The sequence below is a fragment of the Heloderma suspectum genome, chromosome 8 (assembly GCF_057233095.1).
Source record: "Heloderma suspectum isolate Gila_16-S chromosome 8, 16-S_ref, whole genome shotgun sequence".
NCBI classification, from domain to species: Eukaryota; Metazoa; Chordata; class Lepidosauria; order Squamata; family Helodermatidae; genus Heloderma; species Heloderma suspectum.
The window spans coordinates 20201306-20262696 of record NC_139465.1 but is presented as its reverse complement, the minus strand read 5'-3'; the positions used below and the strand labels follow the sequence as shown (position 1 = coordinate 20262696).

Below are 61391 nucleotides of genomic sequence, written 5' to 3'. Positions count from 1 at the left end.
AAACAGCTGAGGAAGAGTTGAGTGTTGGATAGGGGGACAGATTTGTACCAAGAAACCATCTGTTCCAGCCATGGTTCTTAACCTGGTAGTGCTTTGGGTATGGCAGAGTCAAGTTGAACTTTTAACAGGCAGATGGTGAGGTTTTGTGCTGTTGGTTTTGTGTTTTTGTTTTTTTATTGTTTCTGTTTCAGCAGAAATTCCGTTTCCTCCCACAGTCCTTTTCCTTGGCTACCTGTTTGACAAGCTAGTGGAAAGTAAACCCATTGGAAGGTTGCAGAGCAAACGAAATGGAGACTATTTCCCCGCCTGTTATGTTTAATTCCATTAAGTGTAGATTTCCAGTTGAAATGCACCCCCTGCTGGTCTGACATTTAATAAACTTTTGAGATGCAAGGCAGTTGGGGACACAGCCTTAGTGGCAGTGGTAAGCAGCCGGCTAGCAGCCTGTAGTCTAAATCGAGGCCTTGGATGGTCAGGACTTGGCCATCTCACTCGCCTTTTGCCTTTCTTCTGCTAAAAAGGCGGCTGAAACGGTCTGGTTACCCAAATCGCTTCAGGGGAAGCTGATGGAGAATGTATTTATTTATTTGTTGCATTTGTATCCTGCCTCTTCCTCCAAGGAGCCAAAGGCAGCGTATGTGATCCTCCTCTCCGTTTTATCCTCACAACAACCCTGTGAGCTAGATTAGGCTGAGAGTCAAGGACTGGCCCAAAGTTGCCCAGGAAGCTTCATGGCTGAGTGGGGACTTGAACCTGGTCTCCTGAGCCTGTTTATCACTTGTCTGCAATCCCAAATAATGGCGTGTGTGTGTGTGTGTGTGTGTGTGTGAATGGGCTGTCGTAGATATAACACCATAGATTTCAACTACTTATTTGCTAGGCCTGGAGTTCCCAATGTGGTGCTCATGGGCACCAATGTGCCCACAGAAACCTCTGCCAGTGCCAGCTGGGCTTCCTGTTAGTCCTGATTTTTTTTAAAAATTTATTTTTAAAAGACATATATATATATATATATATATATATAAGTTAACTGGGGGGCTAGCATGCTGCAAAGTGAAGTACTGTTCCCCAGCGCCCCCTTTCTTTCCCTAAATGCCTCTGGACTCCACATAGGCCAGAGGCACTCTTAGAAAATTAACTCTGTGGGTGCTTTAGTGTCTATTTTGTCTCTGTGTTGTGTGAGTTTTGCCTAAGTTTGGGGGAGGGGGGGAGGTTGGTATGGTGTGTGTGTTTTGCCTGTGTGTGTGCATTTCTGTGAGCATCACTACTTTGTCTTCTGGGAAATGGGTGTCTTCTTGTGCTTTGTGAGAGAACTTATGTGATTTGGCATTTGGGGCTAACACCCCACCACTGCCTTGAACATAAATAGGTTCTCAGGCATGTTACTTTTATTTTAGCTTCACCAAGTTTGCCTTCTGGGAAATGGGTGTTTTATGCCTGGGCATGCCCACCATGGCATCCATTTTATGAGATCAACCACAGCACTCCCTCAAAATTCCAAATCTACTCACCAGCCCTAAAAGTTCAGGGACCTCTGTGCAAGGTTATTGTTGTGTATTGCCTCTTTAAGGGGCAAGCCGAGAAGGCTCAATTTTAGTAGGCAATATGAGAGGAATAGAAGGGAATGTTTTCACTTTTGGGCTGAAGTTACTAGGAGCAGATGCGCCTGCATAAACTCCTGAGAGGCCAGGACAGTCCTGAGGGCTATATGACTGTACCAGTTACCAAGGACAATTGTTCACTTAAGTTGTTTATACTCCTCTTACAAGTCAGCAAAAGTTGCTCTGTGTTTGTGTAGGTTATAATAAATAGCTGCTGAGTTTGAAGACATCTGCTGTGTGTTGCTGTTTCCTATATACAAAAGTAATGTTGCTGTTTTCTGGATCCCATCTCTGGTAAATCTCTTTATTTCTTGCGCCCCACTTTTTGCCTTGCTAAACCATTAGTTTCAGATGCTAGAGTTGTCCTCCATGGTTTGACTCTCTTTCTGGTGTCCCTAGCAGTTGAATCCTTCAACAAAGGGCGGATCATCTTGTCACTTAAGCATATGCATGCAAATGTGCACCTAAACAGTTAAGGTGCCACGTAGTAACAATCAGTGTGCTGTTTCACTTGCACATGAAATTAAAGCCAGCATGGTGTAGTGACTAAGAGTACTGGCACAGGAGTAGAGAGCGCTGGGTTCAAGTCCCCACTCAGCCATTGCGTTAACCTATTGACTTTGGGCCAGTTGCACACACTTGGCCTATCCAACCTCACAGGGCTGTTGTGAGGGTAAAATTGGAGGGGGAGAGGAATAACTGTGTACCCTGCTTTGAGGTCCTTGGAGGAAGGGTGGGAGGGACATAAACATGTAAAAAATAATGCTGGTGAGGCTCACTTTGAACTGTTGCTAAACATAATTGTTCTATAATCTGTTATCTAGCACACCTTTAACTTATCTGTGGAGGACATTCTAAATGAAAACAGCAGAGCAGGGTCTTTAGCAACGTGTAAGGGGAGATTCTTGGAGAGTGGTCCTTTGTATGAGAAGTGGGGGTGCTACAAGAACACAACAGGGTAATTTGATAGCTCATTATCTGTGATCTATTTAAAAACAGAACAAAGGGTATTTAGTGTAGGAGAGGTCCTGGAGGTTCACGGTGTTATCTAAAGAGCCCACAAACTTCCGTGGTTGAGCCATCTCAATAGCAGGATAAAAGCTCCATGTGAAGGAGCACCAAGTCTGATTTAAAGTCAAGGAATAATAAGGAGGGAGAGCAGCAGGGGCCTAGAAGTTGCCCATCAACAGTTAGCCCCGAGCTAGCAGGCTGGTCATTCTTCTTGACTATGGTGAGATGTATTGTATTTCTGTTGAAACAATAATCATTATTTCTAAATTTGCACCTATACATATAAATTTGAATATGCAAATTGGTGTCTTCTTTTTTTTATTATTTCCTCTTTTTTTGGTAATGGGTAAGAGAAAATGTGTGGCTTACCTGAAACACCATTCATTCATTTCATTTATTTCCTTTCTATACCACCCAACAGCCAAATCTCTCTGGGCGGTTCACAAAAATTACAAAATACAACATAATAAACCATAATATAAAACCTTTAACAAAATTTACAAACCATTTAAAACAGATACAATAAGATATCGGGACCTGATAAACAACTGACATTAAAAGCCTCATCATATGCTGTGATATGTCTGGGAACAGAGGAAAATCTTAACTTGGCTTTGAAAAGATGACAATCTTTGGCAACAGGCAGACCTCAGAGGGAAGAGCATTCCAAATTGGGGGGTCACCACCAAGAAGGCCCTCTTTCTTGTTGCCATCCTCTGAACTTCCCTCGGAGGAGGCCCCTGGAGGAGGGCTTCAGATGACAATCATAGTGGATGGGTAGCCTTGATACTAGGAAAGTGTTCCATCAGGTATTGCAGTCCCAAGCTGAGTAAGGTTTTATAGGTCAAAACCAGCACCTTGAATTGGGCTCAGAAATGTACAGGCAGCCAGTGCAACCCCACCCAAATTAGTCTTATGTGTTCAAATATTCTGGTCCCTGAATTGTAGTAATCTAACCCGGCAGCTATCAGACCATAAACTACTGAAGCCAGGTTATCCCTGCCCAGTAGAGGTATAGCTGGGTCACTAACCAAAGCTGGTAGAAAGCACTCTGAGCCACTGAAGCCACCTGGGCCTCAAAAGTGATGACGTGATTCCAGGAGAACCCCCAAGCTATGAGCATGCTCCTTCAGGAGGACTGCAACATCATCCAGAACAGGTTAAAAAAAACCCATCCAGTCAGAAGAACCACTCACTAAAAGCATCTGACTCTTGTCTGGACTGAGCTTCAGTTTATTAGCCCTCATCCAGTCCATTGTCACAGCCAGGCACTGATCTAGCACATCTACAAACTCCCTAGATGAAGATGAGAAGTAGACATAGAGCTGTGTGTCATCAGCATACTGTTAGACAACACACTCCAAACCTCCTGATGATCTCACTCAAAGGTTTCATGTCGATATTAAATAGCATGGAGGACAAAATCAGCCCTTGCAGAATCCCATACTGGAGAATCCATGAAGCCGAACAATATCCCCCAAGTGCCACCTGGAGCCGACCATCCAAGTAGGAGTGAAACCAATGCAATGCAGCACCTCCCACTCCCAACTCAGACAATTGCCCCAGAAGGACATCATGACTGATGGTATCAAAAGCCACACAGAAATCAAGGAGAGTCAACACTTGCCTGTCCCTCTCCCAACATAGGTCATCATACAGGGAAATCAAGGGTGTTTCCATGCCAAAACCTGGCCTGAACCCAGACTGAAATGGATCCAGATAATTGGCCTCATCCAAGAGTGTCTGCAGCTGGTTGGCAACTATCACTCAAGGACCTTGCCCAGGAAAGGAACATTTGCCACCAGCCTAAAGTTGTTAAGATCTTTCGGCCCGGAGAGAGGTCTCACTGCTGCCTCTTTCAGGCAGCCAAGGACCACTCCCTCTCGCAAGGAGACATTAATCACCTTCCTGCCCAGCCAGCTGTTCCTTCCCTACCAGCTTTTATAAGCCAGGAGGGGCAAGGATCCAATACAGAAGTGGTTGCTCGAACCTGTCTAAGCATGTTGCCAATGTCCTCGAGCTGTATAACTGAAACGCAGTGCTTTATACAAGTGTCAATATATTCAGTTGCCAGTCACAGGCTGCTCCGGTTCCTCCTTTCCCAGGCAGAAAACTGGCCTGTGATGACTGTGGGCCTCAACTAGAAAGGAGGGTGCTGGTCATAGCAAGTGACACAAAGGAGGAATGGTGAAGGGACTTGGTTTCTTTCCCTCCCTCCCCTGAGGCTCTGCTTTCGGACAGGTCTTCTATGCTGTCTAGGAGGCCACTGCTGCTGAAAGAGATCGCTGTTGCTGACTCATCGTGTTGGTTCCCTTGCTGAGAGAGGCCTCACAAAGCCTCATGGTCGAGTTGAAGCAAAATACAAGAAAGCAGAGTGATCGAGGCTGCAACGTACCTGGGGGAAGGCCCTGTTCAACTCAATGGGGTTTTCTTTTGAGTAGACATGTATAGGATTGTGGTGTTATAGCAGCAGTGGGGAACCCGCTAGCCCTCCAGATGATGATGGACTACAACTCCTATCAGCCCCAGCCAGCATGGCCAATCGTAAGCAATTATGGGAGTTGTAGTTCAACAACATCTGGAGAGCCATCGGTTTTGTTCCCCTGTGTTGTACGATCTGAGCTACTTTACTAATAGTAGTATAGTATTACTGTGTGTTGATAAGAGAGTAAGATGAGGGTTTCTGTTCTGTCCATGTTAATCTGTGCTGGCTCCAGCTTTTGGAGGGACGTTGGCCAAGATGCAGTCAGTGGTTCCCTCTCTCTGAGCGGGCCCATCTCCTCCTTACCATTGCCACTGCTGCCCCTTCATCTTCCCTCCCCTTCTGGGTCTGAATCCATTCAAACTCCTGGAGGTTGCTGCTTTGTCTCCTTGCCTGTTTGGCAAGTGAGGGTGGGTGAAAGAGAAGACCAACAGGGCCAGGGGTTCAGAGGAGTGGCAACAGGCCCCTGCAGGAGTGTGGGCCTTGGCAGTTGCCCGTGAGGCCAACCCTTGAGGCTGCCCTGATGTTAATTGTTTCCAGTCTGATTTTGGCTCAAAGAGGCAAACCCTGGGAAATGTTTTGAGAATAGCCTGGAACAGCTGGCCTAGGATGGGACGTTAATATGAGTTTTCTGTCAAGGCTGGCGTTAAAGGTAGGCATGGCTGGGCACCTGCCAAGGGCCCACATCTCAGCAGGGGCCCACCGGCAAGAGCTCCCTGGACTCGCTCCTCTTCACCATTCCGCTTGTTTGTTCACCTGCCCCTCCCTCTGGCCTAGGCAATGGTGTTGGTGAGAAGTTAGCGCAGGAGATGCCCCTGCCTACTTGCTCCCCGGTTCTCTGCCTGTAAAGCAAGCAAGCGGTAGCAGGGATGAGAAAGAGGAGGAGCAGGAGCTGCTGGTGACAATGGCAGTGAGGTCAGGCTCACCAAAGGAGGGGGCCTACTGAAGGCATCTTGGCCAAGGGCCCTCAAAACCCTGGAGCTGGCCCTGGTTTCTGTTTAGAAAAATGCCTGTTCTTTTAGCTGTTCTTACTCACATAAGAATGCCCTGCTATCAAGCCAGTCCCTATCTAGTTTGAGAGTTTTGTTTCTAGCAGCAGCCAACCAAAGATTCTCTGGTTGATGCCCACAAGCATCACCTGGTATTCTGAGGTATACTGCCTCTATCCATGGGGGTTCCATTAATCTATTGGGGCTTTCCACAGTCAAACTGCCTATCTTTACTGAACTGTTTGAACTACCTCAAGCTTCTGCTAATGGGGATGTAAGAATCCAAAAGGGGAAAAAAGAGTGCTCTTTGTTTCTGGAATTTAAACCTATTTTGTCTTTAATCGGGATGCAAGCTTTCATCTTTCCATTTCAAGAGGTCATAAAAATCAATGCATTTCCCCCAGCTGTGAGCCAGAACACACACATTTCGTCACTTAATTGCTGTTAGTTCTCTGCTAATGCCCACCATTAAGTGTGATTGATGAGAGCTGCTAAAATGCAGGAAAGATAGAAACATAAATTCATCCCAAACTTCACAAGGAGGAATGGCGGGATTCCAAAGCCATTCAGTGGCTGGAAAGAATTTTCCCAGCGAATTTGTCGCTGCTTGCTGACAAATGCACTTTTCTTTTAGTTTCAACATAAGTTAGAGAGACAGTGGGGAGCGTCCGTGCGTATGGGGGGAAATGAGAGTAATATTTCTTATTACCCTTATTTCCTGTTTTCATTTGAAAGCTGCCACTTGGATAGTGAGAAAGATACATAAAACCTCTTAACCAGAGATGGACCGTGAGAGAGAGAGGAGCCACTTTACTCACATGTAACAATGGTGCAATGCCCTATTTTCCTGACAATTGTAGGATGGCCACTTATGAATTTCCCAAGCAGAGGAAATGCACTGCCAAAAAGGAGGACACGGATTTGCATCAAATTTGCATATGCTAATTTATATGTATAGATGCAAATTTAAAAATTATTATTAAATAGAAATACAGAACATTTCCCCATAGTGTGGAAGATTGTGGCCAGGCGACCACCTGCGTGCCTTGCTCAGTCTGCTATCCAGGTGCTCTAGATGGGCAACTTCAAAACCCAACTTTTCCTTCTGATGGTTCTTTATCTTTAAACTGGACTTGGAGTAGACAGCTCTAAAAAGAGAGGACTGCCCTCTGTAAAAGAGGACATGTGGCTGGCCACCCTAATTCATCATCACCAAAATGGCTGCCCTCAGCTGGAAACAAGAAGTGACAATCAAACTGCATTGAGTCTGGGACCCCTTGTTTCTGCCCCATGTTGCCTCCAGGGCTCATTAAGGGCACAATCCTATAAAGGTTTAGAAAGAAAAAAACTCCTACAACTCTCAGGGAAGGCTGCGAGTTGTAGGACTTTTTTCAATCTAAACATGCATAGTGTCAAGGGCTCCTTGGCAGCCTCTCTCAGTCTAATCTAGTAGCCAAGTCCAGACACAGACAAAGGGATTCTTTTCAAAGCTTTATTCCTCTTTTACAACTTAACAACTCTACTGTTAGCAACTGGCTATGAGCAGCAGAGTACCTATGCCCTAAGTTGGAACAGTTGGTCCCCGTTTGAAGGAGAATCACTGGCAGACCCTGAACTTATGGGCTAGGGAGAGTCCCTCCCCTTTTCCCTTGGATCCTCTGGGCGCAACCGTTGCTTGCGCGCCAACCGGGCACTACGCCTCCTTTCCGTGCCTTCCATTTGGTGCTGCTCTCTGCATTGGCGTCGTGCGTCCAGCAAGTCTTCTTCCCGCGCTCTCTCACTCCCGGGACTGCTATCTATGCCAGGAATGCCGGTGGGAGGAATCTCTGCCAGCTGTTGGCCCTGGGAAGGATGAGCGCGATCCTCTCCCAGGAGCGGCTGCTCTACCTCAGAATCAGAACTACTCTGGGATTCTGTGGGCTCAGTGTCCACCCTGACACATAGGATTGCGCCCTAGATGGCAACCGATTAATGGCAAATGGCTTTTATGCTATTGAATCATGCTCTTTTCTTGAGAGTTATTGGGTTGGGTCTAGATTGAAGCATGTGCAACTGGGATGGTGCAAGCAGGGTTCCCTGCTCCCCCCTCCACACACCAGCCCCTTCAGACCCTCTGAAAATGTTACACAGAGGATCTGTGGGCCCTGCTGAATGGGGTGACTTATGGTGTGGTGGGGAGGGGGATCCCCCAAACCAGGGGGAGGCACCTTCTGTGAGTGGAGACCTTCTCTCCATGGAAGGCAAATCCTGGATCCAATCCTGTGGCTGTTGTGGACCTGGAGTGCTTGTTGGTTCCTGTTATCTGCATATGGAATGCTTCATTTGGAGTGATGTGGACTAACTGAGGAGGTGCTGGTATGATTCCTCCTGATCCATTACTCAGGACCAGCCCTACCATTAGGCATAGTGAGGCAGCCACCTCAGATGTTGGAGGACAAAGCTGAGGCAGATGCTGGAGGACAAAGCTATATGGCCCATATGGTCTTCCCTGAGCCCACTAAGCTAGCCTGTTTCCCTCAGAAGAATGCAGTGCAATCACCAGTGTTGACATAAGATTCAGCTACCAGCTGCTGCACTGCAAATGGGGGGCACCATCTTGTCCTTTGCCTCAGGAAGCAAAATGTTTTGGGCCAGCCCTGCCAGTACCGCAAAGGTCTCCTTGGCCTGCCTGCAATATAAAGCCACAACCACGCTGGTGTGGTGATGGTACATTAATGAGGAATAGAGAAATGTTAGCAGAGATGTGGCGAGTCCAAACCAACAGTGCTTCCGAATTCCAAGTCTGTCAGGCCTGTTGACTCCCTGCTTCCAACAGCAGTGCAGCAATTCTGTCTGTATGTCCCGTGGGACATTTTTCTCCAGGACAAAGAGAACTTTCGTTTTCTCAGGGAACCCACACTGCTTGTCATCCTTCTGATGTCGACACACCTCTCTCATTGAGGCAGGCTTGGTGCTTTGCCGACAAGCAGAAGATGAATATGTGAGTGTGGATAGACACGATAGCCCTGTTCATCTGAATGGAATGAATGCATGGGGGAGGTAGAGCAGGATCACACCCGCTGGCCTATGCCCCCCACCCCCCACACATTGGTCTAAGTGTGTCAACAGAGCCCTCCACACCTTCATTCTACATCGGGGGTGCTGAATCTCTTTTTGCCAGAGGGCCAAATTCAATTTTGGAAAAGTTTTCGGGGGTTGCATTCCAGTGGTAGGCAGGGCCAAAATTACCCCCCAAAAGCCAGCATATTTTAGTTTAAAGCTCTTACTGCAATTAACTAAGCCTCAGGAGAGGCATTTCAACCTTTTAGAATGGGGAAAAAACTCCACAAAAGCTGGGAAACCACCAAACAAGCAGTGTCTGAAGAAAGCGGGTGAGGCCAGGGGAAGGGGGCATGGCCTTCTGGGGAAGCCTGGAGCGGTTAGATTTGGCCCCCGGGGCCAAATCCCTGTTCTACAGTGATGAACAAGTGAAAGGGCTGTTGTGTGCATGTGTGAGAAATCATTGCATGAGATACATAATGTTGGTGTCTGTGCATGTACACCTGCAAGAGCATGTGGCCAGGAACGTTCATAAAGTGCTCTTTTAAAAAAATAACACTCTCCCCTTACATCTATTTTGCAAAATGGCATGGATAGTAATGATTGCTTGCATTGAAGTACCTAATCTCTTAGTGGAGGTTTTGCTTCTGTTGCCCTTATTAGACTCTGCCTACAGTCTAGATTGTTTTTGTTCCCTCTGTGCAATGTCTCTGTTGATTTTGGATTAGGCTGAAGCATTGGGTTTCACTGTTCAGTAGGCTAGAGCATCATTTTGCCATCAGTTTGGTTGGAGTGCCTCCAATGCTTTCAGTGTGAGAAAGAGGCTACGAAGTGGAGTTTTTCACTATGCTCATCACAAAAACAGGTTTCCCTTGGAAGATCTCCAGAACAGGGAGAACAGTTATTTCTCGTTAACACAAAGAAAGCCATCGATTACTTCCAAGCTGTTTTGGTTCAATGGATAATAAATATCTTTCAAGTAGGCTTAGGGATGGACGAAAGGGACTTACCTCGTCCCGCAGCTTGCTTCACGGTGGGGGGGAGGCGCTTTGGTTCTCCCCCCGAAGTTCAGGCAAGGGGGGGGAGGCGCCCCGCCTCGCCCGGCCGAAATTCAGGCCGGGGGGGAGGTGCCCCATCCCTCGCTGGTGAAATTCAGGCCGGGTAGGAGCGCCCTGTCTACCCGGCCGCGAAAAAAAAAGTAAAAACACACACACACACACACCCATGATAGGCTACGTAACGATTTATGTAGCCTATCACGGCTAGATTTCCAAAGTCAGCCGTGATAGGCTATGTAAATCGTCATGTAGCCTATCACGGGTGACTTTGGAAAAAAAAAAAAGCGCGTACGCAAATGGCGGCTCCCATGGGGACTGCCATTTGCGTTCCTTATTTTGGCACGTCTAGTCTGCGTAAAGATTTACGTAGACTATGGCGAAAATAAGGGCAATGCAAATAGTGTTCCCTTATTTTCGCCGTAGTCTACGTAAATGTTTACGTAGACTACATGTGCCCAAATAAGGAATGGAAATGGCGGCGCCCCATGGGCGCCGCCATTTGCGTATGCGCTTTTTTTTTTCCAAAGTCACCCGTGATAGGATACATGACGATTTACGTAGCCTATCACGGCTGACTTTGGAAATCTAGCCATGATAGGCTACGTAAATCGTTACGTAGCCTATCACGGGTGTGTGTGTGTGTGTTTTTACTTTACTTTTTTTTTTTTGCAATGGCGGCGGCGGCAGCCTGTCGGGAGACCGGCCGCCGCCCCCGCCCCCACCAAACCGCCACCGAACCGCCGCTGGGACCCGCTGCCGAGAGGGACATTCGCCGAAGGTAAGTCCCATCCCGGGGGGGGGGGCGGGGGGCCGGCGGAGAATTTCCCCAACACTTTCGAGGGGCTGAATGCGTCGGCACTCGGCCTCCCGAAGATTCGTGGAGAAATTCCCCGCCAACCCTAGGCATGTCCAGCATCCAGAAGTTCTGTTTTTAACAGAAATTGAACAGAACTTTCTATCTGGAGTCATCTACTTCAAAGGAGGATGAGCTTGGTAGCCCCATAGAGAGCATCTGGGTTAAAATAAAGGGAGCAAAGAATAGAAGGAACATGGTGGTCGGAGTCTACTACCGGCTGTCAAGGGCTCCTTGGAGGCCTCTCTCAGTCTAATCCAGTAGCCAAGTCCAGACACAGACAAAGGGATTCTTTTCAAAGCTTTATTCCTCTTTCACAACTTAACTCTACTGCTAGCAACTAGATATGAGCAGCAGAGTACCTATGCCCTAAGTTGGAACAGTTGGTCCCCGTTTGAAAGGGAATCACTGGCAGACCCTGAACTTAAGGGCTAGGGAGAGTCCCTCCCCTTTTCCCTTGGATCCTCTGGGCACAACCGTTGTTTGCGCGCCAACCGGGCACTACGCCTCCTTTCCGCGCCCTCCATTCGGCGCCGCTCCCTGCGTCGGTGTCGCGCGCCCAGCAAGTCTGCTTCCCGCGCTCTGTCACTCCCAGGACTGCTATCTAAGCTAGGAATGCTGGTGGGAGGAATCTCTGTCAGCTGTTGGCCCTGGAAAAGGTGAGTGCGTTCCTCTCCCAGGAGTGACTCCTCTTCCTTAGAATCAGAACTACTCTGGGATTCTATGGGCTCAGTGTCCACCCTGACACCGGCCACCTAATCAAGGAGAAGATGAGGATGAAACTTTTGAAAAGCAAATAGCCAATGTTTCAAGGAAGCATGATGTAGTAGTAGTGGGGGACTTCAATTTCCCCAATATTTGTTGGGAGACAAATTCTGCAAAACATGGCCCCTCCAGGAAATTCCTGACATGTGTCGGATAACTTCCTCCTACAGAAAGTAGAGGAAGGAACTAGAGGATCGGCTATCCTTGACTTGATCCTAACCAACAGAGATGACTTAGTGGATAAAGTAGCAGTTACAGGAACTCTGGGGGAAAGCGACCATGTTATAGTTGAGTTCTTGGTTCTAAAGGAAGCAAAAGCCAAGTGTAGCCAAACGCATACCCTGGATTTTAGGAAAGCTGATTTTAATAAACTCAGAACAATGATGAGTTAGGTCCCATGGCAAGCGACTCTAACGAGAAAAGGAGTCCAAGATGGGTGGGAGTTTTTTTAAAAAGGAAATTCTAGTTCTAGTACTAGTTCCCCTCTACTCAGCACTGGTTAGGCCTCATCTGGAGTACTGTATCCAGTTCTGGGCACCACACTTTAAGAAGGATGCAGACAAGCTGGAGAGGGTTCAGAGGTGGGCAACAAAGATGATCAGGGGACTGGAAACAAAGCCCTGTGAGGAGAGACTGAAAGAACTGGGCATGTTTAGCCTTGAGAAGAGAAGACTGAGGGGAGATAGGATAGCACTCTTCAAGTACTTGAAAGGTTGAGACAGAGAGGAAGGCCAGGATCTCTTCTCGATCATCCTAGAATGCAGGACATGGAATAATGGGCTCAAGTTACAGGAAGCCAGATTCCAGCTGAACATCAGGAATAACTTCCTGACTGTCAGAGCAATACGGCAATGGAACGCATTGCCTAGGGAGGTAGTGGGCGTCCACACTGGACGCATTCAAGATGAGGCTGGACAGCCATCTGTCAGGGATGCTTAGACTTGGATTCCTACATTGAGCAGGGGGTTGGACTCGATGGTGCCTTCCAACCCTACTATTCTATGATTCTACGTGTAGGAAATAACTGTACCTGCCTAAATGTCATGGCCATTCTCATGAAGGCAGGTAGAGCTGGCACAGTGATCAAGAGCATAAACTATGAACCGGAAATCCCTCGTTCAAATTTTTGAAGCCTCAAACTCCTAACCAAGCTTTTCTGCCTCAGTTAAGGCAGGCTTTCCCCAACCTGGTGCCCTCCAGATGTTTTGGACTGCACCCTCCATCATCTATGACCATTGGCTATGCTGGTATCTGGAGAGGACCAGCTTGTGGAAGGCTGTCATAAGCTAATGTTGTTCTACCTTTACAGCAGGGGTAGGCAACATCTTGGGGCATGGGGCCAACTCCCCCCCTGCCCAGAACTCATTGATGGCCACACCCCTGCCTCCCACCACTACATTTGCCACAGAAATTTGGTGGTGCGACACCAAAAAAGGGCTGATTTTTCCATTTTGCTCCCGCACTACCGAATTCAGCAGATTTGGTGGCGGGAGTGCAGCCCACAGAAAAGGCTGGGGGCGGGTTGTACATGCAAGCTATGTGTTGCCCACCCCAGTTTACAGAATTATTTTAAGAACTATGGAGATACTTCAGGTTGCAAGATCCTGTGACAGGCAGGCATCACTTTTGCTTATATGATACTATATAACGTTGCAGTCCCCTCCTCGGAGCACTGGGCCATTGAAAAGGGTTTTTTTTGTTGTTGTTGTTCAGTCGTTCAGTCGTGTCCGACTCTTCGTGACCCCATGGACCATAGCACGCCAGGCCTTCCTGTCCTGCGCTCTCTCCCGGAGCGTGCTCAAGTTCATATTAATTGCATCCGTGATGCTATCTAGCCATCTCATCCTCTGCCGTCCCCTTCTCCTTTTGCCTTCAGTCTTTCCCAGCATCAGGGTCTTTTCCAGGGAGTTTTCTCTTCGCATTAGGTGGCCAAAATATTGGAGCTTCAGCTTCATTATCTGTCCTTCCAATGAGCACTCAGGGTTGATTTCCTTTAGGATGGACTGATTTGACCTCCTTGCAGTCCAGGGGACTCGTAAGAGTCTTCTCCAGCACCACAGTTCGAAAGCATCGATTCTTCGGCGCTCAGCCTTCCTTATAGTCCAGCTCTCACAGCCATACATTGCTACAGGGAAAACCATAGCTTTGATTAGACGGACCTTTGTCGGCAAGGTGATGTCTCTGCTTCTGACTATGCTGTCTAGGTTGGCCATAGCTTTCCTCCCAAGGAGCAAGCGTCTTTTAATTTCATGGCTACAGTCACCGTCTGCGGTGATCTTGGAGCCCAAGAAAGTAAAATCTGTCACTGCTTCCATTTCTTCCCCTTCTATATGCCAGGAAGTGATGGGGCCAGATGCCATGATCTTCGTTTTTTTAATGTTGAGTTTCAAACCAGCTTTTGCACTCTCCTCTTTCACCCTCAACAAGAGGCTCTTTAGATCCTCTTCGCTTTCTGCCATTAGGGTGGTATCGTCTGCATATCGGAGGTTGTTGATAATTCTCCCAGCAATCTTAATTCCGACCTCTGATTCATCCAACCCGGCATTTCTCATGATGTACTCCGCATATAAGTTAAATAAGCAGGGTGACAATATGCAGCCTTGTCGTACTCCTTTCCCAATTTTGAACCAATCGGTTGTTCCATGTCTGGTTCTTACTGTTGCTTCTTGACCCTCGTACAGGTTTCTCAGGAGACAGGTAAGGTGGTCTGGTACTCCCATCACTTTAAGAATTTGCCACAGTTTGTTGTGATCCACACAATCAAAGGCTTTAGCGTAGTCAATGAAGCAGAAATAGACGTTTTTCTGGAATTCTCTTGCTTTCTCCATGATGCAGCGAATGTTGGCGATTTGATCTCTAGTTCCTCTGCCTCTTCGAAACCCAGCTTGTACTTCCGGTAGTTCTCGGTTCGCATACTGCTGAAGCCTAGCTTGTAGGATTTTGAGCATCACCTTGCTGGCATGTGAAATGAGCGCAATTGTGCGGTAGTTTGCACACTCTTTGGCGTTGCCCTTCTTTGGAATTGGAATGTAAACTGACCTTTTCCAGTCTTGTGGCCACTGTTGAGTGTTCCAGATTTGTTGGCATATTGAATGCAGCACTTTAACAGCAACATCTTTTAGGATTTTAAATAGCTCGGCTGGAATACTGTCATCTCCGCTAGCTTTGTTGTTACTAATGCTTCCTAAGGCCCACTTGACTTCACTCTCGAGGATGTCCGGCTCAAGTTCAGTGACCGCACTATCATGGCTATCAGGGACATTCAGATCTTTCCTGTATAGTTCTTCTGTGTATTCTTGCCACCTCTTCTTAATCTCATCTGCTTCTGTTAGGTCCCTGCCTTCTTTGTCCTTTATCATGCCCGTCTTTTCACAAAACGTTCCCTTGAGATCTCCAATTTTCTTGAAGAGATCTCTAGTCTTTCCCATTCTGTTGTTTTCCTTGATTTCTTTGCATTGTTCATTTAAGAAGGCCTTCTTGTCTCTCCTTGCTATTCTCTGGAACTCTGCATTCAGTTGGGTATATCTTCCCCTTTCTCCCTTGCTTTTCGCTTCCCTTCTTTCGTGAGCTACTTGTAAAGCCTCATCAGACAGCCACTTTGCTTTCTTGCATTTCTTTTTCTTTGGGATGGATTTCGTTGCTGCCTCCTGAACAACGTTACGGACCTCCGTCCATAGTTCCTCAGGCACTCTGTCTATCAGGTCTAATCCCTGAAATCTATTCCTCACCTTCACTGTATATTCATCAGGGATATGATTTAGGTCATACCTGAACGGTTTAGTGGTTTTCCCGACGTTCTTCAATTTAAGCCGAAATTTTGCAAGAAGCAGCTCATGATCTGAGCCACAGTCAGCTCCAGGTCTTGTTTTTACTGACTGTATGGAGCTTCTCCATCTTTGGCTGCAAAGGACATAATCAATCTGATTTCGATATTGACCATCTGGTGATGTCCATGTGTAGAGTCGCCTCTTGTGCTGTTGGAAAAGAGTGTTTGCTATGATCAGCGTGTTCTCTTGGCAAAACTCTATTAGCTTTTGTCCTGCTTCATTTTGTACACCAAGGCCATGCCTGCCTGTTATCCCGGTGATTTCTTGACTTCCTACTTTAGCATTCCAATCCCCTATGATGAAGAGGACATCTTTTTTTGGTGTTAGTTCTAGAAGGTGTTGTAGGTCTTCATAGAACCGATCAACCTCAGCTTCTTCGGCCTCAGTGGTTGGGGCATAGACTTGAATTACTGTGATGTTGAATGGTTTGCCTTGGATTCGTACTGAGATCATTCTATCATTTTTAAGATTGTACCCCAGTACTGCTTTTCCCACCCTTTTGTTGACTATGAGTGCTACTCCATTTCTTCTAAGGGATTCTTGCCCACTATAGTAGATATGATGGTGACCTGAATTAAATTCGCCCATGCCTGTCCATTTTAGTTTGCTGATTCCCAAGATGTCAATGTTCAATCTTGCCATCTCATGTTTGACCACCTCCAGCTTACCTTGATTCATTGATCTGACATTCCAGGTTCCTAAACAATATTGTTCTTTACAGCATCGGATTTTCTTTTCACCACCAGACACATCCACAGCTGAGTGTCCTTTCGGGTTTGGCCCAGCCGCTTCACTCTTTCTGGCGCTACTTGGAAATACCCTCTGCTCTTCCCCAGTAGCATATTGGACACCTTCTGACCTGAGGGGCTCATCTTCCGGCGTCATATCTTTTAGCCTTGTGATACGTTCCATGGGTTACTGATTTTTAAAAGGGGAGGGGCTGGTGTCAGCAGCGTTGGGCCCATGGCATTTGCCCCACCATGCTGGGTACTGACACCAAGCCTATCCAAAGAGCTCTGGGTTCATTTCCCCATTTCCCTACCCAACGGTCCTGCAAGGCAGGTTGGGCTGAGAGATAGTAGCTAGTTGAAGGTCACCCATTGAGCTCTGCGGCCAAGTGGGGAACTGAAACCTAGCTCTGCTCAGTCTAACAGCGCCACCCCCTGCATGTTTACTCAGAGGTAAGTTTTGGTGTGTTCAATGGGGCTTACTTCTAGGAAAGCGTGCATAGGATTGCAGTCCCCCACCTGCTACATAGGCCAGGGGAGCAGGTCCGGGAGCCTATCTCATCCTCCAGGGTCCCTGTTCCAGTTTACCCCCAACAACTGGATGTTTGGTGGTTTCCCGGCCTTTGTGCAGTTTTCACTAGGGCTGTGCACAAATGGCCTCTCAAAATTCTCCAGCCTATTTGGGGGCAGAGACATTGGGAGTGTGGGGACAATTTGACCAAATTTCTCTAGGGGAGGAGAAATCCTCCAACGGTTTCTCACAGAGAGGGCTCACTGGCAGAGGTTGTAGCACAGCTTCTTTCCTTTTGCCTAAAGGTTTTTGGTTTAATGAACTGCTTCTGTAGGTGGCAACAGCACCAACTGTGTTGAGGCTTCCACTTTTCTGAGGCAGAATTTTGAATTTCTTCTGGTTTTTGAGCTTACCTAATCACTGTGAGGTGGCTGAGGGTGCTGTGTGTGTTCTCTCTCTCTATCACACATCTTTCCATTGCTCTGCAGCCTCCCAGGCCACCTGCACTTCCTGAACAGAAAAAGCCCCATGGGAGGAATTGCCTCATGATGTCTGGCTTTAACTGAAGTGTGGGAAGCTGAGGAAGCTACAGACTGTCACAGAGATTATCATACAATGACAGACAGGACACTCATGCACACTCCTCAGCCACCTCATAAGTAAGGTGAGCACAAGAACCCCAAACCCAACCCATGAGAATGTCTCCAAAATTTCTCCTCCTCTGAATTTCTTTTCAAAAGCAATTTATTTTCTATCAAACTGAATGAGAATGGTCGGAAAAAATGTGGGAGAAATTTTCGGCACAGCACTAGTCCCCCCCCCCCCCATTCTAAAAGGTTCAAATGCCTCTCCTAAGGCTTGGTGACTGGCAGTGAGAGCTTCAAGGTAAAATATATTGGTATTTTTGCGCCTTTTGCCTTCAGCTCCACCCACCACTGGAACGTGGCCTTTGACAGCTTCTCCATAACAGAATTCAGCTCTCAGGATGAAAAAGGTTCTGCACCCCTTTCTGTACAGCAGCTGAAGCCAAATTCAGTGTGCAATGTTGGATGTCAGTTGCTGTGTAGCCTTATCTGAGTCAATGCATGCTCTTAAATTATGGAGGTCTCATAAATAACTGCACTTTTCCCATTTGAGATTGCTCATTTGTTTGTTTTTTGCCCATGATACTAGTTTTAACCCACTTTTGCTTCATGTTTTTGACTGAGCAAGGGCTGAAGAGCCAGGAACAAAGCATCTCACCTACTGAGGCAGAAGGGAAGCACTTTTAACACCCCTGTCTGCCAACATGAACCACAACAGATGCTTTGTTCCTTTTGCTCATTTCAGCAGCTCACTGCTCTTTTCCTGTGGCTTGGCGTGTACATGAGCAAAAGTAGCAGAGGCAGGCACCCTACTTTTGTTTTTACGCTGCAACAGCCAGGCCTGTAACCACAACTGCTAAGGGACCCTAAGACTAATCTGGCTGAGGGTAGGACGGGAAGGATCAGTGTAGAATAGCTGTACAGGTAGCTTAACGTGTTTCAAAGTTATTTAATTGCATCAAGATCAAAGAATCAACTTTTAATGTTTAATAAAATAGTGTCAATCATTGCAGTACTTTTTGCATAGAGCCCAGTATTCTCAGCCCATGGCGACATTTCAGCCCCCTTTCCTGAATGTCCACCTTTGTTTTGTTTTTGTTTTAACAAATGAAGTTTCTAGTCCTCTTGTTTGTGGTGATGTAAGGAAACGTGCAGAGGCTCTAAAGGCATTCCAGCGCCGTTACACTCATTGGACAGAACACAGGAAGGTGGAAGCAAGTTTAATTCTTACTGAGATGTTGGGTAGAAATACTGTCTGTGCACATTTCCTACAACTCCACAAAGAGGAAGCGCCTTAGGGAACACCTTCTCCCCTACATCCCAGTCCGCCACCTAAGGTCCTCTGAGGGCTATCTGCTGCAGCTGCCTAATGTGAGATTAGCAGCTACATGCAAGAAGACCTTTTCATTTGCTGCCCCTTGGTTGTGGAATGACCTGCCGGTTGAAATGCGCCTGCTTACCTCTTCAAATGTCTTTAAGCAGGAATTAGACTCTATTATTCCAGCAGGCCTTCCCTTTTTAGAATTCTTATTTCTCTTTGCTGAACCTTGTATACTGTTTTTGAGCTGTGTTGTTTTTATTGTTGGATTTTTTGTTAAACTGTTTTTAGCTCAAAGTTCTTTTTAGTTATATGCTGTTTGTGTATTTTGTCTGTGTACCTTTATATAAATGGCTTTTAAACTTTGTATATTGTATTTTAGTGTTTGAACTTCTGTAAACCACCCAGAGAGCTTTGGCTAGGGGGCAGTATAGAAGCACAATAAACAAACAAACAAATAAATAACAAGAGGACTAGAAACTTGATTTCTTTTCCTTTATAAGAAAATGTAAGGAAATCTGGATGAGGGATCTCATAGCATGTGTGTATTTGTGGGTGTGGTGGGAAGAAGCATTTTTGGGATCGGGACTTAGGCTGGGGTGAAGTAGAAGGTGTCTAGTGGGCTGAATTGGGTCCTTGAGCTTCCAGTTGTAGACAAGTTTAGATTTAAGTACAATTGCTGCCTATGCAGCATCATAAGAACAAAGCGCCATAAACATCATTGCCACTCATTTTGAGCCAGGAGGAAAACAAGACAAAGAGGGTTGTTTTTTTTTTTAAACGTTCTTTAAAACCAGAAACATCTGTTTCAGTCAAGGCCTTTGTTGGCAAGTTCTATGTCGTTTGTCCACTAGGGAGCCAGGGTGGGGGCAGGGAAATACCATTTCAGTTGACACAGGCTGCTACGGAGAATGGAAAACTTGGGAAAATGTAGCCTGCTGGAAAAGTATAAATTCGACAAAGGAAAAAGGCAGACTGGGCTGTTTTTCATTAATCTTCACTCTCCGGTTCTGTCTTTTCACAACTTGGAAATGTTCTCCTAGAGCCTGGAGCTTGTTCAGCTCACAGTGGGCTGGAGGGCATTGAAATAAAAATCACAGGATCAGCTACTTGTTTTGGAAGATTCTTGCGTCTTCTTTTTTTTAAGTAATACATTGCTTTTAGCCATGACTGGATAGCTTCCCCATTAGTCATGTCTTTATTATCCCACACTCCTGTTTAATAATGCATGTACCCTAATGTAGGCAGAATTATGAAGACCCCCTCCCCCCAATCCAGCAACTATTTATTTATAGTATTTTTATCCTGCCCCTCAGCCAGAAAGTCTCCCGGACCAGTTTACATGTAGTAAGCAGAACAAGAGAGTTCTTGCCTGCAGACTTACAATCTAAGAAGAATGACAAACAAGGAAAAAGGGATGGGGAAGAAAGAGGAGAGAATTAAGTTTTCAGCAGGGCTGGCAGAATAATACTTTCCCCTCACATTTCCCTCTGTACAGCCTGCTTGTGGTAACAGCTGAAGGAGGAGGAGCCTTTGTGGAGGAGGTCTTTCAGCAGGGCACATTTTGGCACATGGTACATATGGGGGCTGCAACAGGGGGCAGTGTATTGCTGACCTCTGCGTTAGTTGCATGCAACAGGACACAGCTAGACCTGGGTTGGGCTCAAGTGTTCTATATTTTTCCCATCAGGGCATACTGATCTTCAATAAGAGTCCTCAAAATGTGAATTGCACTGTGACAGGGTAATATTTAATAAGCAATATATGCATCCATTAAAAATGGAAAACACAATTAACTCACCAAAAGAAAGCTGTCATGTAAACATATTGATAGATGGGGGGAAAAAACACAGATTAGGGAAACTCCAAGTTTAAAAATGTCAACTAACATTTCTGCTCCAAAAAAAGGCAAGAGTATAAAAATCAAATATAATGCCTACAATGATGTTGTTTACTAGTAGAATTAAGAGTGTGATTTAAAAACTATGCTGCAGCAACAAAGATGCTGTTAGTCACCAACAGTGGTGTAGTGGTAAATTCCGGGCTGCAGGCATTCATCATGACAATCCCAACAGCCACGGCCCCAAATACCCATCTCCACCAGGAGCAGGTATTTGCAAAGCAAATGGGTCTCAATTACCCATTCAAGACCAAGCTACCCCAAGATTCTTTACATTACAACAAGGAACAACAATATTGTTGCTGGGAAAATTCTGTGAGAAGTACAGCTAAACCTAGAGGGAACAAGGAATCCTGAGGGGGGTGGCAGGTGATGGCAGTGTCCCTGCTAATAAAAAAGTGCTGACACTGCATCCCTGCAAACTCGGATTCCACTACACCACTGGGCACCAAGAATAAAGAGCTAACATACACAGCAATATAAAAACAGATATTCCAACAAACAGGTTTTGTTGCTTTGACGAAAGCAAGCTGTTAAGGTCAAAATTCTAGCTCTGCCTTCCCCAACCTGGACAATAACTCTCAGCATTCCCGACCATTGGCCATGTTGATGGGAGCTGTAGTCTAAGACATCTGTAGGACACCAGGTTGAGGAAAGCTGGTTTAGCATTACATGAGAACTGGGGTTGTGTGTGGTGTGTATATATGTGTGCGCATGCAGGAGACGGACACATCATTAAGTCCGTAAGGCATTTCTGCATGGCTTGTAATCTCTTGTTACAATTGTTAATTTAAAAATAACAAAAAAGTACGTTTCTAGCCCTCATAGGTGCAGATGTAGGGATGTACGAAAGTCACTTACCTTTTTAACGAGGCGATTCGCAGTGGGGGGGAGGCGCTCTGCACCTCTCCCCGAAATCCTTCTCCGGCTGGCTCCACTCCACGAAGATTCCGCAGAGCCGCTGGCTGGGGCCGCCTGCAGCCGGAAATCTGGCCGCTGGGCAGCCTTCCTTCCGGAAGAAAAAAAAAACACTCGCGTACGCAAATGGCGGCGGCTACGGCGGCTGCCATTCGCGTTCCCTTTTTTTCGCAGTTTTAGCCTACGTAAATATTTACGTAAGCTATTACGGCAAAAAAAAAAAGGAACGCAAATAGCGCCCACTACGCTATTTGCGTTGCCCTTTTTTCCACCGTAATAGCTTACATAAATATTTACATAGGCTAAAACTGCTAAAAAAAAGGGAACACAAATGGCGGCCGCTGTAGCCGCCGCCATTTGCGTACAGTTTTTTTTTTCCCTTGGCTTGCCGTGATAGGCTAGTAAGTATTTACTATCATGGCAAAGGGCAAAGGGCAGATGGCAGCCCCGGCAGCCGGTCGAAAGACCAGCCGCCACCGCCAGAGCCACCGTCGCCGGATCATCTGCACCAGGTAAGCTTCGTCCCGGGGGGGAATCTACGGGGGGGGGCGGGGAGTGGCAGGCCGTTCCGCCACAGATTTTGGGGGGCCGAATGCCAGTGCATTCGGCCTCACTGAAATCTGTGGTGGAATTCTCCACCATCCCTATGCAGATGTCACTTTGAAAACCAGCTAAAAGTGCCAAAAGCAGAGAAAGCAGGAAGCAAATGGTACTCCGGACTGCGTGAAAACAATATGCACCCAAACTGTTAACTACACCCATATTTCAGTTATGTATAAGCTGCAGCCCTTGGCTGTCAAATCTATTCCCATTGTGGCTGTCTACATTGTAGCCTATTTGCATTTCCAAAACCCTCTGCCTGCCACAAACAAGACACTTGCCCAAACCTGGTGCCCTCCAATGTTTTGGACTACAACTCCCAGCATTCCTTACCATTGCCCATGCTTGTTTGGGCTGATGGGAGTTGAAGTCCAAAGCTACAGGAATGCACCAGGTTGGGGAAGCAGCACTGTCAAGTATAACCTGGGTTATTTTTTTATTATTTTGGATATTAACAATAAAATAAAATCAGAAGACACCAAAGCTAGGAAGCATAGTCAATATATTAAGATACAGGGCAAAGCTCATAATACCATGGTTAAGAAGCGAGTTGTTTAAACATTAAGGGTGCAATTCTATGCATGTTTAGCATGGCTGGGTTGGGAATGCTGGGAACTGCAGGACGTTTTCCATCTAAACATGCATAGGATTGCACCTTAAATTGATCTTGCTTCCAAGCATCCATCCCAAAAAGTGTCCTGTTACTGTTAATCCCAAACTGTACTCAGAATTAAGCAGTCAAAGCAACATCCAACTTCCGGCTTCCCCCCACACCAAGCTGATCCCCAAAAACTCATCCTTCTGTTAAAAGCCTAATATTAATAGTTTGATCCTTGATTAACTTCCACATAGAGCTTCATCAAACGCTCTCAGCATGCTACCATTTATTTATTTATTTATTTATTGCTTGCTTGCATTTATATCCTGCCTTTTTTCCTCTTGCAAGGAACCCAAGGTTGCAACTACCATGAAGTTGACCCTCCTCTGAATTTCATAACTTTGATGCCTGAATCCAGAACTTGACCTCCAGTTCGAAGACAGATGAATTTCTCAAGCAGACACAGTTTGAGCATGTTCCAATGTGCAATCCTGCAAAATTCCCTAGCTTGAGCATTTTTGCAGTGGAAAACAAGACTGTCTTTAACCCCCATCACTAAATTAATGCAACCTTCCTCTATCTGGTGCCCTCCAGATGTTTTGGACTAAAACCCCATCCTCCCCAGCCAGCATGGCCAATGGTCAGGAATAATGGGAACTGTAGTCCAAAGCACATGGAGAGCACCAGGCTGGGGAAGGCCAAATTAAAAGGAACAACATTTTCAGGAATGCTCAACAGCTGTCATGCTTGGGATCCAATTCAGCTCTGCCTCAACCTTTGATAAAAAAAATGACTCACTCCTTAAGAGGAGACAAGCGAGCCCTGATGTACTAGTCCAAGGTCATCTCTTCTCCCTTATTCACAGAATAGGAAAATGTATGGAACTGAACAACACAATTAAAGTTACTGCTCTGAAAAGTGCATCAAGACAAATGTTTGCTCTCTGTATTCCTTAGAAGGTGACCCCTAAAATTAACTGGACTGTGCAGAGGTCAGCTATGGAAAGACGACCAAGCCACGTTTGACGTGTAAAACTCTGCCTCCACTGGCCACTGTTCCAGTTTGTCCTCATCGGATCGATCACTGTCATCCCCACTAGAAGGATCGTAGTGAGAATGCATGGGCTTCACCTGGTCCTCCGTTTCCTTTTTTTCTGCCATCAGCTGTTTGTAGCAAAGATTGCAAACTCTCAGAGGCTTTGGGGACAGCCGGGGCATGAGAAATCTCTGCCGCGAGCATTCCCCGCACACCACGAAGCCGCATTTCCGACAGTGGTGCCTTCGCGTGAGAGTGGAGAACTTGGTATGGGTGCAGCGCATGCAGATATCAGTGGCCTTGTCAGGGATCCAGGGTGCGGCATGTTCTGTGGGGGGCTGCTGACCTGTCTTGGACAGCAGGTGGCGAATGCATTCTTCCAAGTGGCTGATCCATTCTTTCCTCTCAGTCTGGGAGGCTGCAGAAACGACAAACGACTTCTTGGCCGTCTTGATCATCCACCGGTTCTTCATTTGCAAGGTATCTGGCAACGTCTCCAAGGTGACTTCGTCGAGGGGGATGATGTGCTGGCAGCTGTACTTCCTTTTATTGATCACGATGCTCCCGTACACAAGGAGGTCATTGAAAAGGAAGAAGATTCGCGGCTTGGCTTTTTTGCGGCATTCTTTGGTCAAGATTCCTTCACCCAAGAGGACTCTTCCTGGCACGGCCAAGGGCTGTCCGGATGTCCCAAAGCAGTTTTCCACAGCAGCAATGCGTTGACTGTTAATCTCAGTATTAGCCAGGTGGTCAACCATCTCGATAAGTCACCTGGAAGCAAGGAAGAAAGACAGAAGATATTATTTCACCCTGGCCTTCTCCTGATACGATTTCTGTTGTTGCTATCGTTGCTGGTTTTATCATTTGTTTTTATTGCTGTTTTTATTGTGTTTATGCTTTTATTGCTTTTAGTATCTTAATGGATATATGTGTTTTATTGTTGGAAGATGTGTCGGGAGGGCTTCTGCTCTGAAAGGCAGCCAAGAAATATTTTAAATAAATAAAATACATAAACTAAAAGAAGTTGTAATTGATGGAACAAAGGCCCTTCCCTTCTCAATGCCATGAACACCCTCCCTCCAACATAATTCCCCACGTGTGTAATCCCGTATGTACTAACATCACAGACCAAAAAAGGTTTTATATAAAGCCAAACTACATGTTTGCAATATCACATGGTATTGTCAGGGTGGACACTGAGCCCATAGAATCCCAGAGTAGTTCTGATTCTGAGGAAGAGCAGTCGCTCCTGGGAGAGGAGCGTGCTCCTCTTTCCCAGGGCCAACAGCTGACGGAGATTCCTCCCACCAGCATTCCTAGCTTAGATAGCAGTCCAGGGAGTGACAGAGCGCGGGAAGCAGACTTGATGGACACGCGACGCCGACGCAGAGAGCGGCGCCAAATGGAGGGCGCAGAAAGGAGGCGTAGTGCCCGGTTGGCGCGCAAACAACGGCTGCGCCCAGAGGATCCAAGGGAAAAGGGGAGGGACTCTCCCTAGTCCTTAAGTTCAGGGGTCTGCCAGTAATTCCCTTTCAAACGGGGACCAACTGTTCCAACTTAGGGCATAGGTACTCTGCTGCTTATATCTAGTTGCTAACGGTAGAGTTGTTAAGTTGTAAAAGAGGAATAAAGCTTTGAAAAGAATCCATTTGTCTGTGTCTGGACTTGGCTACTGGATTAGACTGAGAGAGGCCTCCAAGGAGCCCTTGACGGGTATTGTCTTTCCTGGACTATTTTACTTACTTACTTATTTTTCTACCCAAAAAAATTGCATTTCAGACCACAGGTCAGGTGTGACATGTTTGAACCCCCACATGTCAAGAAGGCCTTGCACATAAACAGTTAGCATGTCATAGAGAAGGACTCTAGCTTTAGCTTCATTGTGGTGTGAGAGGTTTATTTTTTTTAACATGAAGCATTCCAGTGTGATTCCCCCCCCACGACCCCAGCCAAGACTAGCGTGAAGTGGCACAATTTACAAAAGAGTACAATGTGGTTTTCTGAATGTATAGTTTGGTCCCCAGCAAACACTCCTAGGCACTTCAGGGTGCGGGATCATACGGTAAATACCAGGAGGCTGCAAAACCTCTTTCAGGAAGAGGGCCTTTTCTGCTGTGGCATCCTGGCTCTGGAATGAGCTCCCTAGAGAGGTTCACCTGGCACCTACGTTGTAGTCCTTCTGGCGCCATGTGAAGATCTTTTTATTCTCTCAGTATTTTAGCATTTTAGCTTCCTAATCTTTTAGCTCTGGTGTTTTAAATCTCTGCACTGCTGCTAGGTTTTAGTTTGGTTGTACTGTTATATTGTGGTTTTAAGCTTTCCTGTTTTATATTGTTTTATATGGCACTCTGTGGTTTTAATTGTTGTGAACCTAGAGAGCTTCGGCTATTGGGTGGTACAGAAATGAAATGAAATAAATAAATAATAAAATAAAGCTTGAGGCCTGGATTCCACTTTGGAGTAGCTCTTGGGGGCCACATTCCAGGGTGGGCAGAACTGAAGGCAAAAGGGGGCGGGTTCAAAATTACCATCATAATTCAGCTTAAAGCTCTTACTGCCAGAAACTAAGCATTAGGAGAGGTGTTTCAACCTTTTGGAATGGGGGGGGGGACTACACAAAAGCTGGGAACAATAAGTGGTTGGGGAAAAGGTTGTGGCCATCTGGGGAGACTCTGTGGGCTGGATTTGATTCCTTGGCCTGGGTTTCTTCAACTCTGATTTATTCATTCTCAGAATCCTGTGTTTATTAAAACACTGCTTGACAGCATTAGTTACAGGCAAAACATTAAGAAATATGGAGAAACTGAATCATTTCCTCATGACAAAGCAAAACTGAAGTTCTCAGAGAACACATGTGTTTCTCTTGCATGTACATATAATGATTAACATAACTGACCATTCATAAAGGAACATGGGGCTCCAAAGCTCTAAAGGTCAGACTGGGGCCAAGTTCCTTTTCTACAATGACTATGTAAAGAAGCATTAAAAACCCCTGACAACACTGCTGTAAATTCTAGAGACGTATGAGACCTCTCCTTCTGCAATGAATGGTACAACTGGACACCCTCCCGAACAGTTGCACCACACCAAAGTCTGAGAGAGAAAGGAAATGAAAAAGAAGAAGGCACTGGCAACAACAAGATGCTTGCGTGATCGTGTTGATGTTGTTTGTTAACTATGCTAGTCGCCACTACTGGAAAGAGATTGTACTTTATTTCTCAAGGAGGGTCAACAAAATTCAGTGAAAATGTATTTGCAGTGAGAAGTCTCAGATTGCACCATGCCTGGGAATTAGTTAGAACCAACACACATTACATTTGGCAAAAGTTTCATGACTATTCAGGATGGCACATTTTGGCCCAACTTAACAGCCAAGCAGGGTCACAGAATTGGTAGGAACGGAAGAGGCCACTTAATCCAGGGTTGGGCAGATGGTAGATCTCTAGATGTTCTTGATTTCAGCTCCCAGAATTCCCTGCCAGCATGGCCAATGGTCAGGAATACTTGGAGCTGAAGTCCAAAACATCTGGATAGCCACGTTCTCCTCATCTGTGACCTAATCCACATAACCCAGCCTTCCCCAATTTTGGGCCCTCCAGATGCCATTAGACTACTACAACTCCCAGGTGTATACCTAACACACTTGGAAAAGGCTGACCAGGTTGGAGAAGGCTGACTTACTCCAGGTGGACCACTAGGGGTGTTGCTAGGCCCAGGCCTATAGGACAGAAATCTGCGTAAAACTTGCATAGATATGAATCATCTATATATGCACATGTAGACATAATGACTAGGATTTCTTTAAATTTCACAGGAGGCAAAGCTGCCCAATTCATTTCTCATCCAAATAATCCCAAATAAAATCAATTCTTCAGTTCATTTCCATTGGCTGATCATCCCAAGCCAATGGAAAAATATTTTTTCTAAGCTTGATTGCCATGCAGGGAGAGATATGGGGGTGGTGGTGTTGCAGCATGTGGGGACGGGTGAGTTAACCCTTCCTTCCCCAGCCTCAATCCCCCATGAAAATCACCCTCTGCATGGCAATTAGATCAAGCAGAAACCTTCTATTCGCAGCAGTGGACACTCAGGGTTCTAGGAAACAGATTTGGGGCTAGGGCCCCATGAGCCCAGGCCAAGCAATGCCCCTGTGGACCACAATGTGGTACTGGCAGAGAAAAGGTATGTCACCCCAGAAATGTTTCCATTTCTGATCATGATCCATGATCCAAGGCATATGCTGCACAGAAAGGCAACCCCCCCACCAGTCACAAGACAAAGCATCCTTTCCCAAGCACCAAATGTGATGTCTCATCAGACTCCGAATCCAAGCAAACCCACCCCCAGTTCATCCAGAGGACGTTTTACTGGGTGCATCCCATGCAACTAGGGATGTTGGAGAAATCAAATGAGTCTGGATTTCTATGAATCCGACCCACACATTCCACAGCGGACTGGCTTTTCCCAAGTCACACAGATTCTGCAGACTTGCGGACCGTTTTTTAAAAAAACTTTCCAAAATTTTACACAAATTTAGTTGTAGAAAAATACATTAAAAAAAACAAAAAACCACCAGCCAAAAATGCTCATTTCCCCCATAGGCTAAAGCATGAACACACACACACACTGGGGGGGGGGGATTTGTACATTTTTGCAAGTGTGAAATTGCGCAAATTCAGGAAATTGGAAAAAATCCAATTTCAACACTGAGTGGACGACGGAATGAAAGGCATCTGACAATCCACGAAACACAGACAGAACAGATTTTATAAAATCCATACATCCCTACAGGTAACACCAGCCTTCCAAAGAAGATGACAAAAACGACCAGCATACATGCAACTATATCAATGTGCTATTTGAATAGGGGGCGGAGGAAAAAAATATAAGAATCAACACTCTTTTGTTTTACAAAAACGTCTTTGTCCAACCTCCCGAAGGTGACCTTTTTGTGTTTTTTGGCTCATCACAGGCAAGTAGGAAAGTGGCAGTTTCTAAGCATGTACAGTTTAAGGATCATGGAATCTCCACCAGCACCACTTTTTAAGGACTGCACACTCCAACGTATAGACGCTGGGCTGCTTTGAGGATCAGGTTTGCATTAGTGACCGATTGATTACCCCACCATCAGTCGGTGTGATAATTTGATGTTTAAAAAGGGAAAAAGAAAGCCACCATGAAGTCACTTTACTTATGCTATTAGGAACATAATGATTTTTGCACACTGTGGAGCTAAGGGAGAGAAAAGCATGAAAGCCATTTGGAAGAAAACTAAAGTCGTAGTGCCTCTGATCTCAGTTGGCCATTTGAAGCAGGAACATACGGCGGAAATACTCCAATTATATATATAGAGATAGAGGGGGTGGGGGAAGGTAAATTGTTGCTGGAGCCAAGCTTTCATAGTTATTAGAGAGAGGTTGTTTTCATGAGAGCTCTTGGCAGGATGCTTGCAGTTACCTTTTATCACAGAATCCATGGGGCTGATTAGTTACACAGTACTGTTCTGCAGAAATCTCCCTTATAGTGTAAATGTTTTGAGCATCACACATAATGATTATTAATTGTATGCCCTGGTGCTAGCCAAGGAGAAAAGACATGGGGCAGGTTCCTTTATACGAAAAGCCACTTCCAAGTAGCGATGGGCAAATCTATGAGTTTCGCTTTCAGTTCAGATTTTGTAGATCTCAAGTTCTTTTTCTCCCAAATATGTATTTTGCGAATTTGGGCAGATTCTTATCCGAAATGAACTGAAATGAAATCCTCATCTATCTGCACCAGCCAAATTCACTAAGTCCTGCTATTCCCAGCATGGAGAAGGCCATGATGTACCTGCCCGCCATGTAGCTATTAAAGATGAGGAGCATGTCAGAAAAAAGAGGTGGCAACCCTATTTAAGCACTAACATGGTTGAATATGCAGGGATCCAAACCCAAACTTTTAAGAGCTAAGCACCCAAAGCCCTGGGCCTGGATGGACAAATCTGTCAGTTTCAGTTACATTCATTTTTTTTAAAAAACAAACAAACAAACCTCAAGTTCTTTTTGTCCCAAATAGAGAACTTTTTTGAATTTTGGTACATTCTTATCAAAGACAAACTGAAATGAACTTCTCACCCATCCCTGGTTCCAAGCTATTTGGAACTCCCTCCCAGAACAACCTATTTCACCTTCCCCAGCCTGGTGACTTCCAGAAGTTTTGGACTTCAACTCCCATAATTCCTAGCCAGCATAGCCAATAGTCAAGAATGCTGGGAGTTGTAGTCCAAAACATCTGGAGGGCACCAGGTTGGGGAAAGGTGCCTTAGCCCAGTCATCCTACCTTTTGTGTCAAGTTGTAAGCTCTTTGGCATTGGGCTGTGCCTTTTTTTAACATGTTGTAAAAAGTGCACAACCATATGCATTTTTAGACAAAAAAGTCCTCCAGCTCCCAGCATTCCTCAGCTAGCCAGGCTGGCTGGGGAATGCTGGGAGTTATAGGGCTTTTTCTGTCTAAACTTGCATAGGACTGTGCCCTTAGAGAGGGAATTTTATAACAGGATCATGTACCAAATAGAAACATTTCAGGATTGCAGATTCCAGAATTAGCTTACTGGCTTCCATGAGTGACACTTCAGAAGAACTTTGCAGGCTGAGCCCATGCCTCAACGCCGCTACTTTGTTCAGGTAGCAGGGCTTCACTCAGTAATTATCTTACATGCTATCTTGCCTTCCCCCAAGTATTACTCCCCGCCCACGGGGATGCACCCTTTACCTTCTCTCCGAGGTTGCAGCCTCAGAGAGGCAGCTGCCGTGGTTCTCTCCATGCTGGTGGCGAGGGGGAGGGGAGCTTGGACTCCTGGGTCCAAGCTGGGAGCACTGACTCCAACCAGATACAGGAACCAGAACTATCCTATGGCTCCCCAAAAGCTGTCAAGGTGCCAAAGGATTGCTCTCCCCAAGGATCTTTTTTTACCCTTCTTTTCAACTTCAAAAGTTTCTGAAACAACGAACAGGAATGTAAAAAGAACACATTCATAAAAACAACAAAGAGCCTTGTAGCACCATAAAGACTATAACCAATTTATTCTGGCATAAGCTTTTGAGGACTATAGCCCACTTCATCAGATGCATGATGTGTTATTGAGAGTTTCAGAGGTATATTATGATACAGGGGAGGGGGGAGATTGTAAACAGTGAGGTCAGAAGGACATTGACCATCGGTCATGGTGGCTTGGAGCTGTGGTCCAAAACATCTTGAGGCCAACAGCTAAAGTAGTTTCAAGCCTGTTTAATTGTCGTAACTCCCACCCAAGGAACAGCTTTGGTTTTGGAAAGATGTCAGGGGAGTCTAAAAATTCTCAGGATTCTCACAAATCTACAACTCCCTGCTTTTGGAGAAGCGACAACATCTAAACCAGTTTCATGGGTAAGATAACACCCTAAGGGTGCAATCCTATGCATGTTTAGACTGAAAAAAGTCCGACAACTCCCAGCATTCCCCAGCACAGCTGGCTGGGGAATGCTGGGAGTTGTAGGACTTTTTTTCTGTCTAAACATGCATAGGATTGAGCCTTTACCTTTTAAACTATTGCCGTGTTCCTCAGAATTTGCATGACTGTAGAGTCTGCGGAGACACCCACAGCTGATAGAAGCTAAGCGATCCTAATTAAGGCTGCAATTGGCAGCTTGGGAGGCACTGAATAAATCCACGACTGTCCTACAAAAAGATTGCACAATTTCACGTGGCTAGGGCAAACAACTGGGTGAAAGGTAAAACTGAAAAAGATGATGGATGGCCAGTTCAGTTCACAGATAACACTAGAAACTGGAGACAGCATAAGAACCAATCACTGGATTTCAGAGAAAAACTAAAATCAAGAGAAGTTTTAATAACAGGTAGGATACACTGGAAAATTCAGATACAGGAGGAGGGGACACACAGGCAGGAGAGACAGAAAAAGCAAAGGCAGCCAAGAAAAATTCCAAAATCCATATATTGTAACACCTTTATTAGGCCACCTTAAAGATCACAAAAAGGTGCAAGCTTTCAAGATCTCAAGATCTCCATCGGGCAAGATGTTACAAAAAGCAGGTTGGTGTAGGCAGGTGGGAAGAGGAGTGTGTGGGGGGGAAAGGGTGACTGGATATTGTAGCTAGGATGTCTGCACGTTAGTCAGAGTCTTAACCTGATTTGGAAGAGGATGTGATAGTTTCAATCTTCAGTGCTCCTAGGGCCACTGGGAAAGTAGCAGACAACTGTTGATCCTCCATGTTTGAAAATATAAAATCCAGTAACTCAAAACTGTCTCCCCAAACTCACCAGACAAGATCAGAATGAAGAGGGAACTGGAAGCAAAGCTATATTGTGAGTCGTTTTCAGAGCACACCTGACCAAATTTAATTCAGCTTCTGGCGATCATTTTATTTGCATTTTGGCAATCATCTGCAGGGCTTGTACTTTAAAAAACCTGCTTAAGTTATAGCCAGGCAGACTTCTTCTCTCCCAAATGCACTTTTGCAAAGACTGCAGCCTTGATTTAGAGTCCCAAGAATCTTTGCTTTAAAATCTATTGCATTAAAAAAAAAGAATAATTAAGCCTTTGGTCTTAACAGCTGCAAAGAAGATCTTGAAAGCTCAAGGGCAAAACAGCCAAAGTTAAGCTCTTTTAACGGTATAATCCCATGCGTGCTTCCTTAGTAGTCCCAATGAGTACAATGGGGCTTACTCCAAAATGTCCAGAGCTCTGCAACCTTAGCCACGCAGATTTCAATGGGAAAGGCTCAAAGCAACTTTGCTATCGCATTGGTTTGCTATCCAGCCAAAAGGAATAATCTCTTTCGAAATGCCACAGGCGACACACATCTTTCTGCTGCAATAACTGAACACAAAGTCCCCAGAGACAGAGAGACAACAGGTGATGCCAGAAGAACAAGCTTCCACTGAGCACTGCAGAACACTGAGGGGATACAGCTTTGCTGCAAAGCAATAGACGGTGTTCCAAAATCAACCAATTTGTAACGGAATGATGAAATCAGGGATCACACAGCCTATTTGAGAACACTTGGGAGCTTTCTGTACATCGATGGCTGTTACTCTCAGGGGCAAGGGAAGACACATTGTGATCACCAGGGTCTTCTAGTCTTTTGAATCTATTCCATACAGCAGGAGTGCAGAGCCCCAGGCCAGGGGGGCACTTCTTGGGGGCATGGAATCCTAATCAGGCCTGCTGGGGATTTCCAGATAGCCTCTCCTATGCCCCTGGCCCCTCCCCCTTTCTCCCAACCACCAATCATTGGGTGTTTCCTGGCTTTTGTGCATCTCCCCCCCTTTCTAAAAGGAGGAAATGCCTCTCCTAAGATTTGGTTACTAATAATGAAAGCCTTAAGCTCCAATATGCTGGACTTGTTTTGTATGTCTGGCCCCTCCCCTTTTGCCTTTGACCACACCCCCTTGCCTTCAGCCCCACCCATCATGCCTTTGCAGCCCCTGGGAGCGTCTCCAAAATTAAATTTGGTCCTGAAGCTGAAAGAGATTCCCCACCCCTGCTCCACAGGAACACAGCAGAGCAGCCTCTGGAACCAGGATGTGAGGAAGCAGTCACTGGAAAAGGCCTAAATGCTCCCCCTCCACACCCCATACCAAGGAGGAAGAGGCCACAGAGAGTTGGGAGGCAACATCTGACCTTCCTCTGACCCAGGCACCAGCCTTCTTCCTTCCCGTCTTCCTCCCTGACATGAATCAACAACAGCGATTGATTCTTGTTACACCCTTCCCAATAACCTGAAGCAGGTCATGCCACAGTATCAATTTCACAACTTCAGGCAGCCTTCCCCAACTTGGTGCCTTCCAGATGCGTTGAGACTGCAATTCCTATCATCCCCAATTGGCTGGGGACAATGGGAGTTGCAATCCAATACATCTGCAAGGCACCAGGGCATCTGAAGGGCACCAGGTTGGGGAAGGCTTACCTAAGTTAGGCTGTTCAGTCTCATGTGGGTATCTGGTGGTTGGGGGGGGGGAAGAGGGGTTGGGTTCCCCACAGCTCCCCTAAATACTGCTGGCCACCACCCCCAGTTTACCATCAGTATGAAAGGGGCCTAAGGGCATACACTTGTATGCACATAGCCCCCACCCCCTCTCACCAAAGCCAGATGTGCAGCTCCCAGGGAAGGAAGCCCACAGCTGCTTTGGCGTGGCTTGCGTTGCATCCACTGAATGGGGAGGGTATTCGTCTGAACAAGCCCTCTGATCTTCTGACAAGCAACTTCAGTTGGGAGTTCGGTGGGAAGCTCCGTGGATTCCATGCTACACCTTCTGCCATAAAGCTAGAGAGAGGGACCGTTGATTCTCAGCTCAGCGCTTGCCTCTTGGAGGGCCACCATCAAGGGGAGGCACGGTGGGGCACTTGCCGGTGGCCCACACTCCAGCAAGGGCCCACTGACAAGAGCCTCATGGAGTTGCTCCTCCTTGTCACCACTGCAACCTGCTTGTTCACCTGCCTTTTGCTCTGGCGCAGACAATGGTGGTGGTGCAAAGGAGGAGTGGGAGATGCCATGGCCTGCTTGCTCCCTGGTTCTCTGTCTGTCAAGCAAGCCAGCCATAGCAACAGTGAGAAAGAGGATGTGGAGCCATAGCAGCTGGTGACAATGGCACTGAGAAGACAGAGGCGCCGAGGGACGGGGGCCCATTGAGGGGGTCTTGCCCAAAGGCCCTCAAAAACCTGGAGCCGGCACTGGCCTCTTGCTTCGGATGGTCTGCACCAAGTAAGATTATGACCGACCTATTTTACCAGCTTGGGTGAGAACGGAAGTAAGAACTGGCATTTCCTCTGTTTATTTCAGAGAACCCGCAGTTCTACGTTCCTTGTATTGTGTTCATAAGCCCAGCTTTCGATTAATCATCCCAGTGTGTTCTGATCCGAGGAGATTCTAATACCCTGTTGTATTGCACTGCATAAACTGCCATCCTGTAACCATTTACCCGAGAGTAACTTGACTTTTGAACACCCACGTATAGGACTGGATCACTAGCCAATAGCAATTGTGTGTGATTATCCACTAGGGGAATTACTGGGCAGAGATTGGAAGGTGGCAGAGTGATGAGTTGAACAACAACTCCCATCATCCCCTGCCAGGAGGCATTCTCAGTACCTACTCCAGAAGTGCAGATTTCCTTCCCCAAAGGAAGAGACAACAATGTGAAATTCAACAATGTTTATATGCAGTTCAAGCCAAAGCTGAGCCACCTGTGTGCTGCTGCGGCCCAAAAGCTCCATGCCATTTCAAGCTATTATTAAATCATAAGTAGAGAGACTCAGGAAATGATAGTCAATGCTAAAAAACAACAATCTTGATATCCTATACCAAGGTAACCTGAATTTTGCAACCTATATAAACGATGCAGATCAGATATCCATATTTTTAATTCAGGCTGCAATCCTATGTCCTTTTACTTGAGAGTAGGGATGTACAGATTGTGTAAAATCCATTTTATCTGTGTTTTGCAGGTTGTCAGGGGCCTTTCATTCCGTTGTCCACCCATCAACAGAATTTGATTATTTTAGCTTCCGAATTTGAACAAATTCGCATGTACAAAAATATGAAAATCCCACCCAAAAGCACAGATCCCCTGAAATGTGCATTTTCACACTTTAGCCTATGGAGGAAATGCACATTTTCAGCTGGTTTTTATTTCTGCGTATTTTTCTAGGACAAAATTTGTGCAAAATTCCTGCTTGAAGATTAAAAAATGGTCTGCAAAGTCTATTGAATCCACCCGATAGGGGAAAAGTTGCTCTGCTGTGGAATCAATCCGACAGTTGGATCCATAACATTCATTTGCTTTCGTTGTGGATTTCTCCGACATCCCTACTTGAGAGAAAGCCCCACTGGACTCAGTAGGCATTATTTCCATGTAGACATTTGTAGGATCATGCCGCTGTTCTGCTAGGTAAAAGAAGGAGCAAGGAGCAGGGCAGAGTCCTCCATCACCCCCACTCCCCACCATCAACTACTAAAACTCTTACTTAGCCCCTGAGGTTTCCCCAGAAATTGTTCACATATTTTCAAGTCACATCGTCTAGAAACGTTTTTTAAAAAGAAAAGAAAAAAGGAAAGCTAAGATTCCCAGAATGTTGAGTTCCCTCCCGGTTCAGCACGCAGGAGTACATTCCGTTTTTTTATGCCCTTGTATAGAATTGTGTTGCACACACATGCACACGCATACTCGCACACATGCATGCACACAGTCCTTTACTGAGAGCCAAGAAGTCTTCCCTGGGCTTCCTGAAGGTCTGGAAAGACGGTTTCTCTCCCTCATTTTTCTGGGGCTTCACATTTCTACTCTAGATTGATCAGGAAATGCAGCCTGGGGGCCTGCATTGGGTAAGAACTGAAAGAAGAAACGATGTCTGCATAGATTCCCCAAATCCTCTTCTTGCTCAACTCCGGAAAGATTTCTGAACTAATTCCAAAGAATGGGTGGCCCGGCATGGGTTCAGAGAACTGGTGAGTCAAGAAGGAGAGCCCAGGCTCAAATTTCCTGTGTGCGCGTGCGTGCGACACTTGGGGCTGATGACTAAGAGCATCATTCTGCCACCCGCTGGGGAAGGAATCACTCTTTTATGTGGGCAACTCCACTGATTTCAGAAGAAACTCCTTGGGATCCAAGTGGGACTGGAACTGAGTCACAACAGTGACAGGATCCCATGCTTAGCTTCATCCCCCCAAACCGTTACTTCTTCAGAGCTCTTCTGCTTACAGGAGATGCGAGTCATTTGGCCCCAGAACTTAAGCCTCTGCATCTATTTTCCAATGAATCAGAAGTGAAGGCTGGGTCGGTGGGAGTGTGGTGCAGAACCTGCTTTGTGGTGGACCCGATCCTCTGGAGCCAGTTACCAGTTAAGACCCATTTGTGTAGCAGAGCAGCTAGGGAATTTTAGACCCTGTACTTATAGGCCTTATCAGGACTTCCTTTAGAAAGTAGCCATGTGTATCACTTCAGTTATGAAGCACATAATTAACATTTCTCTGTTTGACCCCCCCGCTCCATGCTTAATAACTGCTTCTACATTCTGGATATGTCAGACTCTGACCGTTTGCCTGATTTAAAAAAAGGAATACTCTGAGCAAGTGCAGTTTCACATTTTACAGTCACTTAAACTATGGCACCATTGGGATTACAGAAACAGAACAGAGTTTGTTTCTGCTGCCCTGACACGAAACACATTTAGGGTGCAATCTTATACATGTTTAGGTACGCATACATCTTATGCATACTGGCTGGGGAATGCTGGGAGTTGTAGGACTTTTTCCTGTCTAAACATGCATAGGATTGCACCCCTGGTGGGAAATAAGCATCCTTTGGTTATAGAAGGGGCAATATGTTTTGACAGAAGTGCAAAGAATAAAATAAGCATTGATAGCCATGTACATGCCTGGCTGGCTGTCCCCTGACTATACAATGTTTAAAAAAAAATAAATAAATAAGGAGAAAGAAAGGATTCTTCAGCAACCAGTATCAACGCCAATGGGTTCTGTGCTGGCCCTGGTGTTGACACCAGGCCTGTTCAGTGCCCCCATCATCATTTGCTGCTCTCTGGGTGGTCATTTCCCCTCTCCTGGTTGTGGGGCCCTGGACTTTGGCTCCAAAGTCCTGCCCGAGCTGCACCACTGCATTTGTGCCAAATGCTGCAGTTGTTCCAGACGTGTGTAAGCCATGACTGGCAGCTAAAACTTTAAAACAAAAAACTGTGGTTCATAGTTTGATTTAAGCAAGGAGCAGAAGGACCAGCAAGGCTCACCCCACCCGATTAATTCCCACATGACATGAGCCATGACACACAGATCAGACCGAGGGCTCTTTAACCCCCACCTTTTCAGTGTCAACAGCAATTGCAGCTGTGGTGGTTCCATCACTATGCTCATCTTGCCTACCTTTGATCTTTACGGACTGTAGATTTTACATTTTCATGGCCAAGTTGGCCATTGTTTACCATTTCCCGGCCTCTATGACACTGTCATCTTTTTGGTGCCCGGCAAAGACGTACTTATTTTCCTAGGCACTTTATGTATTGTATTGTTTTTAGATTATGTTTTATAGTGTTTATTTTTATTTATGTTATTGTTCCGATTATGGTTTATATTGATTTGGGTTTTTTTCCATTATATTAATTAGGGATTTCTGTAGTTGTGTGTGTAAGTCACTTCGAGATGACTTTTTGCAGTGGGAAGTAAGTGGGAAAAATTATTAAATTTTTAATAATAATAAACTCTCTGTCAATGCATCTGACAAAGCAGCCTTTCTGCCACAATAAATCTATTAGCCTTCAAAATGTCTCAACAGCAACAGAGATGTTGATTTCTCCATTTATTATGCTCCTTCTTTTTTTTACTAGTGTTGCTCCTGTTCCTTTAAAAGAGCAGCCAGATACTCAGACATTAAAAGCACAATCCTATGCACATTTAGACAGAAAAAAGGCCTACAATTCCCAGCATTCCCCAGCCAGCCATGACATTTTTCTACCTAAACATGCGTAGGATTGAGCCCTAAATTGGTGAAGCTTTTCCTGGCACAAAGGTAAGCAGTGAAAAAGCTACCCCGGACTTCATTTATGCGAGTCAGGCTGCTGCCAAGGACATAGAAGTAAGGCCCACATGAAAAGGTGGCTCTCTACTTGAGACCCCTTTAAAATCACCCTTAAAATGGTGGCCACCTCCAGGTGTCAAACTGCCTGGATGCTGGGATTAGCAGAGGCAGCAAACTGTGTCATACATGTTGTTAAAGGTAAAGGTGACATCTCCAGGTTACAATCCAGCAACCCTACAGAGTGGGAACTATTTGATGTGGGACCCTTTATGGAAGCGTTTTCTCATGCTCCAATCCTCTTGATGTAAACACAGATTACTTCAATGCTTTATTATCACACTACAGTGAGAGCACTTAATACGAATTTAGAGTTGTATTAAGATACTCAGCCCTTTGATTCCTGTCACCTACTTTTCAGTGCATGCGGCTGACTCACATTTGTCTTTTTAATCACCTAGCTGTTTCCTCACTTCCACTGACAGGAGCATTTCTTAGTTTCACTGTTTCTTAATGCACTCACCAAGTGCTTTGAAGGAGATTCAGGGAATCACCACTAAATACACAATATATCGTGCTAAGTCAGCCACACCTTCAGGTTTTCAGAGAGTCTCCCATGCTCCTTTAGGGAATGGGACGTGATGAGTTTCTTTTCTTTAAATCTGTTTTGAGTCAGTCACTGCCTCTCAGCCTAACCTACCTTACAGGGCTGTTGTAAGGATAGAATGGGAGGGAACTTCGCTGCCACTTGGACCTCCTTGAAGGAAAAGCAACGAAGAGTCTTGTAGCACCTTAAAGACTAACAAATTCATTACTTAAGCTTTTATGGAGCCAGTCTGCTTCACCAAATGTATGAAGTATTATCCTCATTGGGCAGAAAAAGGTGATCTATAAATGTAATAATACATGCCATACAATTCTTTAAAAAAAAATAATTGCTGTGCACCCCCTTCTAAAATTCACCAATGCAGGTAATCACAGAAAGACAAAAGCTCGGATGCTCGCATGTGGTCCCAGTTCCCGCACAATCACAACACACATACACACTTTTTTAAAAAAAACAAGGCTAGGGGAATTCTTGACATTGAACCAGTTTAGGTCTATTTCAAGGGCCGAGAGAATGAGAGAGAGAGAGAGAGAGAGCTTGTGATGAGAGTTTTGAAAGAAGTTTGAACGGAAGTCTCGCAGCAGCTTGACAAAATATGCAAACTTTTACAACGAATCGTGAAAACTACGCCCCGCAAAAAGGCACTGCCGAGGCCTTGCCCAACGGGCACCCATGTGGGCCCCCCGCCTCCCCCCCCCCCGAGTGTGCAGGGCGGTGATCGCGGACGAGCTAAACAAGAGCAGCACGATGCATGTACCTCCTCGCGACTTTCCTGCTTCCTCTCGCAGTCGGGTCTCCGCGGCTCCTTCGATCCCTCCAGGGGATGCCTGGAACCCTCCTTGCCGCTTTAAAAGGACCTCGGGCTTGGGGGGCTTCTTTAGTGCACTTCGGGCAATTCCAAACGTTCCCCTTTCTCTTGATCCGGAAGGTCAGCTCGGGGGGTAGCAGCCTCTAGTAGCCACACACTTACCTGGGAGTAAGTCCCACTGAGCTCAATGGGGCTTACTTCCGAGTAGACGGACATACGATCGCGCTGTAATAACCCGCGCCCTGCTGTTTCATTCGCGTCGAGCGCCGCCGTCCGCAGCCTGGCGGAGTGACGGCGGGGGCCCGGAGGAGAGAAAGTCGAATCAAAGTATCTCCGGAACGCTCAAACTCCCCAACATTCCATTCCCGCCCCCTCTGTCGGGAGGCGAGCCAATCAGCGCGCCGCCGCGGAAGCCGGACCGTCCGGTTCTGGGACGCTCAAGCCTCAGCATTCCATGCTAAACCACGCCCCGCTCCGTCCCCAAGAAACACGGCGGCCAATCACAGGGTGGAGTCGACGCCTGGTGAGTTTTGGGGGGACCGGGGTGGGGGGGAAACAACAGAGCTGAATAAAAGCGATGGGGGGGGGGATAAAATCTACGCAGAACGGAGAGTTGCAGCATAGCTGTCCGCCTGGGGAAAGAAATCTGAGAGGTGGAGGAAATATAGAGAGGAGAAAAGTGGCGAGAAAGCGGATGATATGTACAGTAGCAGCCCAAGGGCTAGTATCCACCGTGAGTCTTACGCAGAGTAGACCCATTGAAATGAATGAGGCCTAAGTTAGTCGCAACTACCCGAAGATCCATTCGTTTAGTCCTATGTTGCGTAGGCCCATTGAAATGAACGAGACAAGTTAGTCGCAACTAACTTGCCCCGTTCATTTAGTCCTAAGTTGGGGAGAGCCATTGAAATTCATTTCAGTAGGTCTACTCTATGTAGGACTAACATCGGATGCTACCCTATGCCCACATAGGGAAGAGCCGTCACAGGTGTGGTTAGACTCCGACTGGGGAGAAATGGGTTCAAATCCTTAGTTATGACGTTTCCACTTATGACCCCGAGCCAGTCATTATCTCTTAGCCAAGGTGAGCAGAAGGTAGATATTTAAATATTTTGGGCTTCAGCTCTCCAACGGCTCTGTTAGCATGGCCAGTGGTCAGGAATGCTAGGAGTTGAAGTCCGAAACATCTGGAGATCTACTTTCTGCCCACCCTTGGCCTAGACTGTGGGGTTGGGTAGAGATAAATATGTACCTGGCTTGGCAGTAGTATGTGTGAAAAGGATTTTGGGATTATAGCATATCACAAACTGAACATCAGACAGAAGTGTAATGCTCCTGCAAAAAAGGCTAATGTGATTCCAGGCTGCCTTTAATATAATCGTAGTGTGCAGGTCATGAGATAATAGTTATATTTTAGTCCTCACTAGTCAGAACTTGTGGAGTACTGTGTTCACTTCTGGGATGCAGCATTTTAGGAAGGATGTAGACAAATTGCAACAGGTTCAGAGGAGAGCAGCAAAGATGGTCACAGCAAATAAGTCCTGTGAAGAAAGGTTGAAGGTACTGGGTCTGTTTACCCTGGAGAAGAGAAGACTGGGAGGAGGAGGACATGATAGCACTCTTCAAATGGGTTGTCAGAGAAACCCTATTCAGGCATGCGCCTGCTCATCTGCAGGGCTAAACTGGGTATGGAGACAAGGGTGTGCGCCTAAGCCCAGCTCCCAACATCCCCATATTCCCAGCTTCTGGTTCACACAAAGGTCTGAAGAAGGCTCTGTAAGCGTGTTCAGCTGTGTTCCATTGATTGGAAACCCTGATCAGGCAGGGTTCACGATCACGATTCAGCTGAACAGGCTTACAGAGCCCTCTTCAGATCTTCATGCTCAACTCGCGAAGGTCTAGCCAGAAGCCAGGTGCATTATTGGGGACACTGGGGGCTGGGCTTACATGGGTACCCACATCCGCATACCCAGTTTAGCCCTACACACCAGCAGGCACGCGTCTAGATGGAAGAAAAGACTTGTTTTCTGTTCTCCTAGAGGGCAGGCCTAGATTTACTGGACTTCAATTACAGGAGGGTAGATTTCGGTAGAACATTACAAGACATTACTTGATGGCAAGAGCAGTTCGAAAATGGAGCCAATTACCTGATCTCTCCTTTGCTGGAGGTCTTCAAGCACAAGCTGGACAGCTGTCATAGGTAACAGAATCATAGGGTTGGAAGGGTCCTACAAGGCCATCAAGTCCAACCCCCTGCTCAGTGCAGGAAGCCTGATTCCCAGATGGTCTCCCATCCAAGTACTAACCAGGGCTGACCCTGCTTAGCTTCTGAGATCAGTTAAGATTGGGCACATCTGTTGGGGATGTTTTAGCTCTGGATTTCTGGGATCGAGTAGGAGATTGGACTAATCTTGAGCGCCTTGAAAGAACAGCAGGATAAAAATTAAATAAATAAAACAGAAGTAAGTCCCACAAATTTCAATGGGGCTTACTCACAGTGGATGTGTATATAGTGTTGCAGAGTTTAAGAGCTAGCAAGATACTCTTAGAAATCTCTCTCACTTAGGGATGTATGAGAAATTTGTTTCAGTTTGTTTTTGATCAGGATTTACCCAGTTTGCACCTTCTGGACCAAATACAGACTGGGATATGATCTGCGGTCAAACTATACATTTCCAAGCTTGCAATGTGATTCACGGACCCCAAAAATATGTGTTTGACAGCATGCGTTCATTTGAAAAATGTGTACTTTTGAAAAATGTGCACAAGTACACTTTAATCAATGGGAGAAGAATGTGTACATTTCAAAGATGCGCATAATTGATGTGCACATTTGGAAACATACGCATGAAAATATGAACAGATTTTCATGCGAAAAGAAAAAACAAAGCTCGCAATCTGATACAGTCTGGAGTTGAAATGAGCTTTGACATAGAATTTGGAGAACTTTGGTGCACTCGTGTTTTGCAGATTCACACATTTATGCACGCACTATAAGGGCATCCTCTGTTAATCTGGCCGTGATAAGCGTAAGAAACCACTGAATGCAGCAAGCACCGGAATGCAGCCACAATAGACCAAAACAGATAACAGCAATGGAAAAGTCCAGCTGTATGCAAGCTCCTTTTGACTTTTGATGAAGTGAAGTGGCAGTTAGAGTGAGACTTTGGCTTCCAGATTAATGATAAGGATGAGGGAAACATAATTGATAAGAGGTTTAGAAGACCACTGGCATGTAGTACAGTAGGAAGTGAAACCTCTGGAGGTCATAACATCCTTGGGTTGTTTTAAAAAGATGCTGGTATGGAATGAGCCTACCTACTTACGTGACTTGCGAGACCTGTGTGACAGTGGAAGACAATGGCAGATTGCAAGGACACTGGTTATCCTTTTCCCAGGAAGATTCTGAGCATTGACGGAAGCCCATATCCATCTCTGGGCCCACTTCCAAAACAACATGAAGGTCTGGTCCCATCTCTGATTTGTATAAAGAGAGGTTCACTCAGAATACCCTGTGGCTTTCACGTTTTTGATCCTTTCAGTTCTAGAGAGCAGTGAGGTATTGGAGTCAGGGCTCATAGGGCTGAAGTCCCGGGACTTCTTGATTAGCAGGGATGATGACATCCGTTGCCACACCCCTCAAACTTCCCTGTTCCCTCTGAGCTTAGACACAGTCCTCACAGTAGCTGGGAATGAGCGGGGGGAGAAATGGATTTTCCCAGCAGCGGTATATTGTTTAAGCTATCCCATACATTCATATAACACACAGGCCTGTAGCCAGCCTAAACATTCGGGGTGGGGGTGGAGTAGGGGGTGGCAGTTAATCTGGTTTCCATGGCTTTTAAAGACAGAATTGTAAACTCTTTTTTGATTAATTGTTTGTAAAAAAAAATAGGGGGCAGAGAAAATTTAGGGGGCTGCCCCCTAGCCCCCCCCCCAGCTACAGGCCTACAGAGAGAGAGAGAGAGAGAGAGAGAGATTAAAACAGCTACCTGGTTTTGTGGACTCTTCTGGGGGCAGGGCTGATGGAGAATGTCCTGATGAGTGCCTGCACGTCAAATTTTACCACTGCGCCACTGGTAGTGAGACTCAGCCTTGATAGACCATTGCGTCGTCTTCAATTTCTTCTCCCTCCTTTCCCCTTCCTTCTTTTTGTTCTGTTCCTACCTTGCCGGAGACTCATCACACTAGATTGTGCTCCTCACTGGTGCGTTTTAGGCACTTACTGAAATGGTTTCTGTTTACTTTGGCTTTGCCCCAGCCATCAGCTATCTTTGAACCAACCTCATGATACTATTTTGACTGTGGTTTTTGTTTGTGTGGCTTCTTTTGTACACTGCTTCAGGATTTGTTTCCAATGAGAAGCGTTATATCACTATTGCCAATGATAACAATAATAGCAGACCGGCCCAAAACAGCCTTTGGCTAACAGTATGGCAAACAATCTCCACTTCAGTTATCAGAGCGTTCCCACCAGCCACAGTAGAAAGTCCCTTAGCTAATGGAGCAGTCTTATTGGGATGGCCGTAATCCTCCAAACTTGGAGGCTTACAGCCATCCAGTGCAGAGTGGGAGGAGTGGGGGAGGTAATCTTTGTCTCCCTGCTTTTCTTGCTGTGCATTTTTGCTAGATGGTCTTTTTTGCTTGTCTAGCTGGGGCACATTGGAGGGGGAGGCAAGCAGGCCTGGGGATAGCTCCCCTACACCGGAACACCCCCATTACCCCTCTCCGAGGTCAACTTTCCGTCCTTGGAGAGGCAGCCCGCACGGTTATTTCCGGGCCAGCTGTATGGATGTGGAGCATGGATTCCCAGCTCCGAGGTCAGAGTGCTGTCTCCGACCTGGGATCCAGGAATCCGAAATATCCTATGGCCCCCCAGACACTATCTAAGGGACATAGGATTGCTCTCTAAATGGCCTAATGGCTGTATTCAGCAAGGCAGTTCTATAGGTAAGGACTGGTGAGCAGACTTTTTCCAGCTGGATCCTGACTGCATTTAATTTTAGATCTATTCAGGATCCTTGTGGTAGACCTGTTCCTCTAAGCTAGAGTTTTTATCTTCTTTTTTTCCTACAACTCAGTTGCTCATCTCTGGAAATTATTGCCCACAACAGATCGCAGTATGAAAATCACTGTATTATCACTGTATTATCAAAAATCACTGTATATCAAAAACTGAAGTATTTTCAGTTCCATGATCAGCATCATTTGCTGCTGAAGAAAGAATAGATCTTCTGCTAATCTAGCTGCAGACAGTTAGTTAGGCAGTCCTTTTCATCTAGAATGGAAGTAAGCAGCCTGCTAAATATATGGCTCCTGTTAAAACTGCTGGTCTGTGGAAGGTATGGAAGCTTCCTTTCAAAGAAGGGCCTATATAAGCATCTGTTAGGAGGGCTTGCATACAACAAACCCTGCCACAGGATGGAAGGACTGGTCTTTATGTTGATTCTACTAGCACCTGCTAATTTATAGGATCCTGTTCCATTCTATAATTTAGATAACTGGGAGCACAGAAGCAGTGGCAGTGCTGTAGAAGCCAACTCAACAAAAATTCCTCTTCAGGATCAAGCTCAAAGAGAAACAATTCTGTGTTGTTGCTGCAGAAGCCAACCATACATAGCATTGATTGGCTGGCGCCTGTGAATTCACAAACCCAGTTTCCGGAGGCATTTTTCAATTTCTTAGTTTAAAATAAATATATAAACTAATAATGGGGGACAAGCTGCAAGACAGATGGCTGAATCAGTTATTTGATTCACTAGCAAATTCATCTGTCAAATTCATTGCGAAGGCAGAGTAAGCCAGATTCATTCTGTGAGAGAAAGAAACATAGCAAGTTTTGATTTAAAAGTACTTTTGTTGGACCTAGTCCTTCTTTAAAAATCACAATAGCTCTTGTGTGTACTTAATGATGACTGATGGATCTGCTTTCAAATTGAAATGTTTCTTTACTACGCCTTAGTGTTCTCTTTGTTAGTAATAATGTAATAGCTCTGTATATTTCTTAGAGCTGAAGCAACTGTATAATCAGTGCCAGACTATATCTGATGACCTATAATCCTTGGTACATTCTTCATTGTTCCTTCTAGTTTGTGTAACAGGTTAATTTCTGAATGCTTTTAACCTACAGTTTTATCTGGAGTTGTTATTTTAAAATCTGTCTCTGTGTTTGTAGATTTTTTAAAGCTCTTTTAATCTGCTCTTATATGTTATTTGGTTTAAATTAGTGATTTATAGTATTGGTATTACATGCATTTGGAATTTTATTCAAATGAAAAAGCAAGCTATAAATACTCTGATAAATAAATGCGTTGGGTATCTTTCTGCACAACAAGTTTATTGCATAATAAATGTGTATTTGAGGCTTGTTTTTCCTCTTGTACAGCCTCATGTCTTCCTTCAAGATTGTGAATCTGAAATAATACATGTTTTCTTGCACACCTGGGTTGCTACACAGCTACAGTTTAACCAAGGTCTCCATGTACACCTAGAGCCCTTTGTAAGCAGAGATCCAGATAGTTCATTTTATACTGCAGACTCAGGGAGCAATCCTATGCCCCCCTAGACCTTGACTTGAGGGGCCACAGGATATTGGGAAATCTCTGCTCCAAAGGTGGAGTCAGTGATCTGAGCCCCATCCCGAGCCTCCTTGCAGGCGGCATGGAAAGAACAGTGCTGGCTGGCCCCCGAGGCAGGAACTCGACCTTGGAGAGGGGGGAAAGGGGGCATTTCAGAGGGCAGGGAGGAGAGGAGACTAGAGAAGCCAGGATATGAGCTATCCTGGTGCCTCTCCAGACTCCTTCCCTCCTTCTCTGAAGCGCTGTTGCCAGACAGGTAAAAAAGCCTGTCTGGTGAAAAATGCAGGGTGGGAGGACGGGGAAGCGAAGATCACGTCCGCTGCTGTTCCTGCCCTGCATCGGATGATCAGAAACCCATAGGAATGCACCCCTAATGGTCTTTCAGGGGACTCCCTCTTTAAATGGCAACATGCACTGCTTATTTCAAAATGTGGTAAGCTAGCCCTGCTGCTCCCGGGGGCCCCTTCTGCTCATCCTTTTGAGTGGGGCCCTGCACATTTTCCCAAGGTTCTGCCCTGATGGCACCACTACAGTTAAGGGATGGCGTAATAAGAACATAAGAATCTGCAAAATAGGAACATAAGAAGCTGTTTTCCCAGCCCTACCTGGAGATGCTGGGGATTGACTCCAGGACCTTCTGCATGCAAAGCAGGCACTCTACCACTGAGCCATGCCCCCTCCTTAACACAAGTTTAAGTAGGCTGAACAAGAGGCAAGTCTGGAGATTGGTGGCTCTCTTCCTTTGCTCTGGGGTACAGGCGGCCTACTATCTATGACCATGGCATATACATGGAGTTCCCCCATTGAAAAATCAATGAATGACCCGATAAGGGCATATGATGTAGAAGTCCTAGAAGTTCTTGCCCCTGTAGACAGGAAAACAATCTTGGCATAAAACTGTTGTGTGGTTGCTGTTTGGATGCATCATAACAGGGCTGGGGAACTCGTGGCCAAATCCCTTCCTTGGGGCTGATGAGAATTGCAGTCCAATGACATTTGGAGGCCTACAGCTTCCCCACTCCTGCATTAGAAAAAAACATCCAAAAGCAGTAGTAGTATAATACCTTTTATTAGGACCAACTAGAACATAAGCAAGTAGTGAGTAAACTTTGGAGTTTAATAGAACTTTTTTCAGTTTCTTTTAAAAAGAGAGAGGGGAGGGGGAGATGTTTCAGGGCATGCTAGAAAAGTCCCAGAGTCTGCAGTTTGTTTTAAAATGCACTGGGTTCACACAGTACGATAACCCACGCTCAGTGGTTGAGTATGGGTTGACTATGGGTTGCTGTTGAACTGTGGGTTGTTGGTGAACCATGGGTTATTGTGTTGTCTGAACCCAGTGCTTTTTCTGCAGGGTGGCTTGTTAACCACCCTGAACAACAAACCATGGGTTCTCGAGGAAGCTTGTTTGAGAAAAATAAGCCACTCTGCATGGCTAACAAGCCACCCTTCCTTCCCGACCATCTGCTCCCATCGGTAGTACATGCCCTGGTCTCCTCTCGTTTAGACTACTGTAATGTGCTCTATGTGGGGTTACCCTTGAAGACGGTTTGGAAGCTGCAGCTGGTACAGAACGCGGCGGCTCGCCTGATTAAAGGCAGCCGCCGGCGAGATCACATCACTCCAGTGCTGAAGGAGTTGCACTGGTTACCAGTTGTTTTCCGGGCCAAATTCAAGGTGTTGGTTTTGACCTTTAAAACCCTATATGGTTCCGGCCCAGCCTATCTTAAGGAGCGCCTCCAGCAGCACCAGACAGGCCGCTTAACAAGATCAGCCTCGGATGGCCTTCTCTCTGTCCCATCAACCAGGACAGCTAGACTGGTGGGGACGAGGGAGAGGGCCTTTTCTGTGGTGGCCCCCACTCTGTGGAACTCCCTCCCTAGGGAACTCCGTCATGCCCCCTCTTTAATGAGCTTCCGTCGTGCATTAAAAACGTGGTTGTTCAGGCAGGCATTTGGGGTGGGTTAGGGTATTTTAGAAAATGTTTTTATGGTAGAATTTTATTGTTTTAAGCTGTTTTATTGTATGTTGTACATCGCCCAGAGTGGCTGGGTGACCAGCCAGATGGGCGATTAATAAATTTAATAATAAAATAATAAATAAAAAAAATGTGCTGGGTTCAGACAACATGATAAACCATGGTTCAACAACAAACCACACTCAACCACTTTGCCAGTCCAGTCAATGTATTCTTCAGACATGTAGCACAATCAATGTTACTAGTCTTGATGGCTGTGTGCTATTCCCAGGATCAGAGGCAGTATGCCTCTACCAGTTGCTAGGGAACAACAGAGGCCATTTGTCCTCACGTCCTGCTTCCCAGTGGTTGATCATTGTGGGAAGCAAGATGCTTGAGTAGATAGGTCTGATCCAGCAGGACTCATCTTCTGTTCTTAATCCAGCACATGTTTAGTCAAAAGTAAGTCCCACTGTTTTTAGTGGGGTTTACTCCCTAGTAAGTGTGTTTAGGATTGCAACCTTTATTAAGTTAGATTACCCTTCCCCTGAGCCTGACACCCTCCAGATGGGTTGGACTACAACTCCCATCATCTGGGATGGTGAGATTTGTAGTCCAATGCATCTGGAGGGTCCCAGGTTGGTGAAAGCTGAGTTAAGTCATGCTAGATGCAAAATGATTTTAGGTGGCACCAGCAGCTGCTTGGACAGAGAAGCAATGGCAATTTTCTAAAATGTAAATGTCAGGCTTGCCTCTAATGCTAATTAGAACATACAGGTCCCTTGTAAGGCAGAGAGCAGAAGAAAAATGTGGCAGTAGTCCTTATCTTAGCAAAACTGGAGACAAATTCTACTCTCTGGCTTACAAGAGACCTATGTGTTCTAATTAGGCTGCTCTGCATTAATTGACTTCAATGGGACTTACTCCTAGTCCCAGGTAACTATGTGGATTATAGCCTTAGGTGAGTCACTGGGCTGGTTTGCACGATCACCACAGTCCACCATGGCTTATTTAAGCCATGGTGGGCTGCGGTGCATGCTAGCAGCTATTTTGAATATTCACCTGGTGGGGGGTTGCCATGGTTTGTCGTGTCATCTGAACCCCCTTGTTGAAGGACCAAACAATTCTCCAATAACCCATGGCCTGTAGGGTTATTGGAAGGTTGTTTTGCCCTCCAACCACCATGCTGTCCGGGTTTGGATGACATGGGTTGATTATTCAAAATGGCCACTGGCACATTCCACAACCCACCATGGCTTAAATAAGCCACGGTGGGTTCCAGTGATCAGGCGAGCCTGGTCATTGCTATCTCCGTCTTGGCCCATCCTAGCCATTTGCAAGATGAGGAAAATAATATTGACCAGCCTTACAGGGTTGTTGTAAATATTACTGAGACAGTGTAGGCCAGAACAGCACTATGTGTGACCTACCAAGCTGAATGCAGCCAGCCTGCCGCCTGCCAGCCATCTGCTGTGGCCTGCCAGCCGCTCTGCGACTCCCTTGTCTTTTCACTGCTAGACGACACAAACAGGAGGTTTACAGAGCCCCTTGGCTGGATGTCATGCATGGCTGGTGGGCTGCATCTGATGGGTCACACATTTGCTCTGAACACTCAAATGAGGGCTATATGGCTGCTGATTATTATTATTACCGCAATTATTGGAAAGCTGTAATGTCAACAAAATATGAATAGCCTGGGATTGACAAATGGCTGCCTGTGTTCCATCTTGCAGTTCAGAAGAAGCTGTCGAACGGTGGCTGCATTTTATCTAAAAACTACAGGCTGCTGCTTGTTTTTCATAGCACATCATCATCCGTGATGGCACGGATGGTAGGTTACACCTAGAGATGGAACTGGAGGCAAGCAAACCAGCTAACTTAACCCCTCATGTAGCCCTCACCACTGCAGCCAAGTGGAAGTCTATTTCCTGGCTGCCTCCACTGAAATAGCCCATTACAATACAATCCTATACATGTCTACTGAGAAGTAAGTCCAACGGAATTCAGCAAGCCTCACTCCTAGGTTAGTACTTTTCCAGCTGCACTGGCTGCCAGTCTATTTCCGGGCCCGATTCAAAGTGCTGGTATTAACATTCAAAGCCCTTAACGGCTTGGGGCCAGGTTATCTGAAGGATTGCCTCCTCCCATATGTGCCTGCCTGGACCTTAAGATCATCCTCAGCGGCCCTTCTCCGTGAGCCCCTGCCAAAGGAAGTGAGGCGGGTGGCTACTAGAAGGAGGGCTTTTTCTGCTGTGGCACCCCGGCTGTGGAATGAGCTCCCTAGTGAGGGTCACCTGGCACCTGCTTTGTACTCCTTCCAGGCGCCAGGTGAAGACCTTTTTATTCTCCCAGTATTTTAGCATTTTAGCTTCCTAATCTTTTAGCTTTGGTATTTTAAATCTGTATTTTAAACCTCTGCATTGCTGCTACGTTTTATTCTGGTTTTATTCTGGTTGTATTGTTATTTTTGTTGTTATACTGTGGTTTTAATGTTTTATATATTTTATATTGTTTTATTGTGTGCTCTTTTGTTTTAATTTTTGTGAACCGCCCAGAGAGCTTCGGCTATGGGGTGGTATAGAAATAAATAAATAAATAAATAAATAATAAAATAAATTGTGATAATGTGATAAGGCAATTCTGTGTGGGGTGAAAATCAAGGCGTCAGACTGAGGTTAAACCAATAACCAATTTAGATTTTATTTTATGAAAGTTTATGCGAAGCAGTGCTTTAACAGTTATAGTGATGATACAGTCAGGGCCAGAAATATTGGGACAAGGATAACTGTTTTGACAGTTGGCCTCCATACACCATCACATTGAAGTTGAAAGGAAACACACAAGATGGGAGCAAAGTCAGGACTTTCAGCTGTAATTCAAGGGGTTTGACAAAAGTGGAGCACTAACCATTTAGGAAGGACAGCCAGTGGCATACACACCCCCCATCGTTGGTGGCTCATAAGTAATGGAACGAACCAACATCATTTCAAACTTAAGGATCGCCTTTAATACCTGGATGAAAATCCTTTGCAGTCAATGACTGCCTGAAGTCTGGAACCCATGGACATCACCAAATGCTGAGATTCCTCCCTCGAGATGCTTTGCCAGGCCTTTACTGCAGCTGCCTTCAGCTGCTGCTTGTTTGTGGGTCTTTCTGCCTTCAGTCCTGTCTTCAGTAAGTGAAAAGCATGCTCTATTGGGCTGAGATCAGGTGACTGACTTGGCCGTTGAAGAACATCCCGCTTCTTTGCCTTCAGAAACTCTTGGGTAGCTTTTGCTGTATGTTTTGGATCATTATCTATCTGCAATATGAAGCAGTGTCCTATCAGTTTGGCAGCATTCGGCTGAATCTGAGCAGAAAGTATAGCCCTATACACTTCAGAATTCAGCCTGCTGCTTTTATCAGCAGTCAGGTCATCAATAAACACCAGTGACCCGGTTCCATTGGCAGCCATACATGCCCATGCCATAACACTGCCTCCACCATGTTTGACAGATGATGTGGTATGCTTTGGATCATGAGCTGTTCCTTTCCTTCTTCATACTTTTCTCTTCCCATCATTCTGGTAGAAGTTAATCTTGGTTTCATCAGTCCAAAGAATTTTATTCCAGAACTAGGCAGGCTTTTTTAGGTGTTTGCTGGCAAAGGCTAATCTGGCCTTTCGGTTCTTGAGTGTTACCAGTGGTTTGCACCTGGTTGTGAAACCTCTGTATTTACATTCATTAAGCCGTCTCTTGACTGTAGATGTTGACAATGACATGCCTACCTCCTCAAGAGCATTCTTGACCTGGCTAGATGTTGTGAAAGGTTCCTCTTCACCATGAGCAGAATTCTGTGGTCATCCACTTTAGATGTCTTCTGTGGTCTTCTAGGCCTTTTGCGGTTGCTGAGCTTGCCAGTTAATTCCTTCTTTTTCAGGATGTTTCAAACTGTTGTGTTGGCCACTCCTACAGTGTTTTTGCTATCTCTCTGATGGGTTTATTTTGTTTCCTCAGCCTAATGATGGCCTTCTTCACTCGTATGGAAACCTCTTTGGACCTCATGTTGGGGGTTCCAGTGAACAGCTACCAAATGCAAATGTAACACTCAGAACCACCTCCAGCCTTTTCTCTGCTTGATTGGTCATGGGGTACCCAGGAAACAGGCCACACCTGGCCATGCAGCTGCTCGTCAGCCATTCGTTCCATTATTTATTTATTTATTTCATTTCATTTCTATACCGCCCAATAGCCGAAGCTCTCCATTACTTATGAGCCACCAATGATGGGTGTGTGTGTATGCCACTGGCTGTACTTCCTGAATGGTTAGTGCCCCGCTTTTGTCAAACCCCTTGAATTACAACTGAAAGTCCTGACTTCACTCCCATCTGGGTGTGTTTCCTTTCAACTTCAATGTGGTGGTGTATGGAGGCCAACTGGCAAAACAGTTATTCTTGTTCCAATATTTCTGGCCCTGATTGTATTTCTAGAGAAAAACAGAGCTTAAAATAGTTTTAGCAAATAACCATAAGAACAATTGGGACATGGAAAAATGCATCCATTTAAGCCTAGTTTAGACTGCTTCCCTATTTTAACCAATTTCTAGCAATAAAGCAATTTCAGTTTATCCCAGGCCATTAGCAGTGCAGCTCTGCTTCTTTTCTCCCTGGTGTCTGGCTCTTCTGGCTATGGGGAGTGTTGTGATGAGTTCCTGTGCTTCAAAATTTACCACGGCACCACTGTTCCTTCATACAAGTTCAATTGCAAATGGATTTCCGTGTGAAGGTATTTGACAGGGTTGGAGTCTGCCCAATTGTGTGCATTGGGGGAGATAAGCAGGCATATTAACAAATAGTACCCAGCAGCAGGTTTTATTGGGTGGGATTTCTTACAGGACCTACAAACCAGTCATTTGCAAAATGATCAGATGATCTAAGAGATCTACTGCCCTGAACAGATCTCTTTGGGCTTTTCTACATGACGCTTTTAATTCACTCGGTTTACTTTAAGTTTTGTCACAGAACTGAGATCTGACCACTAAATGAAGAGTGTTTCCTTTCCTGCTTTCCTGCTACATTCTCCTGTTTCCTCTAGGTGGCACTGTGGTATAGCAGAACAGAGTGAATACACAAGTGGAAAGAACATTTTCTTTCACTTTCAGAAATAATACGGCATTTTCCTTGCTCTAAAAACACACACTGAAAGTGCTCTTTAAAAACAGAAGTGAAACTGGAGGGTCATGACATCATCCAAAGAACCCATAAACAACCATGAATAGGGAATGATGAGTGCACAATAAATGCGTCATGTAGAAAAGATCTTTGATTCAGCCCAACTAGGATGTGATAGTTAAAAAACAATCTTGATTAAAACAGAAAAACAAACCACATCTCGGCACACAAATATTCCTATCCCTGCCCTCTGAGATCAAGGGAGGGGGGAGTTTAAGTCTATGCCTGCCCCCACCTCTGTGATCCTGGTCGCTGTTTCCTGGTGGTTATTAGCTGCAGGGGAACAGTAATCTGTTCCCCACCTCTCAGCTGATGGCTGATCAGCTGGGTGGTGGGGAAAAGTGGGCTCTGTGGGCAGGGGGTTGTCCATATGTAATCTAAAATGACCAGTTCCATTTGGCTTCTTTCTCAGCTGTTACTAGGCAGCAGCCATTCCATCTGGCTGCAATGGAGATAGAAAGTAGGGGGCATTCCATCAGCTCTGCTGAAAGACCAGCTCCATCAGGCTGCTCCTTACTAAACTACAACCCCCAGAATTCTTTGGGGGAAGCCATTACTGTTAAAGTAATATATTCATTTAAATGTAGATATACCTTCAGGGAATGGAATACATCATTTTAAAGGTTCTTGCTTCTGACAATGAGAGGGTATACGTGTGTGGAATAATACAGAATTATTTGACAGGCAGGCAGTCTAAAAGGTTCTGTGTAACTCGAAAGCTGGCCTACATCACTGGCAATCAAAGACTCCAGTATCATATTACCTATTTTAGATATCTCATTAGTTCTTAGGCCTTTTATGATTCATCTTTAAAATTTAAACACTTGACATTGTCACAGTGGCAAAATCAGGTTTCAGATTTGCCAGCTTGGAAGCAATATTCAACTTTGTTTCATTTCAACAATGTTATTTTGATCAGATGACTTACCCATGCTCAGAAACACAAGTTATTGTGCATATACTCACTTTGTCTTTCCAGAGGAGAAAAATCTGTGGATATTCTGCTTTTGAATTTTCATTCCTCGCTAGCTCCCTTCTTATTTAAACAGCAATCTTATATTCAGTGTGTGTTCTTTTATTATACAAGGGCAATCGTGATGAATGATTAGGTATTTCAAACACTAAAACTTAGGCAGATTAGCTACTTCAAATATTAGAACTGAAAAAATATTGCAGAGGACAAATGTATGATAATAATCAGTTAATTTAAAAAGTTGTAAATGTGTTCACCGTGAAAGACAGAGTCTTCACAGAGGTACATGGAAGAACTACATTGAATAAAACTTCACACAGCTTTAGGCATATGATTAAGAGGCTACCAGGATATGAGCATATGGCACAGGAAGCTACCTTATACCAGGTCAGACCATTAGTACATCTAACCTTGTGTTTCCCATCAATTGCTACTTGATTCTTTTGCATGGAGATGCAAAGGGTTGGACCTGGGACCTTTTGCATGCAAAACATATGCTCTACCACTGAGCTATGGTATTTTCCTAAAATTGTGACCTGGTGACCTGACTGAAGTCAGGCAGTTCTTCAGCCTGTGCACTGTCACCCAGTTCTGGCCAGTGATGGAGAAGACAAGGCCACCAGCTAAGGAAATTTCCTTACCTCATAGGTCAGCAGTGATCAGTTGATCAAGTCAGGGATGCTCTGACTTGGATTCCTGCATTTAGCAGGGGGTTGGACTCGATGGTCTTAGGCCCCTTCCAACCCTACTGTTCTATGATTCTATGATATTCCCTAACCTAACCACCTCCCAAATGAATCTGCCCATTGACAGAGATCTTTTTCTGTGGCCCTCCTCTTGATATCCTGCTCACTGCTACTTTCCCCCTACCATTTGTACATTCTAGGTTGCAATTAAATTTTTGATTCATGATTTGTTATGTTAGTTCTGTATTGCTTTGCATTGAATTTCTGAGTTGACTTGAAGGCCAGAATGGTGGAATGGTGGCAGCATGGACATCTTTTAAACAAACAATTAACGCTTTACAAGCAAACACTTGTAACCAGGAGACCTGCTGTGAAGGATTGAGGCTTACAGAGGCAAGGAAAAGAAAAAGTTTCGGCCTAGAGGTCTGAAGTTTCTGTTGGGAAGGGATATCCCTGAGAGGAGTAGTTTCATTTACCCTGTTAAGTTTCATTTTCATTTCCCCAGTTAAGGGCACAATCCTATGGCTGCTAGACAGTGGCTAGACGGCTGCAGGATTGTTTGGTTTCTGGGAACCAACCTCAGAGCCTCACTCCGAGGTTGGTTCCCAGAAAACCACCTCCCTGCCCCTCCCCCACTGCCTTGTAGGCGTCGCAGATCGTCCCTGGGCTCTGCACTCAGTTGAGCAGTGCAGAGAGGGGCAAAAGGGGGCATTCCCGGGTGTGGGGAGGGGCAGGGAGTATGGAAGTGCCAGTATGTTTCCTGTGCATCACCCAGCCTCCCCACCCCTGCTCCGAGGTCCTGCAACTAGACAGCCAAAATTGGCCATCTAGCTGCAAATGGAAGGCAGCTGGAGTGCAGAAGAGAAGATGCCCTCTGTGCTCTGCCCCCCTTGCATTGGATAGGCAGTTGCCTCTGAGTTCCACGTAGGATTTCTCCCTCTGTTTCATTTCTTCATGTTTGGAAGAGTACTTTCAGTGTTGTGGGAGAAGGGTATACAAAGAGAGCAGGAGAGGTGGGGTGACCAGAGCCTGAAGAGGGAGCAGGAAGAAGCAGCCTGGAAAAGTCTAAGGACAGCTAGGGTAAAGGAACTTGCATTTTGCAATTTTTATTTTCTCTTAATGCCTTTTGTGTCACTGAGCTCTGTTGTATAAATACCTTTAGTTGTGATTTGCTTGCTTTAAGTTTACCAGTAAACTGTTGTGGTTAAACCCTGTGTCTAGAGTGTCAGTCACCCCATTCCTACAGCCTAAACCCCATGTTATTGGAAAGGTACAAGAAGGAAGGTGGAACTTTTAAAGAGGCAAGAGACCCTTAAGGAGAGGCTCAGAGTAGGGTTGGCGGAGAATTTCTCCCCGAAACTTCGGGGGGCCGAGCGCCAACGTGTTTGGCCCCCCAAAGAAGTTTTGGGGAGAAATTCTCCGCCCCCCCTCCCCCCGCACCCCCCCCGGGATGGGACTTACCTTTCCCGAATGTCCCTCCCGGCGGCAGGTCCCGGCGGCGGTTCGTCGGGTCTTCGTCAGGGGCGGGGGCGGCAGCAGATCTTTCGACCGGCTGCCGCCGCCGCCATTCCAATAAAAGTAAAAAAACAACAACACGCCCCCGTGATAGGCTACGTGATGATTAACGTAGCCTATCACGGCTAGATTTGCAAAGTCACCCGTGATAGGCTACGTGACGATTTACGTAGCCTATCACGGCTGACTTTGCAGATCTAGCCGTGATAGGCTACGTTAATCGTCACGTAGCCTATCACGGGGGCGTTTTTTTTTTTTTAAACTTTTAATTTTGCGGCCGGGCGAGGCGAGGCGCCTATTCCCCGGCCTGAATTTCGGCCGGGCGAGGCGGGAAGCCTCCCCCCCCCGGCCTGAACTTCGAGGGGAGAGCAGCGAAGCGCCTCCCCCCCACCGCGAAAAGCTGCGAGACCAGGTAAGTGGCTTTCGTGCACTCCTAGCTCAGAGGGTCCAGGTCATAAGGGGAACCCTGACACCTGCTGTTGCTGGCTACTAAGTGCCCTTTGCCTCCTGCCACCAGATGCAGAGGTGCTGAAACTGAAACCTACATCTGTAGTTGCCTGGTAGGTATGATGCTCACCATTGCCTGTATGGGTCCATGGTTGAACACGCCATCAAAAAACCTGAGTTGGGCTCAGTTCCACAGCTGAAATTTGGAAAATTAGAGTAGCAAAATTATCTTCACATAGAAGAAATGGCTAACCAAGTGGCTACTTATGAATAATGGCAAATCACCACTTGGTAAATGAACGTATCCACCCCAATGAACCAATGTGCTGTCTAATGGTTTGTGTGTGCTGGCATTTTCTGCATCATTTCTCAAGCCTCTAATTGTTGTCCCTTATCAGGTCCAACTGGCTGCATTCAGACACCACATTCCTAATCCAAAGAGCCATGGTTCAGAGGATCAGGAATAAGGAAGCTCCAATGCTACCCCTTCCTTCCTCCGCTCAACCATATTCTTTAATACAGTGTTCTCCAACCTGGCACAGTCCAGACGTTTTGGACTATAACTCCCAGCAGCCTCAGCCAGCATGGCTGAAGGTCAGGGATGATGGGAGGTGCAGTCCAAAACATCTGGAGGCCCCCATGTTGGGGAAGACTAATATAACATAGGAACCTGCCTGGTACCAGATCTGTATTGTCTACACTGACTGGCAGTGTCTTTTCAGGGTTTCAGATGGGTCTTTCCCAACTGTACCTGTAGATTGAACTAAGACCTTGTACCTGCAAAGGATGTGCTCTACCACTGAGCTTGGTCCTTCCTCTAAGCTGTATGGCGCCTCTCCACTTTGGGCATGGAGTTACGGATGTCCCCATCCCAGTGGCTTATACCCTGTCTTGTGGCATTCTTGGCCAGCACCCTGGCTTGCAGTCTTAAGTGGCAATAACTGTTTCTGTAAACACAGCCCTACATCCATACAAATGTTAGGAAATGGCTGTGAGAGTGCAAAGATTGCCCTTGACAGCACTGCAATTGTTGATGTGAAGAGACTTTCTGTGCCTGTCGCATAGAAGGGAACTCCTAAATTCTCTTTGCTGGAGAACCAAGCCCAATCACTGAACAATGAATTTCTCTTTCCTGTATTTATTCCTCTTGGCGCACAGCAGTGGGCAGATTATAGGAAATGGTTTTCCATTTAACCCCAAGTGGTAAAGAAATGGGTTTGTAGCCCTCCTCGTAAATTTGCATTTACCATCCATTAATGGATGGGTTTAGACTAGCTCCATGCTACTGTAGTTTTATGGAAACACAGGGAGGGAGGGGGAATTGCTGGGGAATTTGTTTTTAATTAAGCAATAAGGCTCAATGGGCTACTCCTGTCATGCAATAAAACCACTCCTAGCGAAGGGTAGGAAGGCATTTGGTTCAGATGAGCTGCTTCAAATCACCCCCAGATTGCGATTAGATGATGACTCCCTGGAGTTAAGATTAGATGGCTCTCCCTAGACTTGTCTTATTGCTTATTACTAAAAGGATTCAGTGCACAGAAGCTAAGTAGCTTTTGTATTTGAGGAAAATGAAGTTGGCAGCTGAAGCTATAGAACGACACGGCTCACCATTATGATTCCTTCCTCACTCGGATTCTTCTCTCCGGCTCGATTCACACATCAAGTGATCCCTGTGGGTAGCTGGGTGGGCTTCAGGTAACTGTATGGTGGAGTCCCAGGGGGTAAACTCAGGGCCAGCCCTGAGTATTAGGCAGGGTGAGATGGCCTAGGTCAGGTGGGCATGCTGGGGAAAACATTAAAGGGTGGCGAATTGTCTGTTATTTGTGATTACGAATCGTCAAAAGCTGATGTGATATAGTGGTTAGCGTGTTGGACTAGAACCGAGAAAACCTGGGAACAACTCTAAACCTGGCTATGAAGCTCACAGAGTGAACGTGGTCAAGTCAATATCTCACACTCAAACCCGCCTTACAGGGTTATTGTGAGAATAAAATAGGGGGTAAGGCAACCATGTACGACACCTTGAGCTTCTCGGAGGAAGAGAAATCAAAAAGTATAATAATTAAATATTATTTACTCTTTTACATTTTTTAAAAAATCACCAGGAGTAGGAAGGGGGAGAACACCATTTTAATTTTCTGCTTAGGTATTCAAACATCTTCGGTTATCTCTGGGATAAATTGTTCATGTAAGTATTTCTGCAAGCCAGTACAGGTGTGTTTAACCATACTTATGCAACCCCTTCCGCCTATACAGCTGTGTTCCAAACAGCTGCCCATGCGCATCACCACATGTGTGAATTAGGCCTTCAGTAGGAAAAATTAAGAGTGAAAGTGCAGTTAAGATTTTGTTAAACTTAAGTAACTGGTCATGTGAAGATTATCCAAGTAAAAAGAGATCAGGAGAGAATAGCCCCCTTTGAAGAGACACACCGATTTCTCTTGCCCTTTGCCTCCACAGCTGTATGCAAACTTAATAAGAGTATGCCATATGCCAGGGGTGGACAACTGGAGGCCCTCCAGATGTTTTAGCCTATGACGTCCATCAGTCCTAGCCAGCATAGCCAATGCTGGGAGATTATGGGAGTTGCAGGCCAAAACATCCGGAGGGCCAGGGCCGGCCCAAGACATTTTGCTGCCTGAGGCAGAGCAGCAAATGGTGCCCCCCACCCACCCAAGTCAAGGTGCACAGTTCCCAAAGTTAGCTGAATTATTTTGGTACATGTGACAGAAAATGCCATAAGCACCTCTCCCCCTCTATGGCAGTAGAAATACAATAACAACAAGGTAAATAACTAACAATTTGCTGCCCTTTTATGACACCAGCTTGCTGCCTGAGGCGACTGCCTCACTCTGCCTCATGGTAGGGCCGGCCCTATGGAGGGCCACAAGTTGGGACCCATGCAGCCTACACCTTGTCTCTTCCTAAGTTGCCCTACCCTGCAGAGTTACTTTTTAGAAAGTGCAGCCTACCAACATTTCTGGATCTTATACCAGGTTAAAGGTCAGGGCAGTCCCCAAAGAATCACATGTATTCTATTTTGCGAGTGTTTATAGCACAAACTTGTAAGTAATCCCAGAAAATATACCAACCTGCAATTTTGTTTTGACTAGCCTGCTAAAATGCTAGTAGCCTATGTTTCCATGCTGGATGAAATGGAGGGGAAGCCCTCTCCTCTGCGGCCAGCATGGAAACCCAGGATACTAGCACTGTAGCAGGCTAACAAAAACAAAATTGCCCACTACCAAACGGGCTGGCAGGGGGTAGATGGTGCTGGTAGATGGGCTTCCCTTCCTTGGCAGCTAGCATGGGAGCCAAGCCAACTGGTGAAGGAAGAATGAAGAAATCCGTCTCTCCTCCACTAGGCCACTCGCTTGCCTGCATGGAATTCCTGGTTGCCTGTGGCTACCGGAGGGCTGTCCCAAGGCATTTTGCTGTCTGGGGCAAAGGACAAGATGGCACCTCCTCTCCCATTCCTCATACAGAAGCTGACTGGACTGTCAGTTGACTCATACTTCAATATTGCCAATGGGATAGCATCCTCCAACACACCAGAGGACATTTAGGAGATCAGGACAGGCCATGTGGTACACAGAATTCTGTCCTCCAGAAGAGATGTACAGCCATGGGACTGTCACTGCTGCCCCCCTGCATCTGCTGCCCGAGGCAACTACCTCACTCTGCCTAATGGTAGAGACGGCCAGCCCTGGGCTACCAGGTGAGTTATTAAAGAAAAGGCTGGTTCAGAATGATCTGTTAGTTGTCTTCCCTAGTCCCCCTCACAAAGCTACAGTCCCCAGGATTGTCTGGGGGAGAAGGCATAGCCATTAAACCAGTTTACATCTGTGGTGTATGTAGACGTGACTGCGATGATCGCTTTAAAGGATTTCACTGGCTATGACCTTTGTGAGGAAAATATTGGCAATGTCTTTAATGTCTTTCCCACAGAAACTCTTTTGGGTTTCTCCAGTCAGAAGAAGAGGATATACACTTAAACAATTGTACCTCCTTCTGGTCTCTAGCTGATGTCAGCTAGGACTTTGTGCTCCTCTCTACTTAATTTTTTTTTTCAATTTTTGTACATACTTGACAACTAATAATTAGTTTTAAGCAACGCAAATGTACACATCTTCTAGAGAGAAGTGAAATAGACCTCCCAAAATTCTCCACCCTATTTGAAGGAAGTGAAATTGAGATGACCATTTTGCCAAATGTTTCCCAGGGAGAAGAG

General features: G+C 45.8%; 1 protein-coding gene across 1 annotated transcript; it reads right to left on the bottom strand.

Annotated features, from left to right (window-relative positions):
* Positions 1-22630: 22630 nt before the first annotated feature.
* On the bottom strand, positions 22631-40273 carry PLEKHF1 (pleckstrin homology and FYVE domain containing 1). The gene is made up of 2 exons (XM_084813055.1): positions 39744-40273; positions 22631-24588 (listed from the first exon to the last, which is right to left on the bottom strand). Exon 2 carries the CDS (start codon positions 24573-24575, stop codon positions 23775-23777), a length of 801 nt encoding a protein of 266 aa, XP_084669181.1. The 5' UTR covers positions 24576-24588; positions 39744-40273; the 3' UTR covers positions 22631-23774.
* Between the last annotated feature and the right edge of the window lie 21118 nt (positions 40274-61391).

Bases quoted from the DNA above. Each gene is read 5' to 3' on its own strand.
- PLEKHF1 (XM_084813055.1), bottom strand. From the start codon at position 24,575: ATGGTTGACCACCTGGCTAATACTGAGATTAACAGTCAACGCATTGCT.